General features: G+C 42.2%; 9 protein-coding genes across 13 annotated transcripts; 8 read left to right on the forward strand and 1 right to left on the reverse strand.

Moving 5' to 3' along the window:
* The first annotated feature begins 14,163 nt into the window (after positions 1–14,163).
* On the forward strand, positions 14,164–15,177 carry LOC129582800 (octopamine receptor-like). Its single transcript, XM_055474414.1, has one exon. It carries the CDS (start codon positions 14,164–14,166, stop codon positions 15,175–15,177), a length of 1,014 nt encoding a protein of 337 aa, XP_055330389.1.
* Positions 15,178–20,521: 5,344 nt separating this feature from the next.
* LOC129582716 (uncharacterized) lies at positions 20,522–21,698 on the forward strand. The gene is made up of 2 exons (XM_055474314.1): positions 20,522–20,708; positions 20,774–21,698. The coding sequence occupies exons 1-2, from the start codon at positions 20,642–20,644 to the stop codon at positions 21,499–21,501; spliced, it is 795 nt and encodes a 264-aa protein (XP_055330289.1). The 5' UTR covers positions 20,522–20,641; the 3' UTR covers positions 21,502–21,698.
* Positions 21,699–25,895: 4,197 nt separating this feature from the next.
* Positions 25,896–26,468, forward strand: LOC129582801 (low-density lipoprotein receptor-like). Its single transcript, XM_055474415.1, has one exon. The coding sequence runs from the start codon at positions 25,896–25,898 to the stop codon at positions 26,466–26,468; it is 573 nt and encodes a 190-aa protein (XP_055330390.1).
* Positions 26,469–27,323: 855 nt separating this feature from the next.
* On the forward strand, positions 27,324–39,469 carry LOC129582789 (sodium/potassium-transporting ATPase subunit alpha-B-like). Of its 2 annotated transcripts, XM_055474404.1 has the most exons (20): positions 27,324–27,437; positions 27,584–27,666; positions 29,449–30,096; positions 30,702–30,836; positions 31,045–31,104; positions 31,233–31,332; positions 31,414–31,484; positions 31,550–31,585; positions 32,106–32,354; positions 32,817–33,170; positions 33,486–33,717; positions 35,132–35,742; positions 36,201–36,555; positions 37,090–37,191; positions 37,572–37,726; positions 37,909–38,175; positions 38,423–38,518; positions 38,645–38,679; positions 38,789–38,890; positions 39,087–39,469. In XM_055474404.1, exons 3-20 carry the CDS (start codon positions 29,569–29,571, stop codon positions 39,205–39,207), a joined length of 3,609 nt encoding a protein of 1,202 aa, XP_055330379.1. In that variant the 5' UTR covers positions 27,324–27,437; positions 27,584–27,666; positions 29,449–29,568; the 3' UTR covers positions 39,208–39,469. The 2 variants fall into 2 exon arrangements, with proteins under 2 accessions (XP_055330379.1, XP_055330378.1); XM_055474403.1 differs by lacking the exons at positions 27,324–27,437; positions 27,584–27,666 and having other exon boundaries at positions 29,328–30,096.
* A 2,011-nt stretch (positions 39,470–41,480) lies between these two features.
* Positions 41,481–42,600, forward strand: LOC129582802 (melatonin receptor type 1B-A-like). The gene is made up of 2 exons (XM_055474416.1): positions 41,481–42,329; positions 42,454–42,600. Exons 1-2 carry the CDS (start codon positions 41,481–41,483, stop codon positions 42,598–42,600), a joined length of 996 nt encoding a protein of 331 aa, XP_055330391.1.
* Positions 42,601–44,577: 1,977 nt separating this feature from the next.
* On the forward strand, positions 44,578–45,552 carry LOC129582803 (type-1 angiotensin II receptor-like). Its single transcript, XM_055474417.1, has one exon. It carries the CDS (start codon positions 44,578–44,580, stop codon positions 45,550–45,552), a length of 975 nt encoding a protein of 324 aa, XP_055330392.1.
* Positions 45,553–49,444: 3,892 nt separating this feature from the next.
* Positions 49,445–55,640, forward strand: LOC129582658 (bile salt-activated lipase-like). 4 transcript variants are annotated; one of them, XM_055474233.1, is made up of 12 exons: positions 49,445–49,463; positions 52,167–52,231; positions 52,333–52,544; positions 52,609–52,837; positions 52,946–53,035; positions 53,116–53,301; positions 53,500–53,702; positions 53,758–53,902; positions 54,012–54,205; positions 54,760–54,889; positions 54,953–55,082; positions 55,170–55,640. In XM_055474233.1, exons 3-12 carry the CDS (start codon positions 52,350–52,352, stop codon positions 55,348–55,350), a joined length of 1,683 nt encoding a protein of 560 aa, XP_055330208.1. In that variant the 5' UTR covers positions 49,445–49,463; positions 52,167–52,231; positions 52,333–52,349; the 3' UTR covers positions 55,351–55,640. The 4 variants fall into 4 exon arrangements, with proteins under 4 accessions (XP_055330208.1, XP_055330207.1, XP_055330204.1 ...); XM_055474232.1 differs by lacking the exon at positions 49,445–49,463 and adding an exon at positions 51,071–51,088; XM_055474229.1 differs by lacking the exon at positions 49,445–49,463 and having other exon boundaries at positions 51,993–52,231.
* Positions 55,641–56,579: 939 nt separating this feature from the next.
* Positions 56,580–59,885, forward strand: LOC129582691 (bile salt-activated lipase-like). The gene is made up of 10 exons (XM_055474278.1): positions 56,580–57,067; positions 57,141–57,366; positions 57,450–57,539; positions 57,604–57,789; positions 58,174–58,376; positions 58,462–58,606; positions 58,695–58,888; positions 58,985–59,114; positions 59,171–59,300; positions 59,399–59,885. The coding sequence occupies exons 1-10, from the start codon at positions 56,870–56,872 to the stop codon at positions 59,589–59,591; spliced, it is 1,695 nt and encodes a 564-aa protein (XP_055330253.1). The 5' UTR covers positions 56,580–56,869; the 3' UTR covers positions 59,592–59,885.
* A 115-nt stretch (positions 59,886–60,000) lies between these two features.
* On the reverse strand, positions 60,001–61,281 carry LOC129582804 (melatonin receptor type 1B-A-like). Its single transcript, XM_055474418.1, has 3 exons — positions 60,532–61,281; positions 60,309–60,447; positions 60,001–60,041 (listed from the first exon to the last, which is right to left on the reverse strand). Exons 1-3 carry the CDS (start codon positions 61,279–61,281, stop codon positions 60,001–60,003), a joined length of 930 nt encoding a protein of 309 aa, XP_055330393.1.
* Between the last annotated feature and the right edge of the window lie 8,520 nt (positions 61,282–69,801).

Here is a 69,801-nt window from a genome sequence, read left to right on the forward strand (position 1 = left end):
TATTACGTTAAAACGCGTAATGGTTGCGATTTCAGAAGAATGTCGTTCGTTACTTGGGCTGAGAAATCCGCAGCTAACATAAGCTCTATTTGCAAGCGGTGAGCTTGATCGGAACCCAAACTGCGTTACAGCAGTGTCAGTGGATCGGTTAAAAACAATTATAAAGCTGACTGTATTCGTTTTCAGCATACTTGAGTTTCCGGTTTCATACAATCACACAATCTCAGATTACAGTTTTTGGAAAACCCCCATTCGTGATCGTTACACCGTGGCATTTTAAGCCAGAGCGCCTCATGCTTTGCAGCTGTGTTATTTCCGCCCTTAATAATTTCCGCTTTAGTGAAAATCCAAATCTTACTTTTCCGCTTTGTTTTCCAACAAGATTACTACATACGCGCTTAGGTTAAACGTTCTTTGCATTGATTTTACAAACATGCTTGCGGAGACAAATGAGTAGATAACGGTTTACGGGCACAGGGCAACACTACGGTTGTCAAATGTTGTTTACACAAGTTGCACTTGTGGCAACTGAAGCGCGGCATTCATAATTGCGCATTTTTATTTTAGCTCATAATTGTATAATGCTTTGCACCAGAAGCGCATTCAGGCGCCCTTAATAACCTTGTCTATCATGCTACTCATGCTTCTTATGAATTGCACATTACCGAATCAACAGTGCGTAGCCTGCGCATGCCTTTTTAATTCTTCTAATGTTGAAGTCGGTGAACGCCCTACGATTTTCAAATGTTAGTTAAGCCATGATGAAATAACACTAAAAAATCGGTCACTGGTGAACATCGAATCTCAACTTCTCTAGCCTTTCGGTACATCCTGTAGAATTTTTCACATCCTTCTTGTCACTGTTGCATATCCTAGTGGACCTTTTCAGCTAACCACAGAACCATACGGTTTTGCACTCTCTTTAGTTACAACCCTTAGTTAACTAGGAAAGTGCACCGCTGTTGGCTAGCACTGAAAGACCGAAGTGAGGCTGGAAACAAAATTAAATAAGCACTTAAGGAGGTTTATCTTTTTTGAAATTTACCATTTTCATTTGTTATTTTTTGTGTTCATTAAATACAGTTTTCAACATTATTCCCTCTTATGAATTTTATTATTTTAAATTATGAAGGCGTGACCGACGTGACCGACAAAAGTACCGTTTTCTTGAACATAGAGAACCTTCGCTTCCCTTCGGTCGATAACGTTAACGCTTTTGCATTCTGTAAAGAAAATATTCGTACTTCGTCCAGCGCCTGTCGTTTGGGCTCAGCTCTGTACTTGAAAACGCTAAACAGAAGGAGATTGTTTTCCTTCGACGTTGATTAGAAGAAAACTGCTCCGCCTACATCCGTCTCAGTTTATGCGAATATGTTTCGTGAAAATGATTATTCTAGTCAAAGCTATAGGCCATCGTTAATTACTGTGAGTGAATCCATCTCAATATCTCCAAGAAGCGACGCACCAAGCAGAAAAGAACTGCAGGTACTACGCCAGATGCATCTACCAACCGTACACGTCGATCAGTGAACACCATGGATCATCCCATTCAGATTTAGTAGTGTCATCACCCGTAGGGCCTTTAATTCGGCAGCATTTGCGCACATCAGCGGCTGCAGGAGTCCATCACGGATTTCTGTTGCAGTATCCCGGTCAGTCTAACGACATACTTCGGTTAATCGTGCCTGCGGTCGGCGCTCATCCATATGTGATCCTGCCTGTTGGAAATTTGTGTAATTACCTTATACAGCAAATATAATGACGACATTTATTTATAATTTAAAAATGAATGTGTTTGATTTAATAGTTAGTGGAGGGTTGATCACTTTTTTCATGCAACCTCACGACTTGAATATTCGTACTGAACTCAAGCAGTTTCATTTGCGTTTTAGGATGTCTTGCTACAGCTTTTCGTTTTTGTAGATGCGATATGGGATTCGATAAAGAAGATGTCGCCGCTATTAAATCCGAATTACGTTGTATTATGCAAACGGCTGAGGTACCGCGGTCTGTCAGCTCTGTTCCGTTGCTCGTTTCTGCAGCTTCCGCGTACCCTGGCTGATAATTAACGTGGCAATTTTAGCCTGGGATAGCATGTTGACGATTTTTTTAAACTGAACTGAACAATCCCATGTGGCTGTGATAACCCACCGATCGAATTTAGGCAGTGAATAGTCTAGTACTCGTACGACTGTTTGCGCAGTTAACCGAGACGCGCTGCTGGCGTTTTTTGAAATGTCACTCTCTGTCAGGACAATATATGAATGTGGCAGTGCAGTAAAAAATGTCGTTGTTTGTTTTGCTGGAATGGCAAGTAAAATTCATAAAGATGACCGTTTTATGTCTGTTTTTCGAGAAACTTTGTGTTGTTGTCTGCAATTCCGAAAATAATACGGACACTGGACTAACGTTCTTATCACTTAACTGATGAAAGTTATGACCTGCAAGAACTGAATAAGCTGAGAATGAATTCACGATATCTACCTATGGTCCGTTTCGTACCACTCCAAAAACTCGACCCATCGTTTTTTGCTATGTATTCCTAGTATTCCCGTGTATTCTACCGGTATTCGTTCGTGTTCTGCCTGTATTCCGCATTATCCGCTCCGTATCCGTTAAGTGTCTCTCTGGAGCGGGCCCTGAATTCCGGCGACCTTAGCGAAAACAGTGTGCAGCAATAGCAATGGTCGGTGCTCATGCCGCTTTTTGAAATTTTCAAGTCGGTATCACAAACGACATTTCTAATGTCTTCTAAACTACTTCGGTTTCACCCGCAAACTATTGCTCTATAGTCTATATCAGCCATTCGAAACCTCGTTTTCTGCTGCGACTGCCATGGAGTAAACGAAAACTGGTGAAATCTGGATATCGTATGTAAAGTCGCAAGTTGCCACGGACCACGGTAGCAGGCTCCTACGTAGTAGCACATACAGTTTGGACCAAGGAAAAACTTTTGACCGTAAAGTAGTGTGCCGGCGTTTGCACCTAGTGCTGTTTGCAGTGTGAAAGTTACAGAAATGAGATCCTGCTAACAAGGATGAACGAATTGTGCGATAAAGGTCTAATGACGATTTTGCATACCGGTATCTGACTTTTTTTTTTACTTAATTTCGCAACCATGAATACCCATGGCTTAATTAAATGCTATATAGCCCATGTTAGCGAACGCCAAAAAAGTTAGTTTGAAAAATTGCAGCCCCCTCCGAAATACAAGCCCATGCCCGTAATTGGAGCCCACCCCATGAGGCGTTCGATATATTTGTAACCCTGGGGCTCTAATTCGATAATTACGGTAATTAGACACTTGCCAGCCTGTAAACCTAATCGGTACCCACGTTAATTTCTACCTGTGCCATTGAACCGTTATAAAGAAGTCCTAACGCTGACAATGTCGCTTCTCGGACGTTTTGAGTTCAGTCCATGACTCCGCTTAAATACAAAATCTCAGATGTAATTGTTTCGGAAACTGGCATGATTTTAAATCATTAAGGCATCATTTAGAAAGCATCTTTTGAAACGGTAATACAGTACTTACAGCTGTAATTGGTTTTGCTCCATTAAATTTCTTTAAATTTTTGCATGTCATCGTGGTCATTACGCGCTTGGGTTAAGATTGATTGTATGATTGTTTTGACAAACATCACATGGCGAACAATTGTGGACATTCACCGCGTATTTCCACAAAAACAGCTTTTGCTTGCAAGTATTACTGCCACGACTAAACGGGAAGTGCAATCAGGCATAATCGCGTTTGTCAAAAAATGTCAATTATGGCGTTATCCCCTTTGTCAGATTTTCTCAATACGATCAAAATTATGCGAGCCAGAAAATCCTTGACTTGATGACTATTTGTTTCCTCACAGCATTAATGGTCCTCGACTCCAGATCAGATGTGCCGCAATGCACCCCCCACTTTTTATGTTAAGAATCCATATCACCAAGAAACTGCTATGATGAAGCTGTACAATTGCGCCTCTTAATTCATTACCACGTTTTATTGATTTTACGTAGTGGCTATTACAATATTCCAACACGAAATTTAAAAAAAAATTAGGCAGGTTATCGGTACGGCTGCTACATCATAGTGTGCTACATAAAACACTCCATCGCAACAAAATGGGGACAACTTTTTCATAAATAGGTTGGAATACTTTTTGACTATTTCCGTGGTAAAAAACCAGTGAGAGAACACGCAAGCCATGTAACTTTCAAGTGCTCCGAAAAGAGTACGTACAGTACGTCTTGTTAATAAACTTAGGCGTGCATTGCCAGACTACAGGAACTACGGATAGCTCAGCATCCACAATGAAACCACGATGACGGTCGTCTTGGTGGATTGTAGCGACAGCCACATTCAGCATACCGGACGCTGGAGAACCGACCAGTTTACCAAGTACATTTGTGGTTACCTTTTCACTGTTGCTGCAAAAATTTCCATTGCGCAATATGGTTTATTATCTGGAAAGAAAAATATTCTTTATCGCGATTCGAACATCTTTGACACCAATAATGATAATTGCTGCATCGCAAAACGCTTGAGTTTCTAGAACCCAAGCGGCGAACTTAAAAAATCCATCAGGTGCTGTCTCATATCCACCGAACAGCTCCATTAACATTTCACATGTTCCCGGTCCCCAGCACAAGAGCACACTGATGGTCAGCAGCGTTAAGACGGTAAAGGCATTTCGGTTTTCTCGTCGGCGGGTCGGCGACATTTCAAATCGTGCAATGGTATCAACAACTCGAAGAGGTCTAACGATGGCTGCCGGTGCAAGTGCCAGTTCACCAGCGTTTTCACCACGATTAGTCGAACGCGTTAGATTCGCGTTACCCGTCCCGGCCGCCGTCGCCAGGACACCCTTTCTCCTCACCGTTTTCCACAACAAAAACGGATACGTGATAATAATAAATATTACGGGAAAATCAATCGTCGCTATCTCCGCGATTTCAAAATATTCGGCTTGTGCTAATCTATTGAACCAGCATCCGTGAATTTCGCCTGGTCGACGGTACCACAAGGCGTCGAAGATCATACCCGGCAGGCAGATTGCATGTACACAAATCCACATCGCGACGCACGTCATAATAGCGAAGCGTTTGGAGTGGTATTGAAGATAAGAATGGGGAGAGGTCACGGCCCAGACACGGTTGCAGGTAATCAGAAATTCTGCACAGATCCCAGCGGTGGGTATGTCGTTGAAGCCATAAAGGTACAGATAACACAGCACCCAACCGGGCCACCAGTTCGACTTCATCCAGGTGACAACGAGATAAAATGAGCTCAACAGAACGAGCATTATATTGCATATCAGAAGATTTATCAGGTACACGTTAAAGCTTGTGTGAAATTCCCGTATGCCAAGTAAAACGCTTAAAACTATGGCATTCAAGAGAAAGGTCGTTACGCTGGTGAACACTTTGAAACCAGCGAGAAAGGTCCAGTGCACGTTGGTGAAATTGCCGTCAAACTCAGGAGCTGTATAGTTTGTTGTGCTATTAATGTGTTCCATTGCAGCACAGCTGATATGTACAGTCAGAGAATTTCTAAATAACAACCGTTAAACAGGTAACAAACTGCTGTTGCTCGATGAGAGGACTGCGTTTTCCCATTAGCGTATGCCTGCGAATGTAAGTAAACTAGGAAAACACAGGTTTAGATTCTGCCGACTAGCGGTACCTATGGAGCACCTTTCGAAAATCGATTACGGTGGCGATAGATAACAGAGGCTAAAATATCCAGATTCTATCACTACACACTCCCCCTGGGCGCCCCTGGGGGGTGCCCCTGGGGGGAGTGACTGCAATAAATTTTACCAAAACCAGTAAAAATCTTTTTATTCTTTTTTAAGAGAAGGCAAAACCAGCGCACGCATGATACGAGTTCAGTGTTAAAAATTAAGGTGAATGTCCACTTCCGCGCGAAGCGCGAAACCGGAGACAATTTTTACTGCGGAAATTGCGGAAGTTTTGAGTAAAAATAGCAAGTTAGTGCGTTTATCACCAAATTATTTGAGCTAACGAAAGTTTAAGGTCGAAATACGATGCTAAGATCGAAGTAGAATTAAGAGATGAGGCTGGTTTCGCGCGCAGCGCGAAGCCGACGCACGTTTTTCTTGTGAGAATTGCTAGAAATTCTACAAAAAATAAAATTATGATTATTTTATTTTCAAGAGACCCCCCTCTAATTTTTTTAACGGTTTCGAACTTTTTTAATCTTACACACTTGGACAACTAAAACTACACACTACACGTTTATCACTACACGAAATGTGTATCACTACACACTATTTTAGCCTATGATAGATAATCACCGAACTGACGTGTGGGAGTAGGATCACACGCCGGGATGTACGTACGGATGCTGACTGTCCGCCTTCCACCTGCAACATAACGGATAATCTAGTCAATCTCTACTGTGATTTGCTGTTCTCTTTTATTAGCGGTGCATATGATGTCATAACACGAAGTCTATATAAGTTCTGGTTGTCATTAATATCGGTAGCAGTCGCTTGGCAGTCGCTAACTTGACTTCTGAGACAGTTTTTCTAATTACGATTTCCTTGCGTTGTGAACTGTGGTGTGTATTGGATTAAAGAGGCAGCAATACTTGTTCCTACGGAAGTGCATAGTCGTTCCCGGATTATCGCTTAGTATACAGGTTTGCTCGCGACACAATCGTCCTAGCTCTTGCCGATCCTCACAGGACTTACGACCGGAAGTTGTGGTTAGTGTGTTCCTGCTTAGGGATTCCTGAGTTCCGTGTTCCTGGTTCGTTCAACCTATTTCCACCATAAGGATCTGTTACAGATTGAGATGAGAGTTGCCTACCGATTGAGCATTACAGGCGTGGAAGAGTAAAGATTGTTCATGGAACCTTCATCGGTGTGAACGCTTATACACGACAGAACCCAGGATAATCGCTTAATGTATCGCACCGCAAAAGGCTGTCGGATACCGCGGGGTCAGCCGATGCTTCCGAGTACAGGTCCAGCAAATGGTGAAAGACTCGGTATAATCGTCCGCAATTAAACCGTGAACCGCAGAGCGTGATGTATGAAATACATAATTCACATTGCTCGGGGTTTGGTACAGCATGGCAGCGCCACGTTTGGAAAGACAGCGGTCGAACCAGGCACCGATCTGACTTCTACAGTACTGTGACTAATTTTTAATCATTTGATAAAGCTACAATTTTTATCTGCATGCGCATTAAGGGATTTGGCCCGATACATAGCACCAAATTTGTATACATCCACGGCAACTTTCGCTGTCGCGCACTCCCAAACACTTTTTTGCATTGCTTTATGATATCTTGTAGCCAAAGGATTCGTATACATAGGCAAAAAAACCGTTTGTGCGCGCCACATCCGGTTCGGGAGATATTAGTGAAATAAAATTCCAAAAGTTTAAACGCGCGGAGGTGTACCAAAAGTCTCATTATGAACCGATGCTCTTCAAATTTTGCACGAAAACACACATTACTGTGAAGATCGTTTTGGTACCGAACCAGCTTTCTACCATTTTTTTCAAATTTTAAAATGAATTTCAAAAATTTTAAAAAATAATTTAAAATTTGAAAATAATGGTAGAAAGCTGGTTCGGTACCAAAACGATCTTCATAGTAATGTGGGTTTTCGTGCAAAATTCGAAGAGCATCGGTTAATAATGAGACTTTTGGTACACCTCCGCGCGTTTAAACTTTTGGAATTTTATTTCACTAATATCTCCCGAACCGGATGTGGCGCGCACAAACTGTTTTTTTCGCCTATGTATACAAATCCTTTGGCTACAAAATATCATAAAGCAATGCAAAAAAGTGTTTGGGAGTGCGCGACAGCGAAAGTTGCCGTGGATGTATACAAATTTGGTGCTATGTAACGGGCCAAATCCCTTAATTATAAAGAAGTTGTTTCTGTATCGTTATGATGGAACGTTCTATGTGGTTCACCGAGATCTGGCAGCGGTGCGGATAATCTTTTTCATATTTTATGGAAATTTTGTTTTCGAACAATTGCACGAGCATCAACAATCGCTAAAAATGGGGAGTTATGACTCCTAACTCAGATAGCGTTATATACTGTAGTTTGGCTACACAGACAAAATATAGACGTCGGTGAAGTGTTTTCGTTATGCATTTTGCTTTAGTACGCAGTGTGTACTGGAAGTTGTATCACTTGTAGGTGATACTTATTAAAGTGAAAAGCCATTGGATAGTGTCTGCCATTGGATCCGACATAAGGAGAACCTATAATTACCGATGCCGTTTACAACGTTTGGTATTCTTACCAAAGCTGCATATAGAGGTTTTATCATGATTCAAGTTGAATTATAGGAGGATATTAACTGCTGAGGCCATCACTCCCTGTACTTGATGCCGTCACCCGCCTGAGTGTGACGTTACGGCAATACATACGGTTAAATCAGGCGCGGTACATAAGCACCATGTTTAGCCACAACGTAAAACTCCAGCCGGGTGACGGCAGCAAGTACAGGGAGTGCTTGCTTCAGCACTTGAATTCCCCCTATATTTCGATCAGTATCCGCCAACGCTGGTTAGTGGTTATTATGTACCACAATGAAAATTTTCCATTAAAACCAAATTCAATAATTTATCTTTACCTCGACATTACGATTATAACTAAGCAGTTATTTTTATAGGACGGACGGCCTGCTTCAATTCCGACGCGTTGTTATTCCGATTTACGTATATAGTGATCCATTAAGAAAACAGTTCGGGAATTTTGCTTTCCTTGCTTGCCTGAACAACCCCTTTCGTAATAATGAATGACAATAGAATTTTGCTAGTTTAAGTACATGTGTGCGAAGGGTTAACGGAGACAACAAACTACATTTCGGCTTCCTGCCGGCTAGCGGCTTCCTGCCGGCTACCGGCTTCCTGCCGGCTACCGGCTTCCTGCGGATCTTGGTTCCTTTTAGAGTATAACTGCAATATACTCCATATTTCGTGCTATCAGATAAACCAGACTGCCGGTTAACGACTACAACGTCTGGATTTTGTGCGGCTGATTTCCTTCGAAACCCGAACCACATTAACATCCATAGCCTTCGGACTTTTATTAGTGATTGTGCTACTATAGAGAGCTTCGCAGACTAAAGACTCGTTTGCTCCAGGCCACGGAAACCAGGTATCCTAAAAGTTTTAGTGTATGTACCCCATTTTTGACACCATGTACCGGGCCATTTCCCTGTAGTTCAGATACATTCGTCTCGCCATCCTAACAAACCACGTCACCATGTGTAGCTTGAGATGATACCAAAACAAGTAATAATGGAGTTTAATGTCCTTGCAACGAGGCGTTAGCCCCCTCTAGGCTTCAGACAGTAATCAAACAAAGACGAGATCTTTGTAAACGAGGTAGTATAGTGTTCATGTCGAGGTAGTATTTGACCATAACGTAGTGGATATGCTGACGGAAACGATATAGTCATAATTTTCATTAATTCAGATTCAGATTGTATATTAAATTGATCAATATTAATTACGCATGAAGTGCCTACGGATACCATGCAAACACAACTTTCATGCAGTAATGGGTATATTCAGCAAATCATGTATCGATATTTGTACGTAAGGTATTAGTGGTCTTTGAGAATCTGAGAACATAGAAAAAAGTTGAGATACAAGATAATAGTAATTCTTCCCTTAATGTGCAACTGTACTGTCAATAAAGGCCAATAAAAGCCGATAAGCCTTGTTTTATACCTTCTTACCAGCAGAATCAAACAGTGACGCTTTAACACAATACCTATTTAATTATGCAGTACAACGAATGACTGAACAAGCAACGCATCTCAACAAAAAAATTTATTTCCATCAGAAATGTATTAGCGGTTTAATACACTTGACTATGCGACGCACCAGATTTTCTTTCGTTATAAACGGCCGGTTTAACCTTCCCACTATTAATGCAACATTGTGCCGTGATCTTTCGAAAATCAAACATGGTAGCGGTAATAATCACCGGGTCTAGCACAACCTGCAAAATATAGAGCACCGCAAAGAGCTTCCGGATATCGCGGATGCCAACCGATATTGCCGAGTCCAAATCCGTAAACATGGACACTGTATCCAGCAAATTGTGCGGAGCCCAACACACCAGCAATGACACGACTAATGTACTTAAAACGGCAATACCTTTAATATGCCTGCCATGCTTGCGGAGCAACAGATATTTTCCTACAATAAACGGCAGTGCTACCGCCATTAGGATCATCGGCAGATCGAAGATTACGAGCATAATCGTCTTCGCCCACGTAGACACGCCCACTTCAGCATCGCAGTCTAGCGGAGATTGGTACGCGTTCATCACAATCCCGGGGACGCAGAATACATTAACATACGCGACAATGATCAGAAATAGCGCGATGGATGCTCTACTGGAGTACCTTTGCCGGTATATTACAGGGAAATACACCGCAGTGATTCTATTGGCCGTCAGTAAAGCATGAAGGTTAATCGCGATTCCTTCAATGGTCCAAAACGTATACATTTGCACTGGACATGGGAGACGATGTGACATCCAATCCGAGCAGACAATCGCAAATGCCATTAGACAGTATATCGCGTTAACAGCAGCTAAAGCCATGAGCACGATGGAAAACGGTGTCCTGCGGTCTTTTTGCAGCGAAAACAACACGAGTAATAGCAAATTAAATGCTAGACCAATGACACAGTTAGATGCGTAGAAATCATCCATCCATGTATCGGCGGAAGGCTGGATTACCAACGTCCCAGAAGTGTTATTGGTCATCGCGGCAAATTAAGTCGTTTTTTATTCTTTTCGTTAACCCAGATCGGATTAAGTTTTTTTCTAAATCGAATAGCCGAAAACAGTTTTACAAAGTTACAAACTAAAGCCACACTCAGCTGCCGTGTAGTAATTCTAAGGTAAGTTTGTAGAACGCTTTATCGGCTCAGTATCAGTATGATAGCACTCGAACGTGAACAGCTCTTCCGCAGTTTGCGCAGCTTCCCTTGAATTGTATTACTGCAATATCGTACTACATGTATGTCACGAAGTGCAAATACTCGTAGCCGTAGTGTGTGTTTCCGGACTAGTATCGCGTAACGCGGAAGAGTAAGCTGGCAAAACGTTAACGCTCTTACCAAGAAAATAGGTTGTTCACAGTTCATTCGATCTTATCATTGTTCTTGAATGTCACGAAATCGGGGTGGAAAAAATAGTGTGAATGCAAATTGCCTCTGTGATATCGATTTATTTTTGTATTTTTCGGTGACGTATTTGTTTGTTTTGCAGTTGGATTGTCGCAACAAGTTTTTTTGCAATTCAAATGTTTATCGAGAAGTGGCAATCCCGTCGACAGCGAAGAACAAGACAAACATACGAGTGTCAAAATAAAGTTACATAAAAGAGGCGGCATCATTTTACAGAAATTGTCACACTATTAAGTGGGCGGACCTTTGCACGATTGTTTGCAGAACACTTAAAAAGTATTCCTTTAATGTCCGACATTGTCGCCACAATAATAACCGGATCTAATATGGTAATTTGTATGAGATACAGCATGGCAAACACTTCTTGAACGCGTCCGAGTTCTCCATCGGGATTAAATTTCACGGCACTAAGCATTTGTAAAGTGTCGAGGAAGTTGTAGGGCGCCCAACAGATCACCACCGATGCAATCAATAGGGACAGTACTACAATGCCTTTCTTGTGCCGGTTATGAATCGGTTGTCGCACGTACTTAATCAGTATTGGAGGTAGCGTGACTGCCATGAAAATCACCGGCAAATCGAACAACACAATCAAGGCGGTACGGAGCCATACCGATAAAACAGCAGCGTCGATGTAGCAACTGTCGTGATGGAGACTGAAATTTACAATAATACCCGGCAGACAAATAATGTGCACATAAATCACGATGGCGCATAAAAGAATTATCGAGGTTTTCACCGAATAACTCTGGCGATACGATATCGGATGGACATTGCCCAGATGCGATTAATCGTTAGCAGAGCGTGTGTATTAAAAGAGATTCCTTCCAGAGTCCAGATCGCGTATAGCTGGATGGCACACGGAAGTTTATGTAAACAGAGATTGCTGTTCCAGTAACAGTAGCTAGATGCAAAACTGATTAGGCTGTATAAGGTGTTAAACGCTGTCAAAGCGAAAAGCACCAGAGCGAACGATGTGAAATCTTTTGAGAACGTCAATGCAATTAGTGCTACGGTATTGAGGGCAAATCCCAAACTGCTTGTGCCGGCAGTGTACGCTTCAAACCATCCGTAAATCCCAGCAGAATCCGTCCCGTTGGTTGCATTGGAAAGCTCTATTACAGACACACTATTGTTTGCCATAACATTAGCAGTTCTCTTCAATAAGCGACTTCAACGTTGATCAGGGTGCTTGTTATGAAACTGGACACATCCACATCGGCAAAATTTTATGCTGGGAAACACTAAACGAGGGCGTTTTATTGTATTGTTCCGAAAAAAACCCTTTTCCGAAGAAAACAAAAAAATGTCGGAATTATCGCCACGGTTTGGTCACTGTTACGGTCACGGTTTGAACTGTAAAAAATACTTCATTCCGACGAAATCAAAGTTGTACACCGAAAGCAGAAACCAGCTTTCTTGAAACAATAATCTCGAGCATAACTGTACTGGTCATGTTTAAGCTAATCAAAAAGCAGGAAAGCGGTGCGATTGTAGTGCTTGTAGGGTACTTAAACGTCCTTCCGGGATTCATTCAGGGAATCCATTCATACCAGAACAGCAAGATTAGCGCTACTAAAATTGTGCTACTGAACATAACAGCGGCATGAAGCTGCATCGGTCAGCAAAACACCTGGGTGGAAGTCGAAACTGTTTGAGTACTTGTTCTGACAGCTGCATACACACAACACAGCCGGTTCGACATTTGTGCCTTGAGCAGATCTGCGGATTGCCCATCTCCGTTTGCATTTGTCGCCATTTGGACAGCGTGATGAGACAACTACGTGCTAAAACAGCAACTACACATAAGAAGTTCCTGGTTGAAAGAATGGTTCCCGGCATCAGCGGTTGTTTTTATCAGTTTTAAACAGACAAAAATTATCTTTCCCAGCCTTTTGCCAACGTTGTAAATCGTCCAACAACAAAAAATAATATTGTTATTTTTACCAAGCTTCTTTTGATTATCAAAAGCGAGTACTTTAATACTGCTTTTATTGCTCTTCGTTCGGTTTTTGAGATATAATATACTACTACACGGTATGTGTAATTCGCTTTCTGGAAGAACGTCCATCACCCGACTTTCATATGTTAAAAAAATTTGAATTCCAGTATTGTACTCTAAATGTTCGTGTCTTTAATACAAAATGACTCCAGTGGTTTACTCGTGCACATAATAAATTTCAAGTCAGGTCCGAATATTCTAACGTTAGCTTCGAGTTTTGAATTTTTAAGCGTACAATCTTTTAGAACATTCTCAAAAAGAAAGAGGGATGCCCTGATCCTCTTCTCCATACCTTTGTTAGACTGTGAACCGACAGACAACTGTCTTAAATTTGCAAAGTTTTCTTGGTGAGCTCGCCCTATGTTGCGTTCTTCTGCTCCTGTCCAATCTACATCGGCTGTCAATAGTAATTCGAGTATGTTTCATCGTTGTTTACAGGACAAGGCAACCTTTTCTTAGTTCGGTAAATCATTTATTCATACCGCATATTCATGAATCCCTGCTGTTGATAATTAAAACCAAACCCATGACTTTTCTCGCCGGTGGGCAGGCATGAATAACACCGGTAATTAGTGATCACGTCTTCAGTCGGATTTATGTCCCCAGTCCACCGTCAGCGAAGTCTGTTTCGGTATTACATATTTGCAATAACGGAAATTAGTCCTTTTTGTTGACTTCCGGCAGCGGAATGCTTAATATCTGCATTTAATTAACTCTCGATGCAACCGTCAAAACATTGCATCCATGTTAAAATTCTCTGGCATGACCACAGGCTTTCCTAGTGATTATTGCCAATAATGCTACAAGCTTTTAAAATGTTCGATTTGCCAAATATCGACATTCAATATTATTGTTATTATTATTACGGCACAAAAGCAGACAACCCGGAAGGGACTTCAGTCTGGTCGAATCTGCTGTACTGCAGCCATCTACAGCCCATACTTACAAGGTAAACCGCGTAATAATGTCAGATTTAAACACTACTCTGCTGAATTTGACCGCCGGCGTCCCTCCCTGGAATACCACCCACGGGCCGATGACACGGCGCACTGTTGGCTGGACTGCCATGTTAGTTGTCAAACTGCTCATCTGCATATCGTCTTTACTCCTCAACGCCATCGTCCTGGCTGTGCATTATTTCATTCCCACGTATATTAATCCCTTCAGCATCTACCTCTTAGCGCTCTTCATCACCAACATTGTCTACCTGCTGATAATGCGTCCCATCGGGATCCTGGATGAACTATACGGTCTGTGGCCAGCTAGCGGCTTCTCCCTATGCGTTTTGTACAACTACGACAAGGTCATGAGTATGGTGCCAGTTATGTTTCACGTCCTCATCTCGTTCAATCGTCTATGGGCCGTGACCTTTCCTGTCTCTTACCGTGAACGTCATACGAAGCAACTGGCCGTGCGCATCTGTCTTGGCGCTCTGCTGGCTGTCCATATTGTCAATTTGCCGGCATATCTTGTTGACATGTTGCACATTTATCCGCCATTTTACTACAAAATTAAGGACTGCCACCAGATATTATCACCGGCTATTGCATACTGGAATCGCGTGGGATACGTCGTAAACCGGTTTTCGCCATTGGCGTTTATTCTGGTGGCGTACCTGCACATCATTGTGAAGCGATGGCGTCAACGACGAACAGGATTGGCTGACGGGAACGTTAAGACGGCATCCACACCGGCTACTGATCCAGGTAAACCCGGAGGCGAAAGAGAACCGGTCATTGTGCAGCGCCCCCGAAAAGAAACTGTAAGCACCCAGCGGTCCAAAATCAAGCCATTTGTCGTGTTAACACTAACGTCCATTAGCGTTATTATCTGCTGGCTGCCAGCGGATGCTTATTTCTTCATTTTAACCTATCTGAATGTCGGATTTTCGAGAGATTTTTTCATCGTCATATCCACATTGTATTCGGTTCAAATGATTTTTGATCCACTGATGTGGATCTGTAGCTTACGCAAATAGTTTGAATTTTCATTACGCAAATTCTTGTTCCTGAAATATTTACTGACTCGCACAATCCAGCGCAGTTCGCTTGGGCTTCAAACTCATCTGACAGAAAATAACCAAATCTGGTATAGTATCACATACGTAGGTATTTGGCATAAAACTTACGGACATTTATTGTCCATTTCGCTGCGCATGGAAAACTTATAATGTGAGTATGTGTTATCAAGTTTCGCGCAAGATTGGCAAACGGAAGTCCCGCACGTGCGAGGAATGCAAAACAAAATAATGAATAACATATTTATTTTACCTGAGATTGACTGCTGGATATTATAACATCATGACGCAACATGCCTGAGTTACCTACTGATAAATTAATCAAGAAAGTCAGCGAAAATGACGTCCCAAGGGACTTAAATTTTTTTAGCCGTCTCCTTGGCTGGCCGGTCACACATAATTCTGGCCAGTTAAATACTCAAAGCTGTTCGTTCATTCGTACTTGTCTGTTTCTCCACAAACCTGGCGCGTTTTTCAGCAGTCGACTAGTACCATCAGCCAGAGGCGCCGAAAATCTTATGGAAACACCAGTGGACAGTTATTCTTGCATCCTGATTAGTCACAGCAACGATAATCTGAAAAAAATAAGCAGTCAAGTTTTAGCGAAATTTGAAAGCACGAGATGCAATTATAAGTTCGATCTGTGAACAGTTTTCAATGTTGACCATAGCTAGCGAACGACGCCCACATCACGGTATGATTTTAAACATAGGCAACAAAAAGGATTATTTAGAGCTTGCCAACTATAAAGCAGGAACATCCCAGATCCTGTTGCATTAATCCCGCGCTGTGATTGGTATCGAAAAGCTTACCGGTGTTGACATGTACGCTACGTAGAACAGCAGCGTTACCCACTGTCTACCCTAGCCAACGGATATCGAGCCGGCGCATTCGGAACCACTGCGAGAAAGATGGGACTCGCCGCAAAACCCAGCAGATGGATGACCGATACCAAAAACAATCCCTTAGCCTGTGTTATACGTCGCTCATTTCGTTTTCGGCTTTCTACGCCCTGCATTGTTTAACCGGACCGCTCATTCTGCGAACCCTGCGACACGACCTGCACCTTTCGTGAACGACTTATGGATCAAGACACACATAAACAGTATGGTGTACATCAAACAAGTTGCTGACAGGGGCAGGTACATTCCAAATATCGAACTAATCAGAAAATCATATCCTGGTTGAATCGTGCAGACTTTACTCGTGGCTGAAAAAAGAAACCTCCTTCGACAGTGTGCAAGCGCAGTGTGGTCGCCAGCCCGATGGTCCACGGAATAAGCAGCTGAGTAAAAATCACCGGTGATGTTATCCAGTGTTTGTAGCTAAACGGTCGCGTAACTCCGATGAAGCGGTTCACCGCGATAATGGCAAATCCACACCAGGTGCCGGTTAATAAAGCAGAATATCCGAATTAAAAATAGCGACAAAATTCATTGGTAGCCATTATGTATGTTGGATGGGTTAAGGGAAGAAAGATGTAGTTAATCGGCCAGAAAATTAAGGTTATCAAAGATTCCATTATGACTTGATGAAAGATCAAGATGCGTGAACCGGTAAGATGCTGCATGAAAATGCTTAACCATTGCGCCGATGAGAAATACATTGGAAAAAAATGTAGCAGGTATGAAACTGATGCAGCTATGAAAAAAGGAACATTTGGTGAGGAAACTGTGCGGCTAGAAAAGTTGCCAGATTGTATCACAGAAGAAGAATTATAAGAAGAGTTCATTTCTACCAACTCTAACTCAAGCGGCATACTACAATACTACTACTCAACACACTTTACGAGATATGCACATATATGTAAATTATAATTTCCTACAGTCTGTACTGCTAACCTATTCTCGGACGTAGAACTTATGCAGAAACAAAATGGCGCTGTATAGAGACCATCGGTGGTTTTTAGCGGAATAAATTTCAGCATCCGATAGAAGAATGTCCGCTTTGATTAACTGCTAGCAGAGCGTGTAAATTAAAAGGAGAGTACTTTTAGAACGTAACTGTAACTGACGCAACTTGTACTACAAATATTATCGATCTCAAGGCGGAACACCGTCGCAGACGGAACAAGGGTTAACGGTGTGTGAAATCTATCTAAAACGCTGGCGTGATTACTGCTACGGTATTGACAAGAACAATAGCGCACCCGTTGTCTTAGTTGACGACGCAAAGCACCTGCGGTGATAGAAAATCAGCAACGTTGATCAATTAAGGATGGCACGCCCTATCATTAAACGTTCACAGAGTTTGAAACTGTTACCGAGCACCGGTACTGGCGGTACACGAATCGCATTCACTGCATATATACTTGCGCGGTGTTTGGTGCCTGATCATGATCATACCGTCATACGTGATAATATTTTTAAAGAAAACTAATAAATCTTAACATTGCCAGGTCTTAATGCGTAGCGACTTGTTGGCCGTTCATGCACGCTTGTATTTTTTTCCACGTCGATTGTACTCGGCGTGGTCAATTTAATGCTGCTTTCTATGTTTATCTCAGTATTCATGCTCTCTGGTAACTGTTACGACAACTCTGCTCCGTAAGTGCTCTTTATAAATCAAATCAAAGTAACAGCAAAAAAATGTAGCAGGTATAGATTTACGAACATATATAGATTTGCGATAGATTGAACAAGTGATACGGTTAAGGCTTGTTCAATCTATCGCAAATCGGTTAAGGCTTTTAAGGAACAAAAACAAGTGATACGGTTAAGGCTTTGTTCGCTTTGGCAAAAAAGTTAAAGCGATCGATAGTTTTGTAAAAGTGTCCTAATTTACGGCATTATTGCCAAGCCAGATTCACGTGTTTCACAATCAGCATCATTTCATCGGCAATGCTTTGAGTATTATTAGCAGCAGAAGATGCAACCGATGCCTTGAAAGCACTTGTGCATTATAACTCTGACATCCTGGTTGGTCACAGCAACGACAACCTGTACAAACAGATATATTAAATTGTTTAAATTTCAGAGAAATCAAAAACTACTGTAATATTATAATATGACATGCAATGAGCGATATTACTGTAGAAGCCTTACCGGTGTTGATAAATAGGCTACATAGAACAGCAGCGTTATCCACTGTCTGACCAACGGATAGCGGATGGGTGCGTCGGGAACTGTTGCAAGAAAAATCGGGCTAACGGCGAAGCCGAATAAATGGATAACCGATACAAGGAATAACCCTTTCGCTTGTCTAATGCGTCGCTCATTCCGTTTGCGGCTTTCCGCACCCTGTGGAATCTGACCGGACCGTTCACTTTGCGACACCTGCGTTAACGCCTGCACCAACACCTTTCGCGCATGACTCTGCATCAAAATCCCCAGAAACAGTCTAACATACACCAGACATGTCAATGCTAAAGGCAAGTACACTCCAAAGATTGAACTGATCAGGAAATCATATCCCGGTTGGATCGTGCAGACTTTGCTCGTTGGTAAGAAAAAGAAACCGCCTTCAATGATATGCAATCGCGCTGTTGTCGCCAGTCCGATAATCCACGGAATGAGCAACTGGGCAGCGATCACCGGTGCTGTTATCCAGTGCTTGTACTTAAACGGTCGTATAACGGCGATGAATCGGTTCATGGCAATAATGGCAAACCCGCACCAGGTAGCGGTTAATGTGATGGAATACCCGAAATAAAAATATCGACAAAATTCATCGATAATCGTTATAAATGATGGATGGGTTAGAGGAAGCAGAATATAGTTAACCGGCCAGAAGAGTAAAGTTATCAGCGATTCCATTATAACTTGATGGAAGATTAAGATACGCGAGCCGGTAAGATGGTGAAAATGCTTAATCATTGCGCCGATGAGGAACAGGTTTGAAACCAAATGTATAAGATACAAAACAGATGCAGTTATAAAGAAAGGAATATTAGGTGAAGAAATTGTGCGGCTGGAGAAGTTGCCAGGTTGTAGTCCAGAAGAATAACCAGAAGTGTTCATTTTAAAAGTACTGTAGTGCAACCCAGTTTATGCACAGGAAATATACAGGGTTTAGTGGAGCTGCCTTTAATATTATAATAATGCCCGGCAGATGAAGAATCTGTATATAAAACCAAATGACGCTAAAAACGCTAAACAAAATGGTAGAACGAACTAGCGTTCAGCTTTATGGAATCAGGTAAAAGGATGCCCCGATGCGACTGACTGCCAGCATGTCTAAAAGAATTAGACGAAAAAGAACGTCTTTTTTAGAATGAAGATTTATAGAAAGCTCCCAGCAGATTAAAAAACGGCGATACCTTTCCGTTAAGAGTAAATCGATACAGTACAGATACTCATCACAATTACGGTGCAAGCCATTGTTCAAAATCAGAACAGAACGAATACTTGTTAACGGGCGTGTGAAGCGTTCTGATTAACAACAGCACTACTGCTATACCATCAAGCTCAACTGAAAATTTGTCCTTTGCCCAGTTGTTCACTCTAGCTACCCGCACAGGTTAGAAAACGGAGCGACGTCGCTTCCATTATTAAATGAGTTCATAATTCAAGATTCAAAATAGTGCTGTGCCAGTGACGTGTTTCGTAACTCTGTCAGCATCCCTTTACTGTATAAATACTGCATGTGCGCCATCCCATGTGTTAAGGCTGTTTTGTATCATTCCTTAATTTACTGTTTTTCCGTTAGCGTCTCAAGATTATACGCCCATTACATAATTATGACGGCGTAGGCGGCGTCACAATATTTTCCAAAGCGTAAAGGAGCTTTACAATGTAACGCTGGTAGAAAGGTTGGCAGGAAAACTGTGGAGGAGCTGCTGATCACATGAGAATTTTCATTATGCTTAGTGATAGCTGTATCTCTTGTTAAAAAAAGGAACTGAAGGAATGGCTAAAGGCTAGTAATATCAAACAAGCAGGCCTGTAATAGATTGTATGCTTTGAGGAGCTGGCATTATCAGTTACTGTAATAAGGATAATTCTGTGCATCACGTGATAATATTGCAGTGAATCAATAGTCAATATCATGGCAATGTAAAGCTGTTCAATAATTTTTGCATGAAATCGTTTATGCCTAATACGATAACGACACCTCCCGCCTGGTACAATACACTTAACGCTAATAGAATACCCGCAATAACATCCACAGTAAATACGAGTGATATGAGTAACGTTTCCAGTAAAGCATCCGCCCCGGTCTAGTAACGAGTAAACGCCGTTTGCTGCTATCATTCCGTGGAAACAGATCACTATCATCGGAGCAAAGATTAACCGTAACCGCAAAAACCACAAGAACTTCCATCGTGCATGTCATGTTAAAGCAAACCACAAAGGCTTACCGCATTGCACATTCACAAAACTTGTTGTTATTCGACATCAGCTTACGTGTTTCTTAAAAGTTTAGGCTGTATTGCTGTAAAGACTGAAAACCATTGAATAATAATATTATCTGAGAAGATCAAGAAATGAAGCAAAGTTTGCAATTATTTGTGTCGTTGGCGCTGTTTCTGTTGTCAAAATTATTCATTGAAGGTACGATCGACATTTAAATTTCTCAAAAGCATACCGTGCTGATACAGTTATTTTTAATTTTGCAGCTCAGTGTAAAAGTGTTTTCAGGCGTGACACGTACGCTTTAAAGGAGAACTGTCTCTTTTATTTTTCCACCAACGACGACCATCGCTTAGAGAAGGATTTCGACTGCTACGCCAATACAACGCATGAAGAGGCCACACCTATCATCACTAAAGCCGAGACCAAGTTGGACACCCACTCGGACCTCCGGGTCCGTCTACATTTAGCCGATGGGGACAGCTACCGTCCCGAAGTCTTCCAGCCAATCGCCGAGAAGATTATTATATTCGGCCTATTCGGTTGCCAATCGTCTACCGTCACCACGAAACTCCCATCGCTAGAATTCACGAACATGGAACGATTCAGTCTCCAGGATTGTCCAGCTCTGCAGATAAAAAAGACAGATTTCAGTCCGTTTAAGGAGCTGAAAGTGATTTATTTTGCCAAGTCAACCATTGCATCCTTGGAGGCGGGGACGTTTTTTGATTTGCCAAATTTATTAGTACTGGGCTTAGAGTTTGGGTGGGGCTTTGAGAAGAGCTTTACCACAGAACAAAATGCACAGCTGAAGAAACTGCATTGTGACTGCGACAGCAAATGGTTTTGGGGTGGACTGAAAGGTAAAGCGTTTGGGAATATTACAGATGGACAAGAGCAGTGGCTGGTACCGGTAGATTGCTCCAAGAACCAATGGAATCCAAGTGACATTACATGGAACCAGACGGAAATCACCATTAACAAGCTTTGTTGAAGTACAGCACGTTCCTTAATTCTAATTTTTAGCCCTATTATACCGAATACATTCTTTGCCGTTTTGGCTTTTATGATACTTATACCTCTCCATAGCGGCTTTTTAAACCGCAGTTTTCCTTCCTTTACTGATGTGCAGACTGCATGCAGATGTATAGAAAAATCAAAGGTGTATCAATAAACGTCTTGGTTTTACTGTCTCATAAATCGAGTACAAACCGTTTAGAATCTGCACATTGTTTACGTGTAGAATGTACAGGAAGTCACCATCTAACTACTTGCACTCATAAGCTTGGAAATTTGATTTCAAATTCGTCCAAATTATGCAAGCGCATAATTGGAAAGATCGGTCGACATTGTAGAATTTTTCAGCTTTTAAGTGGCGCAGCGTGCGATAGTCTCGTAAATTAAGACAAAAGGAAATGCTTCCACTGCTTTGGTGAAATGAGATACGCCAAAATTCACCATTCATAAAATATTCCGATATTCCGATTTTTTCGGACAGTATTCCATTATCAGTGAAACTGCTGGCATTTCAAATCCAGCGGAAGACATTCAAGCCTTTTAAGATTTTGGTTGAGTGAAATGCTTGCCTGTTGGCCCGTAGCATCCAAAGCCACAAGCGGTAAATTATTCGGAGAGATGAAATGCGACAGCGGTTCACAAGACCCGATTATTTATCACCCTAAATTAGTATTTTGTTACTGATAAAATATTTCAGGTTATTAACAACTGGGGCTTATTAAGCGTTATCGAAGCAAATATTTGTCAAATTTCACAAGAATGGACCGAAGCGGAAGCGATTTCACCAGGATCTCAGTCAGACAACTTCAAGAGACTGTCCCAGTTACCGGGTTAGCATGCTTTAAGGAACAAACACCTGGCTTTATTAGTAGCGGCAGTCGAACGCATTCGATTAAATCTTAACAGAAGGCTGCTTCAAAAATTACGGAGAATACTGCGGAAGAAAATCTGGAATGATGCAAAATCAAGAGCGGAACCGTACGCCAATCCGATAATTCTGGTAAATTTCCCGTCACTTCCTGCGGCAGCAAATTCGATGCCATTAGTGACAACATTTATAGGTCGATTGTTGTCTCTTTTAAGCGACACAAAAATGCACTGCCTCAACAATTATGAGCTATGACTACACAGTACACTGTATGTCTGCAGCGTCTCGATCAACATAAACTGTGACTGTCTTCGAAGGAAGCAGCCTTTTTTCGCCTACTTCGATATTCTTACTAAAATCCTGGTAAAAATGACTGACATTGACAACGCTACGAACGTTACGGCACTTGGATTCGACGGCAATTTTACCAACATACGGTGGAACTTTTTTGCTGGTTTCAAGGTCTTCACCAGTACAACCACCACTATTCTCAATGCGGGAATTTTGTCGTTGCTTCTTGCCAGACGGAATCTGCACACGCAGTTCAACATTTATCTAATGAATCTCCTTATTGCCAACCTGGGTTATCTGCTGTTATCGGCATTCTACGACACGATTCTGTGGATGAAGCCAAATTGGTGGCCGGGAAATATGTTATGTGATGTGTGCCTCTATGCTATCAACAATCCGTCAACGTGCGTTATTTGGTCGGAATTCTTGATCACCAGCAACCGCATCTGGGCGGTGACCTTTCCTCACTCGTACTACCAACATCACTGCAGGCGCGTAGCCATTGTTACGTGCGTTGTCATGTGGATCGCGGTGCATGTTGTGTGCCTTCCTGCTTTAATAGTCGATTCCTGGTGGTATCGTCTACCCGGCGAAGTGTGCGGGTGTCAGTCTAACGACGCGGCACAGCTACTGTACTGGCAAATTCTAGAACCGGTGACTATCGACTTGCCGGTTGTTTTCGTTATCATTTCTTATCCTTTTTTGCTTTGAAAAACGGTGAAACGGAGACGGAATAAAGTTAACCGGCTTGAATTTGGATGATCGGCAGCGAATGCGCTCGACCAATCCGGCTAGTAGCGGTAGCAATCGGGCAACGGATGAGGCGGCCATCGTATCCGATGTACAACGCTCTCGCCAAAGGGAAAACCGGACTGCCTTCACCGTTTTGACGTTGCTGACCATCGGTGTCGCATTGTGCTGGATGCCTGGGACTTTGCCCCTGTTAGCCGCCAGGTTTGGCGATTACAAATTCCCCGAAGAATTAGTTCAGTTCGGCAACTGGGTTCAGGAAACACAGGCTTTCTTCGATGCATTGACCATCGTGGTCGATGTGAAAGACGTGGGGAAGGCGATTAGGAGTCTGTTTTGCGCATTTTCGGTGGTCTAACGCGAACGACGCGCTGCATAGGGAGTTACACGAAAGGACGACAGAATCTGTGGACTACATCGACCACTGCTCTAAAATGACTGCTGAGAACGTAACGTCGCCGCTACATGACTCGCAACCCATGCGTTAATTATGAATTAGATGGGCGTAACAGAAGCGCAAGTGTTGCTGTTATTTTTCGGTAAAATATTTTGAACAACTACAATGCTCCGTTTTAACGTATTTTTCGCAAATAAGTGTTTCAGCGGCCAAACACAGTGCCGGCGTTTTGTGCGCATTTGAGGTGTCTTTATCACATACTGTGTACGTGATGCTTTTAGAACTAAATTTTTTAACGCGGATCAACTGGCTGACCTTTTTTGGGTCTTATATTGTACCCTGTAACTTCGCGGTACAATATTAAAGCGAATGAATGTTGTCTAAGCGGTTCACCATGTGCGACTACCTGTTCTGACCAGCTCACCATGCGCGCAGCATGACTAGATACATTTATCGGAAGCTGCCCGTTCTGTTTCTAAACCTGATTTTAATTTGGGTTCTTCTTCCGTCCTTACAGGACGACGTCTAATAAATTAGGCCTGCGATCTGGCCGCACAGTGAACTGGTGTTTCTCGAGTCTGGTAACAGCTGTTTCGTGACCTCGCATCCTTTTGCAACCTGAACAGTCGATTGCTCCTTGGAAGCGCTGTATAAGCAGTTCCAGTTGGGATGCTTTAAGAGCATCGTTTTAATAAGCATCGCTTTAAGAGCATCGGGCAACCGTTCCGTTGCAAGGACAACAAACAACTTCCATTATTATTAATATGTATGCACGGAGAAGGTTCCATCAAAATACTGCTGCTGCATCGCTTTTGCTACTGAATCATTCAGTCCTTGACAAGACTTCTACGGCTTATTAATTTTCTAATTTTGGTAGCTAAAGTAATGCAATTAGCCACCGTCCCATCAGTAGATATAGAATCTATATAACAAGCGGAGGTATAAGAGCGTGTGACCTTTACCAAATGGTGTTCATCACTTCATTTCATAACATACGGAAATCATACAATTCCTGCAGTAATAAAAAACGTGCGTCTCGGATACTATGACTATAATTAAAAGCGTAAATAGATCCATTATTAGCAGATTCTACGATATGTATGGCTTGTGGAACAATGCGATACAAGATGCGCGCAATAACGACTAAGATCGAAATTCGGGGAAAATCTGTAATTTAAACTGTGCATGTTTATCTTCAAACAATTTTATCATGTGCCTGCCTACAGCCACGCTCAGTGACGGTACAGATCTACCAACCTGAAATATCGACATTATTGACGATACTTGCTCTATGTGGAGTACGCAAAAGCATGCAAACAATATACGAGTACATAAGTTCACCTTCAGCAATACCAATATGGCAATATCTAATTTAAAGGTTTTTCTTTATTGTTACTCAAAATTACTCACAAGTCGCAACTGGGTTTGTTTACTTTGTTGTATACATAGTAGTTTTTTTATTCGTGATTTCGCAGACAGCATCATTAACAAAAAAATCGAAAAGAAAAGCGACTGCAATCGACGAGGGTATAAAAACTTACCCAAACGAACAAATAAGCCGATCGCCCAACAAATCAATAGGGATTAAAGATCCGATTCAATTTCAAGTCCGAGCCGCTATACGTGTACAATGTACAACACACGGACCTAAAAGTGTCTGGTTACACATACAATATACGTACCGTGTATCGCACTATGCTATCAATATTCCCAGATCCCAAGGCATGCCTCTACTAGCATTCCACTCGGGAAGTACCTACAGCCATTTTTTTATTCTTTAATAGACTGACGAGTACACTTCCACACACTTGTGGTTTTCCCTGATGCCATTAAATATGCGGCAAAATATCATGGGTTGTGTAGTGATGGGCACCGTTCGCTATGCGTTCGCCATAATAATCTCGTTAGACTCATCGTTAATGACGGTTTCTGCTGTTGTTCAACCACGCGTTCTAAATCATATTTTCGGCTATAAAGGTAACCTAATCAAAGCCGTCCAGCCTGTATTTTTCGGATAAACTTATTTTTGTTTTTCTCCTCAGCAGCGCGCTGTCAACCTGACGAAATGCTGTGCAACAACCAACAGTGCGTGTTGGAGAAATGGCGCTGCGACGGGATCAGCGACTGCCAGGACGGGACAGATGAGTTGTTCTGCACATTGTGCCCGGCAGGCGAACACTCCTGCTCTACCATTCCCAATCGCTGCCTGCCCGGTAGTTGGCGGTGTGACGGGATTGTGGACTGCGAAGACGGCAGTGATGAGATGGAGTGTCCACCTTCGTTGTGTCCGGAGAGTCATTACAGTTGTCACTCTGGACAGAAATGTTTACCGCGCTACGCAGTGTGTAACGGCGTGGTGGACTGTGTGGGCGGGGATGATGAAGATGCCGAGCTGTGTCCCCACGGCGGGCGGTGTGAGAAAGGTCACATTGCTTGTGAGGACCGGAAGCAGTGTGTACCGTGGTTTCAGTGGTGCAACGGTCGGCAGGACTGTGAAGACAACTCAGATGAGAATAATCAGCGGTGTCCGGGTGCAAGGATGATCAGCGAGCAAATACGGATCGACGCAAATGATGTTCGTAATTTTCCTGTTTATATTTTACGGGTTTTGGTTTCCAGTCGGGCTGGCAAGCGGTAGTAACCTTGTAGAGATGTTGTGGTGTATATATTTTGTATAGTTTTACACAACCCTTGATCTGTGGCACCAGAAGGAGTACTGTAATACGAGTAATTTGTTGCCGCACTGGCTGTATTTCAGCACGCTTTTGCGGCAACTTTGCTAACTGCAAGGTTGTGTACTAATATCTGTACTTAATATTTAAAACAAAAAGGACACCGCTATTTCTTGGTAACTTTTCCTCTGGCTCTAAAAAATAAATTTTTCCTATGCTTTTGAATCAAAAATAGTTGAAATAAGACATTGTCCAGCGTCGAGAGTAAATTTTCTTATATACGAACACCACAACGTATAATTAGAAAAAAGGACGTTTATTATTTTTACTGAGCCTACTCTATAGATGCATATAAATGTATAAAGGGTCACTGTTGTCTACTATTCAAGTCTTTAGTATATATTTTGAATTTTAATGAACTAGAAATCAATGGCAGTCAAAAATGCCGTACTAAACGTACGTCGGTACATCCCAAGACGTTGTGATCCATTCGTCCAAGCTATGGTGCATTGTTGATTGATGAAAAAGTTAATAGAGACTATTAGAATAGGTATACTGGATATAAAATACGAGGTATAAATTGTACGATAAAATATTCAATCTGACATCACTTATCCGCAAAAGCTAAGGTTGTCCTATTAGAAAAAGCACGTCGTATCGAAAGTGGAATGTACTTTCAAAAAATAGTATCAGATGGTGTAACTGTACGTATTGTACACCGGTACACTAAATAGGTATACCGCAATAAATTTTACCAAACAAATAAATAGCCTGAAGACTATCTTAGAAATACACGGTTATTGGGGCCGAACGTACGCTGATCAGGCAATGTGCACGTGAATTCAGAAATAAACTAAATTGCCACCGCCGCCGCTCTATGTGCAATGAAATCTTTTGCCGTCAAATCGGAACAATTCCCGACATTTCCGTTACCGGTACGTTTGCAAAATGCAATGCTTTTTTGGTTTGATTTTATTTTATTCACGCAAAAATAAATCGTCACACATCTTATTATCCGCAGTGTCCTTTCCGGGTTGGTTATTTCTTGCTCTAATTTGTATGCACATTTGCTGATTTGTAGGCAATTTATCTCCGTTGGAAGATCTGATGTTAAAGTTTATTCCCCTGCCCAGGCGTTTTGGGCGTCAACAATCAGACAGATAGGTAAAAACGTTCTTTTTCTAAATAATTTTTTTATAAAATTAAATAAACTGCATGATAAAAAATAAATTCTGAGCACAGTTAAAATTATACATTAAATAATCGCCGCGCCAGTAATTTAAGTTAATCGTACTAGATGAAGTTATCACAATAATTCACTCAGTATGATTACTTTACTGTGAGTATACTGTACTTAGTGTGCTATACCATCAACAGATTTGAACATACATAAAACCGTCTTGGGTAGAGTTAGTTTTCATACTATACTATACTGGAATACTGCGTACTGGTGCATCTGCGGAATAATAGCTTCAGTTGGCAATGCTTCCGAGTCAGTGTAATTCAAATTTTTCCTTAGAAAAGATTACAGGTAACACATAAACAGAATTACCGATGCAATTTTTATTTTGCATGGTTAAGTAAAACAGCATGCGACTTATAATGTTACGCCTTTTACAGAGCTCTGTAGTTCTTGATACATTACGTAACAGATCAAATACGTTGTACGTAGTTGAACTGAGAATTGAAAGTTATTCAGTTGAAAGTAAATGACGTTGCGATTATTTTAACAGAAATGAGCAAACCTTTACTGTACAGACTGTAAAAGTAGACAGTATCGTGCCACATAATAAAACATGACTATGCATAAATACTGTACATGTATATGGCACAAATTGTGGAAAAACGAGCGCTTGCCATCAAAGAAAACGCGCGGTTTTTCTGCCAGTGTAATGATGAGCTGTGTGTCCGGCAGCGGTGGCAAATGTTTGATTTAATGTTCAGACGTCACTTCGATCAGTGTAAGCGTCTGCCGGAAAAAAGAATTGAAACTTTACTGAGTCAAATACAGAGAAAAACCGGTAATAATTTTCAGGATTAGTCAAAGTTTTATTGAGCAATGACTGCGTGCTGTGGTCGCTTCTTACACGTACCTGCCTACTTATCTGTAAAATTAATAACCGCTAACAAAATTAACCGTACTGGATGGTGTCACCGCAATAAGTTCATGGTCAGTAATGACTCAGTATTATTACTTTACAGTGCATGTACAACGTACAAACACCTACTAATAACATAACTATGTTTTTGTCTTAATAGCGCGAGTGGTTTAGCTGGTATCAATACAAATGCGCGGCACAAAAAAATCTAATCCTCACAATCAGTATACATGCCGTGCTTATCAGTTTGATTACCTATTAGCGTTGTACATCTATAATTTAAAATATTATGTTATACTAGTACAGTATTATGTATATTATATTTATATAGATATTATTTTGAATGATCCTTTCAGTGCAGTTGGTCATTAATTTCACTGTAGCACTAACAGTAGCAGTCGAGTGAGAATGTAAAAATTAAAATACAAATTTTAAAAAATTTAATATTTTAGCATTGTGAAATCAATTGAAATCAATTACTCTACTGCAGAGTGTAGACAGTGTGTACTGTACGTACTGTTGCATTGAAAATCAATATTAAAAATTACTGTATTAAAAACAGCGGACCGTCCACAGTACGTACTGCAGTATTATTAAAGTACGTACGTAGTACGTACATATACGTGCGTCATGGCCGGTTCTGTACATTGAGGGCCCGTCCACCAGTTCAATATGAATACTCGTCGTATTCACAGCGCGGCAGTGTTTCGCGATTTTCGCCTCATTCTACAGGTTGTACCATATTTTGCACTGTGCTGCTCTTAGAATAATTTTCCTATGTTTTTCCAAGTAGCGTTCTTAAATTTCCCACATTCTAAAATACTGTACCATCCCGTTCCCCTTGCAGATTTACTGCTGCTGGCTGCTCCAACCTTTCGCAAGCTGAAGCACAGTGTTCTCCTCTTGCAAATCGTCCCTGCAGTCCAGTCCATCAGTGTCTGTCTTGCAGTGCTGACAAATCACCACCATGTCCAGCCTGAATCAGCCACCCTTCGCCACTGACGATATCTCCGGTGTCCAGGACGGGCAGTCTCCCATCCGGCCTCAGTCAGATCCCATTCCAAGTCCGCAGAATCCCCATCCAATCTCGGCATCAGTCGGTTGCCAGGTGGAAGATGACGCTTTCCCCATTCCAACCACATCCACCCTGGACCGTGATCCTCTTCCCTCTTCTTCGCTCCCACATGCCCATTTTCACGTGGATGTCGAGGAGAAGCAGCCGACCGTCCAGCTGCACGGGATCCTGCGCAAAACGCCCAGCAGTAAATTCGGCAGTCAGTATTCCGTGCGGGATGGTGAGATGGGCGCCAGTCAGCAGAGTCTGCACGCGTCGCAGCAGCTGTTTGCGGACAAATCACGGGCGGCATCGGTCTTGTCGGAGACGGCCAAGAAGCGCGCGGGCAGCCGCTTGGCACTCTTCCATCTCGGCGGCAAAGACCACGAGGAGCATGCGTACGCGCCGTCCGACGCGGGATCGTCGTCCATTCATGACGTGGTATGTCCATTATCCATTGTCCAATCGGTATTTTTCAAGTGAAAAATCATTAATTTATCTTGTAAAAAATTACCAATAATAATAAATATTTTTTTTGTTATGCTTACATACTATAATTAGAGGCTAAGTTTTAACGCTTGCATTAAATTTATTTTATGAATATTAGTGGCTGCGTAATAAATTTTACAATACAAATAATCTGCGCATTATTCAGACATTTTTTCTGTTTTCAAATAACGAATTAATTATCCAATTATACATCATAGTTATAATGTGCATTTTACGGGTTAGTTATGATGATAGTTATAATGTTATTATGATAGTTATAATGTGCATTTTACGGGTCTGTCCTGTTTTCAGTTCTTTGCTATTTCGGTATTGAATCGCTTTTATAGATGACATTATAATTCATTTCATAGTTACTGTAATACAAGATGCTGTAAGATTTATAATGCTATTGATATTGTAATATTAAAAAAATTGATATTGATGTTTTAATATTCAGTTATTATTGATATTTTAATAATGCTATTGATATTTTATTATTTTTTATTTATTCTGTACTCTCTTGCAAAGTGTTCAGAGTCGTTCCTACAACATTGCAGAAGCACACTTCCTTTGGTCCACTAATCCTCGATCATAGTGACACGGAAGATTCTTGGTGGCGTCGATGTCTCTCCAAGAAGAAATCCGTGACGCGCTCGTTCACCGTGGAAGAACTGAAAAAGGATTTAACTATGGTGCGGTGGAGTAACAATATTTATCAGTGAATCAATTTCTCTAATATCCCGAGTTACATATATTATTTAAATCTTGAAAAATTAATAATCACACATCATTCTATAATTTTGTTAATAATAATTTCATTATTCATACATCATGTTACAAAATCGGTGCATCAAGGTACTTCCGGTGCTTTTGCGTCTAATAGAATGTTTTCTCTGACAGACGGAGCACCTGACCCCGCTGGATAATCTGTACGCCCAGTTGGATGTTAACCCGCAGACGGTAAATTAAATTCAACAAAATTAAATTTTATTTTATTAAATTACTGAATTAGTGCCAATAATTACCGCCGCTGATTGCGCTGCTTTTCTTAATTTAAAATAAATTCATTGCGTTATTCTCGGACGCAGGGTGTCTCGGAGGAAGAGGCCAGTGCACGGCTGCTGCGCGATGGGAAAAACATCCTAACTCCACCGAAGAAAGTGCCGGAAATCGTTAAGCTGTTGGGTGGTACGTTTCTGTGCACGGCGCCAGTTGTCACGTGTCCCGATCTAGTATTAAAAATTTAACTTTTCTGCTTCTTTAATTTAGAATTTGTTGGTGGCTTCTCTCCGTTACTGGAAATCGGGGCGCTTCTCTGTTTCATCGCTTTCGGAATCCAGGTTTGATTTTGCAATAAATTCATTGTTTCCTCGTAATACGTTAAATTTAAAAAAATGGTTTTCAGGCGGGCACATCACCGGACGATTTCCCTTACGATAACGTACGTATGCAGTAATAATTTTAAGTTCAAGTGTAAATGGCTTTTAGCTTGTACAATTTGTCAATAAAGCACCATAAATAATAATTTAATTCAGTAATTAGTTAGTTAGTAAAATTATAGCAATTATGCAGTTCCGCTAAAAAAATACATAATACTAAGTACTCAGTAGTAAACGGTAAATAATAAAATATAGTAACAGTCAAAGTGTGTAAAACGATGACCGCAATAATGTGAAGGCAGTTTGACGGTACGTGAATGTTGCTGAAATCGAAAAAAGTATGGAATTTATTTCTCAATATGTACAAAGTGAGCTTCGCTCAGCAGTTATAATCAAATGAAGAATTTGTCCCAATTAACGTGAGAAGGGACTGTGCACAACACACTCATAGCATTACCGCGCATAATCTCCAAACTTAAACGTTGAAACAAGAAACAAGTCGAGCGACTCTCGCCCGTTCTCAAAAAAGTTATTTATTTATCCGGGCTGACAGTTGTTTGATGTTATTCGTATTTCGTACAGCTGTACCTGGCCATTGTTCTCATCGTTGTCGTCCTCATCACCGGCGGATTCCTGTATGCTCAAAAAGCTAAAAGCGAGCGCATTATGGAGGGCTTCAAGAAGATGCTACCACAGAGTGCGACGGTGTTGCGAAATGGAAAATTGATCGAAATTGCCGCGGAAAATGTGGTGTTGGGCGATATTGTGGAAGTGCGCGCTGGTGATCGCATTCCGGCGGATATTCGCATTCTCGAGTGTAAAACGCTGAAGGTGCGTACTGCATAAAGTGAGCCTTGTATTTAGCGCGTTTTCCAACCACACAAGGGTATAGTTCTCAATATTTAAAGAATTAAAATTTCCCGGTTTTGTAGCCTACTTATTTCTTCAATAATACGTTTCTAATTCATCAAATTAAATATTTTTTAAAAAAACACGTTGGAAGATAAATATTATGTAGATTTGTACTTGTACGGCGGCATTCTGAAATATTCTGAGTGGGAATAGGAATATTCCTTCTGGCAATAATAATTTATTTCCTGTGAAAAGTTTTGCTTTATTTAATTTTTGATTTATTTAACATTGCCTAAAATATTATAGTCATTCAATTTTTGGAATTTAGTGTTTATTTTATAAAACTCCTGCTTAGATTTTCACAAGGCATTTAAATGAATTAGTAATCGAAATTTAAGCAAAGATAGAAATGGATATTTCATGGTGACGGTTATATCGTAGGTCGATAATTCCTCTCTGACCGGCGAATCGGAGCCGCAGTCGCGCAGTCCCGAGAGCTCAGAAGATCCACTGGCCTCCAAGAATCTCGTCTTCTACACGTGCAACGCCGTGGAGGGATGGGGGCGGGGCATCGTCGTCAAGCGCGGCGACAACACCGTGATGGGCCGCATCGCCAAACTGACCACCCGCCTGGACACCTCCGAGACGACTATTGCTCGGGAGATGCGCTACTTCGTCATTCTCATCTGCGTGCTGGCGCTGACCATGGGTGTGCTGTGTATTGCGGTGGCACTGGCGCTCGGCTACGGCGGTTTCTACGCGGTTATTCTGGCTATCGGACTGGTCGTCGCTAACGTGAGAAAAAGTTATTATTAAAAATGCACAAATACCCCTCAAAATATTAAAAATTAATAACAGATGATTATTAATCAAAATTGAGTGCAGTAAAATATATTATCCTAAATCTGATTAAGCTTAGAAAATTTTCAAACTTGAAAATACGAAAAAAAGATTAATTATAAATCGGTCTTTATTATAAAAAATTAATAAGTGTATTAATTATAAACATTGGCTGGGATAGAAGTAGGCGAAACATCGACACAGACTCTGATTATTTCGTATTTGCACTGGTCTTTCTCAAGGAATATTAATGATAGCTTTTTAACGAAGGTGCCGGAAGGTATCATAATCACCGTAACCGTAATGCTGACGTTGACCGCCAAAAGAATGGCCAAGAAAAACTGCCTAATCAAAAATCTGGAGGCCGTGGAAACACTGGGTGCCTGCTCGGTAATCTGCTCCGATAAAACCGGAACACTGACGCAGAATCGCATGACGGTGGCTCACGCCTGGGTGGATGATCTGGTTGCCACCATCGACACTGCCAGCGAGGATCTGACCGGTATATTTAAGTGTAATAATATAGATATTGTAAAATTGATGGAACGACGCCGAGAAACACATTGCTTCTACCTTAAAAAATAGGCCAGACTTGTTAATGCCGTACAGCAAGATTACTATTTAGTAACTGGTTCATATCCACCGTTTAACGAAACCCCGGCCTCGAAATAACCTTCAGTATTTCTTAGTGCAAAATGTTACATATTTGTTTACAAAAAATGTTATATGAGAAGTTAATTATTCGCTAAAGAGATTTGTATATAAATCATTGCGGCGAAGGTACCACTTAAATTGTGGCGCCTTCGGAGCCGAAGAAGCTGTTGTTCTACGATTTAGTTGTTACTGTAGTGACGGTCACAAGTTAGACCACAGAGTAAGTTTACCGGAAAAATGCGCAGCGGATACACCTACGCTGCAAGGGCAAAATTCTCGGCTTGAATCCCATTTTACTTTTCGCATTTCATACAGCAAATGTCCATGCAATTTTAACTACTTGTTCTCCCATATCTTCCTTATCATCAGAACTCTGAAAATCATCACCACTTTCTGCGCCCATCTTGTAAGCATAGCCACCGTCAATCCCAACGCTGAACAAAAACCGCCGCCCCCCCCCCGCAGGGGCACCCCAAAAACCACAACAAACCAACATGGTATATCAGAATCAGGGCTCTGTAGGCATTACTTTCCCGCCTTCTGTTAGTTAACAGTTAATTTTTGGTATTTAAAATTAAAATTATTAATTGATTAAATAATGTGGTAAAACATGAATGTTGCTCAAGGAACTCCGATTTTAGTTTGCTGGTAAAATATCGTGAATTTCGCCCGTGCAGCGTGGGTATATACATGGTCCATTTTTCCGGTAAACGTACTCTGTGGTCTAACTTGTGACCGTCACTACAGTTACTTATCCAGCGGCTTTTAATGCGCCTGAAACTGCGGCTCCGTTTTCCTTCGTTATCGCTTAGACGCGGTATATTCACTATATTGCATTGCATCACGAAAGCAATAGACCGGCCCGAAGCAGTTTCCTTACATTGTATTTTCTGTAGCTAACAAGAAACTGATAAAATTAAGCGATGGAGCCTGACTTAATAAAACCACTTTCACCGTCACCGGAAAGTGATACCAGTTAAATGCTGCTTAAATTTTTATTAATTTTTTTATTTTATGTTAATTTTAATGTATGTCAGATGGTATAGGAAATTTGCTTTATTTTTTTATGAATATTTCAAACATTTGCTGATTTGATTTTTCAGTTATTAGTTCCGATCTAAAGGGTTATTAGATGTATCTGTATTATAAATTTTTACTGAAATTATGTTCGTTGCCTTTTAGGTTGTATTATTAGATTAGATACGGTATGGCTAGTTATGCAGCTTATGCTAGGTAGTGAATTTCGGATATTTGCGTTTTAGGTAAAGAGCTGCCGGACACTACAACATGTAAAGCCTTGTTAAACGTGGCTATTCTCTGCAATCGCGCCACCTTCAAAGATGACCAGCGCCACAAACCGGTGTACTCGCGCGACTGCAAAGGCGACGCCTCGGAGACTGCCATCCTGAAATTCACCGAGATCCTCACCGGCGACACCATGGCGGCGCGCCAGCAGCACAAGGCCGTCGCCGAGATCCCCTTCAACTCCACTATGAAATTCCAGGTGTCCGTCCACGAGACGTTGGTCGAGGGGAAAAAGCGCTATCTCCTCGTGATGAAGGGTGCTCCGGAGCGGATCTGGGACCGCTGCGCCACCATCGGGGTCAACGGCGAGACCGAGGCAAAGAATGCCTTCTGGACGGAAAAATTCAACGAGGCGTATTTGGATTTGGGGTCACGCGGGGAGCGGGTCCTGGGATTTTGCGATTATCTGCTTCCAGAGGAGGAATTCCCCGCCGGGACGGTGTTCGACTGCGAGAACCCGAATTTCCCGTTGGAAAACCTGCGGTTCTTGGGGTTATTGTCGCTGGTGGATCCCCCGCGGGCGGCTGTTCCGGATGCGGTGGCCAAGTGTCGCAGTGCCGGTGTGCAGGTGAGGAAAGGTCAAAAGTCATGTCAAACCGATTGAAACCGTAGTTAGGTAAAACGGGTTTATTTTCTCGATTTCTTAGTCATTTTTTGTGGGTTAACCAGATTCTTGTAGTCGAATCGGGAAGGTAATCAAAATAAATGATTTTTTCAAATTTAGTGATTTTTTAACCGAAGAATAAAACTGAATTTGATTGTGTCCTCTGGTGTTTTTATTTATCCCGCCCGGAATTATGTATAAAAATATGACAAAAATAGCATTTACATTTTTTCCTTGTTTTGCTGAAATTATATGAATTTTGTTGATATTTTTAGAATTGTATTATTCGTTTTGTTTTTTTTATAGCGCATTGTGCCTTTTTGATTAGTTATTGATTGTGGATTATTTATTTTATCCCGAAAGTCGAAGCGTTTTTTTAGCCAAAGTGAGTCGGTCAAATCGTTGCCATTTTTTCCGTGCAGGTGATCATGGTCACCGGCGATCATCCGGTGACGGCCAAAGCCATCGCTCGCAGTGTCGGGATCATCAGTGAGGGCACGGAGACCGTGGAGGATGTGGCGCGCCGTCGGGGCATTCCCGTGGCGGAAGTTGACCCGGCGGAGGTGCGGGCGGTGGTGGTCCATGGGAGTGAGCTGCGGGAGATGCGCGACGAGGAAGTGGACGCGGTGCTGATGAACCACGCGGAGATCGTGTTTGCCCGCACGTCGCCGCATCAAAAACTGATTATTGTGGAAGCCTGTCAGCGGGCGGGGGCGGTAGTCGGCGTGACGGGCGACGGGGTGAACGATTCGCCGGCGCTGAAGAAGGCCAATATCGGTAAGCGCTTACAGTGTTGTGTGCTGTTTAATAGCTGGTGTTTTTGCGTGTTTTTATTTATAGACGTGAGGTCTTTTTGGTTTGTGTAGTATTTTGCTTGTTTTACTAAGTATTTATTTAATTTACTTCATCTGCACAGTTTTCTGAAGGTTGTAATATTTTGGGGGTTTACGGGTAGTATTAGTATTGTGTGTACGTACGATGCGGTCGACATTACTTATGTGGTTTCGTAATGTAGTGAATGGGCTGAATCAGTGAGAATCAATATTATAGTAAATTTTCTCGGTCCAGAATCGAACCATGTGGAATAATGTTGTTTTTTTTTCATGGCCGGATTGATGAATAAATTATAAAAATACTGGAAAACAAATCAGATTTTAAAAATAAAAATTTAATATGGTGGAACGACCAAAATTCTTTTTAAATAAATTTATGTATTCGTACCAAGGTGCATGCATGTGTGGGGATGCTAGCTGAACCGCATATTTTGTTTTGTACATGCAGCTGAGCACTTTGTCCGTTTTGTTTTTTAAGGAATTGCCATGGGAATCACTGGAAGCGACGTCAGTAAGCAGGCGGCGGATATCGTGCTCCTGGATGACAACTTTGCGTCCATTGTTATTGGCATCGAGGAAGGTAAGCGCATCAGTCCGTGATCTGATCAGTCAGTGGCTGCATATACGGTACGAAGCTTATCGTAGTGTAATGGCGGACACACTTTAATTATTGCTGTCCATGTACGGCAAACATTACGCTTGTAAACCTTGATTAAATCTATTTTAAAATGACAAATTTGGATGTATATAAATATTTTTTTAGCTATATTGATTTATGTATTGAATATGCGTAACACTGTTTAATATTTTGCGCTGTGGCCTACTGGATCATTGCCATGTTTTCGAATGTCCGGCGTGTAACCGTAGTACCGTACTTGCTTGTGGTAACACTTTTTATTCTTTTGACATTGACTATGCGGAAGTAAGGATCGTATTTTAACGGTGGCGATACGGCTGCAGGTCGGTTGATTTTTGACAATCTGAAGAAGACCATCTGCTACACAATGATGTCCAATATACCGGAAATTGCTCCCGTTGTGCTGTACTTTCTGGCCAGTGTGCCGCTCGGCCTGACCACCATTCCCATGCTGCTGGTTTGTCTTGGCACAGACATGGTATGCTACAGATTATCTAGAAATAATTCAGAAAATTAAATTTTGATGCAGTTTTCTTCGTACCGGTATTTTTTATAAATAGTTAAATACTATCAATTAATTTATCAGCAATGTCATGTAAAATTATCTCACAGATGTTCCAGTTAGTAAAGTTTAACGCTCGACCAATTTGCTCCCGGCAGGTTCCGTCCATTTCGATGGCGCACGAAACCGCGGAAGCCGACATTATGAAGTTGCCGCCGCGATCGGGAGATGAGCGGCTGGTCAGCGCCCAGCTGATGCACTGCTGCTACCTGCAGGCCGGGATGATCTGCGCCGTGGGTGCGTTCTTCACGTATTTTGTTGTCTTCGGGGAAATGGGCTTCCGGCCGTGGATGCTGATCAATCTGCGCGATGATTGGGAGAATGGCGCTAACAATGATCTGGCCGATTCCTACGGGCAGGAATGGGTGGGTATTTTTTTTAAAATATTATAGTATTAGTTTTGTTCAGTAACATAGTATTTTCACCATTTTGTTAAATAACATAATATTAATTTTGTTCAGAAACATAGCCTTTTTTAATAAAATGACAACAGTTCTTTAACAAGTACATACCTGTGTCTTAGCGTGGATGTGAAATAGTGGATTTTTCCCAAATTTTTTATGATCGTTATCGGTTGTCGGGCGGTAATTGCTGCTGCTGGATGTTTTACAGACCTTCGCCCAGCGTATGCTCCTTCAGAAGAAAGTGGACTCGGCTTTCTTTGCATCCATCGTGGTTTTCCAGTGGATCGATATCATCTGCCGCAAAGTGAGGCTCTTAATTTTGCTTTAATAAAAATGTAGTTGGATATGGATAATTTGGATAAAATATGGATAATTTTTGCTGCAAATAATTATTCATGTATTAGCCGGTAAATTTTTTTCTGGATTCTAGGTGCGCCGCAAGTCTGTTTTGCAGAAAGGGATGAGGTATGTTTTAACTAGTTTCTGATAGAAATTGCGGTGTATTTAAATGGTGGAACTCCTAACTAGTTTGGCTTATATTGCAAGTTTTACAATTTATCAGTATTTATTGCAGCAATTGGTTCATGGATTTCGCCATTCTGTTCGAAACCGTCGTGACCGTCTTCTGCATCTACGTCCCCTACCTCAACTATGCGCTCACCCTCGCACCGATCAGGTGAATTAATTTAAAGTCATTATTTTACTGTAATAAACTACGGAAAAGTAGATTTGTACAAAAAATTCTTAAACAATTCGAGAAAATTCTTTGTGTATGCGCTTTGTTCAAGTGTAAGTACGAGTAAATAAGTCGCATTACGTTGTATGTCGTAATATTCTTGTGTACATCAACAAATTTTGGCGTCATTGAACAGGTTTGTCTGGTGGCTGCCGATGCTGCCCTTTGCGCTGTTCTTCTTCGCCTTCGACGAGCTGCGTCGCTACGCTATCCGCCACTTCCCGGACGGCTGGATGGACCGCAACTTTTACATGTGATCACGTCCCGTTGCGCCTGCAGCCTGTAACCGTATCAGACGGGTATGGGACGTCACTGTTTCTCTTTTTGTTTCGAGTTTGTAAATCGATCACCGCCGAGTGTTTATCGTTTACTGTAGTCTTTGAGTTTTATTTTTTTCAGTATTTTATAATATATTGTCAGTTCAAGTTGGAAATGTGTCTGTATATGCGTTTTGATCGTTTTAAAATTATATTCTGAGCTCGCTTGCATAGCGCCAAAAGTTTCACGAAGGATTAAAGAGAAATGAATGTGCACGGAAAATGTTAGTAGCAGTTACGTTGGGAAAACTTAGTAAGTTGTTAAAATTGCGAGCCGGTCTTCCAAAATTTGATTTTATAGACATCAGTAAAGTTTTTGACGTTACTACTTAGTACTGTATAACGTCAGTTATGTTTCTTATGACTCTTAACAAAAAAAATATTGATTTTATACAGCAGGAATATTTTTTTAAGTAGCTTGTTTCGGTAATATGTAATACAGATACGGAAAATGTGAGATTAAATCGGCAAAGGTGGAAGTAATTGAGCGGATGCCGTAGTTTATTTTAGTTTCCTAATTACTTTGTTTACGCAAGACGCATACATGCCATCGAAACCTAATACGAGGTAAAAGACCAACCAGTGCATGGATCCCTGTATCCTGCGAGAATGCTCCGAAAATTGCCAGTATTTTGGCTGTTTCACGTGATACTATACGTCATTTCGTAATTATAATTCCTGAAGCGTTACTGATTAATTCCGCAGATAGAAACGGTACAGTTAGTGTCAGATCTCAAACCTTTCTTTTCCGAATTTCGATAATATGGCGACTGCGGAGAACTGCGGGCAATTTGTTCCTATCAAACACAAACTCAGCATACATTCGTCAAGTGTTATACATTATACTGTAGCTTATTAAAGGAAATACGTACAAAATTGTTGCACCAATGCTTTACCACGGTTTAAAAATTTCAAAAACATCTGGAATAATTAATTTTTGCAATTTGCTTTATACGCACACGTACTTGTACATATTACACACAATATTTTTGCAAAACACATGTAGTACAATACATACATTGTCACAAAAGTAATATGATTATTTTATTGCCGCATACACCATGAACATTGTACTCGTCTTGATCTCTGTTGTCTGTAGCACCGAATATTAAGCAAGAAGTTTTCATCAAATTCATTAAGACTAAGCGAAAATGCAGATACTTATACAGATAGTATGCCGGAAAGAGAATCATATGCGAAGTTTAATGTCGTTTGTCGTTGGATGTACGTATTGTACACCGTGTATATACACGGTAATTTTTAAATACATGTATGTAAGTTTACAAACATCCGTGCTTTTCTAAGTCATGGAACACCATGCCGGACGTCATCTGAGGAATAATCAGTCCACTGGGTATTTCTTATTAAGCGACATTCATGTCACGCTATGTCTGATTAGTCTATGTAATTTATCATTTACATATTGCAGAAACATATGTATTTTACAGCATCGAATGCAAAAGTGTTTGGTACGAATCCCGGATGCTGTGCAACATCTCTTGGGGAATTCCCTGGGAAGAAGGAACACTAAGGCACTTGTTTCACTAGCATGTCCGGGTTACTTAATTATTCTGTCGTGTTGGCTGTTAATTATTGCCTCAAGCGGCGTTGTCAGTCAAAACGTAGGACGTGCGACGTCTATGCTGACCTTAAAAACATCCGTGTCCCTGCGATTGCAAAACGGCGATCCCTATAAACAGCTTCGGGATATCTTTGCAACCGCATAATTGTACCCCTACACACGGTCAATATTGCATATATGTATGGCTTTTTACATTACTGTAGCTCGAGTACCGAATATGGTATTTAATATTTTTAAATACATTTTTGGTAAAAGATTTGAGCTTTTTGAACGTCAATGTATTTTAACATTATAACACCTGATCATACTGCTACATTTACTGAGTTAGATACAATGTGCAGTACGAATAAACAATGCAAATGCTTCGTTTGACATATATTTTATATTTCGTTTGACATAAATGATAGCTTCATTGTTTGAATTGGATGTTAACGATTTTTGCGCATTGGATGTACACATTGGATGTATGCACTGGATGTACTGCAATTGCATACTGGCGCTTGATTTTATTATTGAATTTTTAACCGCGGACATATCTGTGTTTAACGGTCTCTACTTGTTTTAGTCTTACATTGTACAGTAATATGGTGTGCTGCCAGTAGTTTTACAACTTAAACTGTGGTGCAGAAAAATGTCCAATACTACCAACTCTTCCTCCGTTCAACTGCGCACTATTACCGGGTCGGAGTTGACCGTGTGGATAGTCGCCCAATTCGTCATTGGAATTGTGGGCGCCGTCTTGACCATTCTCCTCCTGATTATCATGCACCGACAGCAGAGACTGCGACGCGGATCCGGGCTACTTATCGCTCATGCACTGAGCGTCGATCTGATTTTCTGTCTCGTCATCAGCCCAGTCACCGTTATCCCCATTTACCTTCACCAGATGGACATTCCCGTTTGGTACAACTGTGTCCTCGCTGACTTTTTTCTACTGGTCGCCATCTACCTCGGGAACTGGACAGCCGTGGTGCTGGCCATTAACCGGCTGATCGCCATTATTCTACCGCAGATGTACACCAAGATGACATCACTGCGTTTTACTACGTGTTTGCTGATCTTTGTCTGGACCATCACGATCACTTGTAATATCCCGAACCTCAATATCGTACCGGGATTGGCGCACGGCCGGCAAGCGTCGGGTGCGTGTGGTCTGATACAGAATGACAGGGGGATTTTTACCATACTGGGAGTTCTCGGCACGTATTTACCCGTGGCGTTATTAGGCGCGTTGTACAGCTGTTTATTCGTTCTGTCCCGTTTTGTTAACGGCCGCGACAGGCAAAATGATGCACAACGAAGCTTATTGAAAAGAAAGCTGGCGATTGCTAAAGCCTTGTGTTTATCGTTCGTTTGGTACTGTATCTGCATTTTGCCGCCCGCTGTGCTGAATATGTACTATGCCGCATGGTGGAATAAGGAGATACGGGTGCTGTTGTACACCAGAAGTGCCCAGCTCCTGGGTTATGCGGCAAACCCGGTAAGTAACAAGCACAAGTTACCCGCAGTCAGTCGGTATGCTATTGGCAATCTCCTGTTTAATAATAATTGTTATGTGAAGAATAACGTGCGTGACGTTAATTAACATTGCTGGCGTTATGCAGGTGTTCTTCTTTGCTGTCAATGCGGAATACAGAGCGGCACTCCGACGGCTTGGTACCCATTGTATTTTTCCAAAACGGCGCCGCCTAACTCACGAGACTCATGCCGGGAATTCCATCAGCAAATTCCGCCAATCGTCTTCGAAATAGGATTTTGACAAACTAATCATACAGATGTTTGACGCATAAATCTTGATGGTTTGGTTCTTACTATCACGTATCGTAATTTAACCGTATTCGATGACTCGATCTTTAATGATCGAGAATGGAATAATTAACAACAATGAAAAGACGACAACAATATTAACAGAAACCTCGAAAATATCATGGCGGCACGTATGGAAATCCCTTGGAGCCATACGTCATAGGATGAAATAAATTTCAGCCGCATGTTGCGTGATGTCGTGATGTTCCATTTAAAATTTAGCCCGTTTTAATTGTAGGTGCTCTTTAGGAAAACACCTTCCGATACATGTACTGATGTTGTATACCTAAAATAATTTTTCAGAATTAAAGGTTACGTAGAATTTATGGGAGCGCTTAACTTATGAAATTCTACGACAAATATAGGTACTCACGAATATGGGTACTCAATGCGTGCTCACAAAATACAGAACAGTTTTGGACCTATAGCCTCAATCACAAGTGCTTCTAAATTTCATGAAATATGTGTGCCTAAAAAACATGCTCGGATAAGACTGAATGTGCTCTGTTATTCTGCTAGTACCCAGTAGATATAATTGCTTCAAAGCGTTGCTTAATACCGAAGCAATAATTTAGTAAATAAACGGCGCTGGTCAGTTTTTGGCAAGAAGCTGGCGCTTTCGCCATATTCAAGTAACCGGTTTCCATTAGTAACTTGTACTCTCTGTGTTGAATTGCCGCACTTTGCGATCCTTACGTGCCGTGCCGCTTTCTGTGGTAAACAATATTCTTGTCGACTACATAATACCTTCCAAAACTATCTGTCATGAAATTCAAAGAATACCGCCATCACCATTATGTACGTCTTGATTCAGTTGTTGCCCACCTTTCTGACATCAGAGTGACATGCATGCTCCCGGTCAAAAGGTGCTGTCGTTGCTGGAGATGCGGCAGTGACCATAGCCGCTATTTCAGTTTATTACGTACAGTTTTCTTGTGTGCTCTCTGCCTTGGTACGGAAGAATTACCCGCAGTTACCATGAAACTATTAGTCTATTTAGATTGAAAGCATCCGGCGAGAGATTCTTCTCTTTTGCTTAATCACTGAATACTAAAGACCCGATGATTTTAAATGAAAATATGTCTAAAGCGAGGAAGCCAGGCGAAAAAAACACGGCTAAATCATGATATTGTGTAAAAAGGTCACAGCTTAATTGAAGCTACATGTTAAGTCTGTGCTTCTTAGACGTTTCTGGATCGGACATTCAAATAAAGCGAAGCATAAATAATAACAGTGATTAACAATTATTACCATCCATTAGTGGAGTCGTATTACCACCATAAATACAACAGTATTTATTGAGGAACAACCGTACCACTTACATTACTCGTAATTGTTGATTTAACTTCCGGACGGAACGTTGATTTAACTTCCTCTTCGGATTCAGTGCTAGTTTTGTGTTCTGTGTATTAAGGACCCCCAAGTTCATGCTGCTCATCGCCACGAGAATCTGAACACACTGAACACCTGTTAGTTTCTCAGTTATTTGAAAAAAAGAAACCAGGGCGTCGCATATTCTGTCGAAGGTCATGTACCGTTTATATTTAACTAACAGCACTTATAAATGCAGAAACACCGACGCTTTTGCATATAAACCACGTTCTGGCCATTATTTCGTCGGGTATCTCATCCTGCCGCCGTAGTGTGCAGCTTGAAAGTGTTCAGCCAATTCAGTGAACGATACGGTAGTGGTTTACAGCATACGGCTGACTTGGTGTAGAAAATAGTGGCAGCGGGAGTCAACGACACGGTAACTAAGGCAGGAGAGCATGAGCAGAGTATAAAATGCTTGGAACATCGCAATCCTTCCGAGTTTCCTAAAATGTTTGATGTAGAATGCAGGTGCATGCTGAATGATAAAGACAACCGTTAAGCATTAGCTCAAAGCTTTATAGCGTAACGAATAGTAAAAACTTATGATAATGGTCAACCTCACGGACAATGTGACCGTTCCCTCATACGACGGTAATTTAACGAACACCCGATGGAATTTCGTGGCTGGATTCAAGACGTTTACCGGCACTACAACGCTTTTAATGAATACCGCGGTGTTCTTGACGCTGTTGACCAATCGAAAATTGCGCACGGCGTTTAACATTTACCTGATGAACCTCCTGTTATCTAACATCGTGTACCTGGTTTGCTCCGAATACTACGATATCATTATCTGGATGAAGCGTAAATGGTGGCCCGGTAACGTCCTCTGCGAAATGCACCTGTACGCACTCAGCAGCCCGTCCACGTGCATGACCTGGGCGCAAGTGCTTATCTCCTGCAATCGCATCTGGGCCATCACATTCCCCGCGCATTATCACCATCACCATACTCAGGTCGTGGCTATCGTGCAGTGCGTGGTAATGTGGTTGTTTGTGCACACGGTGACCTTACCCTTTGAGATTATGGACGCGCTATGGTATCGCGCACCCGGCACCACCAAAGGCTGTCAATTTAATTTTGATGCACAAATATTATATGCGCAGATCTACGAGATAGTCATGGTAGATATGACGGTCATCTTCATCATTGTCGCGTATCCGTATTTATTATGGAAAGTAGTAGCGCGGCGCCGTGCACGGACCGGCGAACATGCCGCACCGGGAAAGGCTGGACATACGCTGCCGGAGAGTAACGACGATACTGCCACACGCGCCCGCTACAACGAGAGTCGAACGGCTTTTATTGTTCTGACGTCTCTGACGGTTAACGCCATCGTCTGCTGGACACCGTCGTCGCTAGTGTATCTGGCGGCGGATTTCGGCAACTATGATTTACCGGACCAATTCTATCAGTTCGGACACTGGATGCTGGAAACCGGGGCCCTAATGGATTCGGTCATCATCTTCATAAGTGTTAGAGATTTTCGAATGACGGTCTACAGTTGTCTGGGGTGTCGATGAAATTCTGTCGATACGACCCAGCGATTTCGCTGGAAGCTGAGCAGCACCACGGTATTAAAAATAACGACAGCGCCAGCGATATGACAAGGAATGGACGAAGATCAGCCTACTCCCGGTACCGCTTGCTGATAGGAAATGACCTGTCATTTTTTTGCATTGTCATGGCTTACAGCGTCGTGTTTTGTGGCTAGATTGACCGTTAATCTACTAAGTTTTGGCTCATCACTCCCTACTATTAACTATCCAATCGGTAGTAGCTACGTAGAGTGTTAGTGTTCGTACAAGTCTGTTGACAAATTGAGCAGCGAACATACAGAAAATTATGATTTTTTGGGTTATGACTTATGCCAACTTCCGTACTTCGGCACCCCCCGCCACACTATTTACGTCGGTGCAGTGATGGACGATCTAACCGCAGAGCGCAAGTTTTATCGCGATACAGGATACAGTTTTACAGTTCCGTCCATGTTTTCTCTTCTGAATTTTATGCATAAAACACTGGCTTCGGCATTCGTATGACAAAAACCAGATGCACCTGTATTGAACAGACGTTATTATTACTTTAGCTTGTTGCGTAAATCATCGCTAATTACCACAACATTAATTTTGTCAAAATATCAGATATTGGCTCCGGGCAAACACAGAATTACAGCTTAAACACCTACTGCATATAAGTTCTAAAGAGTGGAAAAAGGACCCCTAAAACAGGTATTTGTATACGGGCGAAAGGCTGTACTTTAATAGCGCACAACAGTGCAGGGAATCAGATAACGTTTCTTAATTCTTGGAACAAAAGTTTTAATCCACCACTATCCGTATAACATAAGGTGCAAGCGCAGGCATATTACTGTACACTGTAATGTACAGGGTAAAGCATTCTTCGTACTGCAGTGATTAATTGTAGTGAGAGCAGTGGTCCAAGCCCACGTGTTCGAGTTGTACTCTCTTTTTAGAACCGGCTTGTACAGATAGATGTTGATACTAGCAACTTACCACGCAGATTTTAGGTACAGATATGGTTGATAACCTGACACACAGGTTAAATACACCATTTACAAGTCCGATCAGCATTCGAACACCCATAAGCTGAGGCATTACCTGTATATAAAGCGATAAGCCAAATTTCTGATTTACGCCAAATTCAGTAGAAATTTTTTGTTGTGCTAGCGTTACAACAAGGGGGTGGGGGTGAAAAATCGTTAAAAAAACCGTTGCGTAATAACTAAATCGCCTCTTACCGGAGAGATGGCACGAGTTAGGGCATCACAATTGAACCGTACCGACACTGTATCCTATGCGTATCCACTGTACCGACACTGTATCCTATGTGTAGCCAATGTACCGACACTGTATCCTATTCGTATACACTGTACCGACACTGTATCCTGTGCGTACCCAATGTACCGACACTGTATCCACTGTACCGACACTGTATCCTATTCGTATACACTGTACCGACACTGTATCCTATTCGTATACACTGTACCGACACTGTATCCTATTCGTATACACTGTACCGACACTGTATCCTGTGCGTACCCAATGTACCGACACTGTATCCACTGTACCGACACTGTATCCTATTCGTATACACTGTACCGACACTGTATCCTGTGCGTACCCAATGTACCGACACTGTATCGACACTGTATCCTATGCGTATCCACTGTACCGACGCTGTATCCTGTGCGTACCCAATGTACCGACACTGTATCCACTGTACCGACACTGCATCCTATGCGTATCCACTGTACCGACACTATATATAAGGGGCGAAAGTAAACACGTTCCACCGTTCCCCTGTACTGCTGCCGTCACCCGCCTGGAGTGTGACGTTACGGCAATACATGTGGTTAAATCTGTCGCGGTACATAAGCGCCATGTTCAGCCACAACGTCAAATTCCAGCCGGGTGACGGCAGCAGTACAGGGGAACGGTGGAACGAGTTTACTTTTGCCCCCTATATAATAATTTAAAACGTGCCCGTTAAACAGCCATCATGTTTAAAAGTATATATTTCGAATGGATCAGCAATTCATTTTATCAGATTGAAATAGTCGCATTCAGACAAAATCCTTTGCTTAATTCTGACTTGGAATAACCGTTATGTCGTGAATGCAATCTCGCCATTTTATGAATTTAATCAACGTTTTTGCAAATGTTTGTTTCTCATTAAATCAGCAGTGCAAAGGCGCGATACATAGCAGGTACAGTGGATACAGACTGGGTACAGTGTCGGTGTCGGTACAGCGGGTACAAAGCAGATACAGTGGATACAGACTGGGTACAGTCAACAGTGTCGGTACAGCGGGTACAAAGCAGATACAGTGGATACAGACTGGGTACAGTGTCGGTACAGCGGGTACAAGGCAGGTACAGTGGATACAGACTGGGTACAGTGTCGATACAGCGGGTACAGCAGATACAGTGGATACATATAGCTTACAGCAATTCATGGATATCACTTCAGTATCCAAGGATGCCCTAATCGTTTTAATGCATTGGATACAATGCTAGTGTATCCAATGGGAATTTGGCAAGCCCTAATAGAGGTACTCTATGTCTTACCGCTAGAACGCGGTGCGGCTTGAATGTCAGTTTGGCAATAATCGATAGCTTGGAAAGAGGAAAATCAGAGTTGTTTGACGAGTTTCTTTCCGTAAAAACAAGACAAACAGACTTGATTTTTTAGAAGGCAGAAGTTTCTTTGATTACTATTTTCTGAAAATCTGCCGGTCAATGGCCTATGATTATCCTCGTCGGCTTGCTTCCGATCTCGGCTGCTGTTAAATATCTGCCGCGGGTGCTCTATCCGTTTTATCCAATGCATTAATAACAAATATATATGTATAACAACGCGAGCGTTAGTTTTCTTCGCCATTATTTCTTGAAGAAGAAACAATGTTTTACCTTAGACGTTCTACTGGGACGTCGGCTTAGGTTACTTCTGTTAGCAACTAGCCAGTCTACGCTCTAACCTGCTGCAGTGTATCACGTTTTACTCTCCATCCTTGTTCATCATGTCTCAAGCCGTCTATTCGTGTTTTCCGCCATCGTTTGCGCGCTGTTTCTTTCGGTCATGCTTCTGCTGGCACGGTCTGTTAAAGTTAAAGAGGCATCATCAGCCACATTTGGCCATGCCACTTGGGAAGTTCATTTGTCTACAACAAAACTTTCCCGGAATTTCCACTTCTGCGCCGATAGCAGCTGCTCCCAGTCAAATAGAAATTCCAGCTTTATCGAGAAAGCTTGCTGACAGCGGCAGCCCATCCGATGTCGCATTCGTCACATCGTGTGCCGGTGCTGTATCCAACGCCGCACTTACAGTAATAGTCCGTCTTCTGGCGTGGGTCGCCGATGCGCCGATCCCTTATCCATCTGTAGTATTAGTAAAACATGCATCTGCGACAGGTCCTTAGGTTTACTTTTACTGTCAAACACTGCTTTTCACTGCACGGCTGGGTACCCTTTCGGAACTGGACTTCTCCATCAGTCACGATATTTCGCTACGTATTTGTAGAGAACTATTTCGTGTGAACTAAAATAGAGAAATTAGTATATATAAAGGGTGTTCCTTCTACAAAGTCCTTAATTAGGCAAAACCGTTTCGAATGCGATAGACATGGATGTACGTACGTTTCCAGTAACGTAGGTCTTCTTCTTTATATTTTGTAGCTTGTGGCACGTGCTATTATTTGAGTGCTTCGAACCCATCAACATCCTTCGATGTAGCATCGAATGTGAATTATGATTCTCATTGCATTTGGACCGTTCAGGCACCAGCAAACACTAAGATAACGGTAAGTCGATATATACATGTAAATCGGCTCTTGGGGTAGAAGTGTACTTGTAGTAAATAAGTTTTACATACTTGTCCATGTTGCAGATATCTTCAAAACTTTCTAATTCAGGTAATAAATACAGATAATTTTCAGTTCTATGCTAGTGCACGCGGGGCACGATGCCGCACATGCAGATCACATTTTAGAGATAAAGCTTCGTATTTGTAGTACGTAACATGTTCTCTATTAGGACCCTTATTTAAATGGACGATTTCATGTTGTTGTTATGTTTTTGCTTTCCCGACAAAAAAAATATGTACGTACAATACACTCAGTAATGCGTACTTCTACTGCGTTCCAAAACGTTCCCCAGAAAATTTTCGATAACCGATATGAGTATGTATTGTAGCTGTATTCACGGTAGCGTACAGAATCTACTTTATTACAGGAAACTGATATTTTCACCAGTCTATCAGAACCATTGGTTATTGTGATCACAGTTTAACACCTCCTTTTGTCTGTTTCCACCTCATATATTATACGTGCACATTTTATAATATATACTTTAATATTTTACCAGTGTACCACATTACTGGTTAATCTGCTACGGAAATTTTTCCTACTTTTAGAAAAGAGATAATAATGTTAGGACATTAAGCGTTCATGACCTTTGAAACTCGTTACTTCTATTCTGTACTGGTAAACACTAGCTGATATGTATAACAATCCCTCCTAACGGATCACTTTCCGATTACGAGGAAGGTCAAGTGCAAACCAGCAGCTATGACTTGGTTATTTATGTACCAGAAGCCGCCGAACTGCCGGAACATTTTCATTTCCTGATAAAAATTAGACGAAATCATCAAAGAGTACCAACAGAAGATAGGCCGCTATTGGCGAAGCTACTGCAATCTGGAAACCTGATTTGTATACGTATGTCAAAAGAAGTGTGCAAAGGCGGTGGCAGTAGTCAAAAGGTGGTGTTGGAATTGATTTTAGAATGTTAGTGGGAATAGGCGAATGTGGCGAAAGATGGTGAAAACAACCAAAAGGTGGTGCAAGATGGTGGCAGTAGCCACATCCTTTATGATAACGGACAAATACAACAATGGAGTTACTCTGGTTCTCGTCCGTGATGGGAAACAGCTGGCTTGGGATGCAACTTGCGCAGACACTTTGGCACAGTCATACCTCAAAGGGACAGCCAAAGTGGCTGGTGCAGCAGCTAAGCAAGCAGAAAATCGGAAGCGACAAAAGTACCGCTCCCTCGGAGAACAGTGTCTGTTCCACCCTTTCGCGGTGGAAACGCTGGGAGTGCTCGGAGTTTGTTTGTTTCAAACCAAAATAATCTTATGCCACTCTGACGCCGACTTACTACGGTTTCGATTACATGGAGCGAATAAGAAAGACCCTTAGCGACTTTTCTTAGCACAATCTGGTGAGAGGGTCACATTACGAGTAAAGATACTTAAATCAGTAGCTAAAGCCGGCTACAGAAATAATCAATCCTTTATCCATCGGTCCATGTGCTGGCGAGTTTTCACCTTTCTGCTACTAAACGTTCTTACGGTTCCTCGAATTTGACGGTTAGGAACACAGGAAAGAGTAGAACGGTCACAGCTCGCCAAATTTAAAATTAGTGATTTCGATAGTAACTGTAACTTGACCTTGATTTTATTTTAGGCAGTTTTCTTCTACGCTCAAACGGGCTCAGCGTCCACCGCTACATTAAAATTAGCTTACGCTTAACAACTGTAAGTGGATACTTAGTTGAATTATATGATACTGGTGTCTAATAAACCCGCGCATATTGCGCGGAAGAAATTAAATGATTAACAAATAAATTACTTTATTTACGTGATCTTTTCTAGATTATTTGTGAGTATTCTGTTTCATTTTTACAATAAATGTGACGTTTAGTTCGGATTTAATGGTGTACTGTTCAAACTGCATGTTAACATTTAAAATGTACAGTATTGATGATAGTTGTGAAAACAGCATGAACTGAAATAATATTTAGCCAGTACATGGTGCAGATGCACGTCATTGTAGTTCGCTACGTGGATCTTTGCTCCACGGCGCGACAACGTTTGCAATTCTTTTCCGCTTTTCATTTGCTTCCTTACTACGGGCGTTAAAAAAACCGTTTCCAGCTATACAAACCGTTAAAAAAACCGAATACTGTTAAAGATAACGTTAAAAACACCGAATTTTCAGCGTATACTGTTGTTAGTCGCGTAACCGTTGCTTTTTCTGATCGTACCTAGAGCCCGTTATTATAGGGTAAAATTAGATGACCACCCCAAGTTTTTGCTTAATTTTGAAATTTGGTTTACGAACTAATTTGAAATTTGTTTCATAAACACGATCGGCACGTGCGCGTCTACTGTACTTTGTACAGTCGTTTACAGAAAATCTTCACATGTTGACACAGTACCGTCTGACTACGCAAATCGGAGCGGCTTAGCAAGCCCTCTGTACGGTGCACTGGAGGCGATTAAAACGCTCTTCACAGTCTCGGTTTATGCAGTCGGTCGAAAAGTAAATATTAACCGTATAATTTGAGACGGTTGTTGCTGACGTAGCCTATTTCTTTAAGAGAATAATATGAAAGCGTTCCGCTATCTGGCCGTCTGGAAATGTGTACCGTCCGCAATCGGATCGGCATACTGTTTAACGGTCTTCGCAGTATGCAGTAACAGTATTATCTATTCCCGCTGTGGTTGCCTGGTTGGTACATTGTATTCTTGCCCTGCATTTGAAAAACCTTTATCATTCGGTAATAGTACCGTTGGTAATGACACTGACAACAGTTTCTGATTGTACGTATAGCAATAATTGACCGGCAAAACCGCGTTATCTGTATTCGGAGTGGGTGCCTGGATAGCGCTGCTGTCGTAAGTAAAAACAGTCTGTTCAAAAATTCATCAGTATCAGTCAGTGTTGCTGGTGGTCGGTTAGATGCAACAAACCGGTACTTTGTTAACTTTAATTTTAGCAATAACCCCGCCAAAAATGGGGAAGAGAGTCTTTTTCGGACTGCTCCTTGCATTAGTCAGTATCAATTTCGCAGTCGGCGAAGACATAAACTCCGTTCTTCTGGCGCCGGGAGTGCGAATCCAAGGAGAAAAAGAAGTTTCGTCCCGAAATCCAGAAAAGTATGGATATGCTTATTACGGAATCCGATACGGAACTGCCAGCCGATTCGAGGTAACATTTTAAAAGCACCATAACACGAATGGTTAGGGTATGTAACGCAAGGAAGAATTTGTAGCATTCCACGGAGAATACGGATTTCGCCTACTTTCAAAATCCGACTCGCTTAAAACTCGGACCGGTATGTCCCCAAGCACCCTTCTTTGAAATCGGTGTGGAGGCGAGTCCCCGGGTGCTATCAATGGAGGAAGACTGTTTGTATCTGGATGTTATCGTTCCCCGTGTTCACGATGCACCTAAGCGGGGACTTCCGGTGATGGTGTTCATTTATGGCGGCGCATTGCAAAGTACTTCCTTCCTTTTTCACCAGATACGGAAACACCAGTTTTGCTGTTAACTGTAGCACAGTAAGGATTTCACCACGGAGTGCGATCATAATGTCCTTTACATTTCAGTGGGAGATAAAGACATGTACAACGGCACATTTCTGGCACTTGAGACGGAAGCGATTTACGTGGCGGTGAACTACCGAGTTTCTGCGTTCGGTAATAACAGCCTAAATACATGTACAACGCTATCTGCTGTGTGTCGTTTGTGACCGTAACGTGTCTGCATTCTGATACAGGATTTTTAAGTACTGGTGACGACAAGCTGCCAGGCAATTATGGACTGGGCGACTGCAAAACGGCCTTGGAATGGGTGGTCAAGCATATTGGAAAGTTCAACGGAGATGCCGCTCGCATCACCGTTTTTGGGGAAAGCGCTGGGGCCATTCTGACGTCAGCATTATACATGGACCCGGAAAGCCGCAGTAAGTTTAACGAGCTTACTTGAAGCATATTCATAGCAATCGCGATAAGTAATACAGCAATAGGTCTATACCTTATATTTACATCGATACTGAAACTGTATACCGGCATTAGAGGAATTTTTTGCGTGCGTTCTCCATTCTCCGTATGAAGATCAATTTAGAAAAGTACACATATGTCGCTTACAACTGAATTTTTAGGATACATTCGGGCCGCCATCGCGCTGAGCGGTAGTTCACTAATGGATATAGCCACTAAACAAGATCCGCGCCCGTTGGCCGAGGAATTAGCCGAGAAGGTCAACTGTTCCAAGGAGTGTCCCTACGCCATGGTGCAGTGTTTGAAAACGATCCCACAATCGGTGTTGCTCAATGCGGCTCGAAAAATGGAACACGGCAATCCGGTAAGAGACGAATTCGCATTGTCAGGGACCTATTAATCATTTGGTTAGTCTACAGGATCTATTTCCGTACGGATTTGTAGTGGATAACGTCCATATTAAGAAGCTCCCAAGACTGGAATTACAGGAAGTGAAACTGGATTCTAGGAAGTCCACGTTTATTACTGGTTACTTACGGGAAGATATGTCTCTGCTGCTAGTCAGTAAGAAGTTTCATCTGTTACAGCAAACTCCTTGCTGTTATTCCTGATGTGATACGATAACGACGCGATACTGTCAGGTTTGGATGATGCCAATTTTTTCGTTCTTTAGACACCAATCCGCAGATTTTCGACCAAGCTGTGCCAGTCACTTATGCGGGTATAAGAGAAATGGTCGCAAAGCAGTATCTTCCGACAAATGACCGCTGCAAAACGCCTCAGTACGATCTCGCGGAACGCGTAATGAAGTATTACAATATCAGTGACATTGATGACCGAGGATCCATGACACTGAAGTTTATTCATGTAAATCAAGATCTTCAGTTTAACAGTTTAATCTCGGGATTTAAAGTCTTTAGACATATTGCGGACCTTTTGACGGCGTCTGCAGTGTAAGGAAAACATAAGCTGCCCCATCTTTGCTGCTACCGCTGGCATTCTACCATCTCTGCGTACAGTGGAAGGGCAATTTTGCTGTTTACTTTTGCAGGCGCTTGCTTTGAGCTCTGTACAACCGTTTCTTGACACCAGAATGTAGAGAACTTTTATCTTCGCATTCTGGTGTCTAGAGTGTTGGAACAATCGTGAACAGCTTGCTAAAGAGCCTTTTAACAAAATTATTCCAGTCCCATCTGTCAAACGATAGCTCCGGCTATCATTGTGCAAATTCTAATGTTTCGAAAGGTAATTTTGCTGTGCAGTGTCCTAGCGCTAGCGCTGTCACCCCGGCCACCCGAGTAGGGATTATTTCAGTGTAGTTTTGACACTACAGAAATCACCGAAAACCCCGTAAACCCGTAATGTAATAAAAAGTCCTCACAATGTCACGCCAGTGTGTATCGTTAATTTTTATGCCGCAGCTGGCTTCCGATTCGTTGTTTGGATATCCCGCTCTAAAGGAATCGTTTGCTTATGCCAAACAAGCTCAAGCTGACGGATTCGGAAACCAGTTTTATTTGATCTCTTACGATCAGCAACTTCCGGGTTTCGGTACGTTGAAAGCCCCGCAATGCCGTTAAATGAATTTGTTTCAAGTAAACGAGTATCCAATAGGAGCATTCCACGCCATGGAACTGGGATACATTTTTGGGGACCCACTCAATAAGATACTCTTCAACCTTAGCTTGAACGACACAGTCCAAGCTAGCCTTCTCAGTATGATGCGGGAGATAGTGCATAATGGGTAAGAATTACTTCGTTTCGCTCAGACGTGGTTAAGCGGATATGCAGTCGTGAATGATGTTCACACTTTCGTCTGGAATTAACTTAGAAAAATGGACGGTCCGGATTTCGGCCGAGAAGGAAGCCACATGGAGCTAACGCAAACCGGCCACTGGGAGAAGGGCAGCACCGACTTCAAAGCACGATTTGAATTCTGGGAGGATGTTGTCAACACTCCGTGTTCTGAAATCGAAAGCGGATCAGCAAACAAACGTAGTGAAGAGCTGTGATAAAACATTTGACGAGTCTAATAGCTTTATTCATCACCACTGGTGTATATTTGTCTAAAAGTTTCTTCCATCGAGAAAATGCAATAATGGCTTTTTTCAGTCTTATGTCAGTTTTATTGTTCAGACAAAAAAAACTGCAGGATTAATTCAGTTTTATTGTGCGAAATGCACATTTTCAAAAGTGTTATACAAACCATATTGGCACCAGTGATCAGCTTTGTAATCCCAAGTACCTATGAGCGGGAAGAATTTGAGAAGCATCAAATCAAGATTATCTGGAATCCCTTACAATTCTTAATTTAAAAATTCTGTTAATTAATTTCGGTCCGTTGCTTTGATTAATTCTGCCCTATTAGTAGTTTAAGTTTATTTAAATGTTACTGTTATTTTTTTAATTTTATCAGACCTGTTTTTATAAGACCGACGAGTAATAAAACGATGCTCTTAAAGCATCTCAAATGGAATTGCATGCAGTCAGCGCTTCAAGGGAGCAAACGACTGTTCAAGTGCAAAATAGTGCAAAATGGGCAAATGCATTGGAATCTGGACCTGCTATATGTACGAAAGGCTGGAGCGCGGGCTTGGTGGCTTTAGTTTTAACTTACTCTGACGAGTCTGATCGACAGAATTAGTAAAATGTACCAATATCATAACAAACGGATGTGGCATACCCAAACGATTTTCTGGCCATTACTGTATACCCAAATGTCGCTGTCAAATGAAATTAAACAGTTAAAAAAAAATTTTGGCATGCTGGAAAGCGGAAGTTTTAGTCTAGCTACTAATCCATTTTTTTCTGTGGCTACTGTTTAGTTGACACTGACATTGGCATTGGACCATGTGGACGTATGGAGAAGAATGGTTTAAAGATTGTCCGTATAGTGAAGATTCAATACTGTCTATCGATCTATGGTATCCACCGCATGCTCATAATAAACTACCCAAAACTACTCCGCCGCCGATACTTATACAGACCGACGAGAATATTATAATATTAAAACTCATAGCAAATCGCTAGTGTAAACTGTGCGTCTAAACGAGCTTCTCCTAGTGCAGTATTTACAGTATTGATTTTTAACGGTCTCGATGAAGCTGTCTGCCGAAAATAAGCAAGTTAAGTATTTCTAGACAGCTTGAATGTGCTGCCGCTGCTGTTTTCGGCGCGCACTCGTTTCGCAGTGCCACACTGTCTGCATAGCAGACACTGGATTTGTTAAAAAGCTGGGAAAGTTTCTGCTGCATGTTGTTATTGCTGTCGCCGCAGTGTTTCTTTTACGATGTTTATATAAATGCAAACTGCTATCAGCTGCTCATATCGCTAAGTTTGCTGATTATGTCCTTTTAAATACCCAGGTTAATACAGTTTGTCCTTTTAAATACTCAGGTGCGCTGCGAAAATTGCCTCTATCATTCATCTCTTTGGGTTATGATCTGCATACTTCTATGTATTGATCTTTAGTAAGAGGCAACGATCGCCAACTGGCATAATTATTTCGAACTTTGCTGTAAAACGTCAAGAATGATGAATGTAACCGCTGCTTTTGGATTATTGGCTGTACTTGCCAGCATTAGCAACAGTTTGTGTGAGGAGAAGCCCACCGTCCATCTTTCACCGGGAGTAGAAATGCAGGGAGAAAAACAGTTCTCATCGAAGTATCCAGAACGATCTGGTTACGCTTATTACGGCATCCGTTATGGCACTGCCCGACGATTTGAGGTATAAATGTGTGAATCTCGTGAACCATACGCATCACAGAAACCTTATCATGTGCATAACGAACAAATTATAGCACTCCACCGAAAACACGGATTTTGGGTATTTGCAAGATCCTGCTCATCCAAAACAGGGATTCGCCTGTCCGCAGTCGTCAGCAGCAATTGGACTGGCGGAAGCTCCACAAGCGCTAGCAATGGATGAAGACTGCTTGTACCTGGATATTTTTGTTCCGAGCACAGCTAAAACGTCGCAACGCTTGCTGCCGGTGATGGTTTTCATATATGGCGGCGCTTTTCAAAGTAGGCAACAATTAAAAGCAATTACATGCTACGTCCGTGTAGCAGGCGCCTTAACGCTGCATTTCAATAATACGTCGTTGTAGTTGGAAACAAGGACGAATGCAACGGCACGTTTCTGGCACTGGAAACCGATGCTGTTTATGTGGCGCTCAATTACCGGGTCTCGATATTTGGTAAACAAATACGCACATGTTTGTCTATTGAACTTTATTAACGGCGTTTGGAAATCTTCCACAGGGTTTTTAAGTACTGGCGACGAAAATTTGCCAGGAAATTATGGCGTAGGCGATTGCAAGACGGCCTTGAATTGGATTGTCAAGCACATTGAAAAATTCAGCGGAGATGTCAATCAAATCACCGTTTTTGGGCAAAGCGCCGGCGCCATACTGACTTCGACTCTGTACATGGACCCAGAAAGCCGAGGTACCGGTATTTAATTGTGAACAGCGGTTCACCTTTTATATTACACGTACATCGTGAGCAGTATTTTAATGCATAGAGACGATAGAGTATGCTAAATGCTACAATTTATTAAATGTTACAGTACTCAGTATGTGCATAAAAACAACAGTATGTTAAATGCTACAATGGTGCAGTGGAGCAGTAATGGCAGTATGTACAGAGTACAGTCTGTAGTGCACTGGAGCAGTATGTTAAATCAAATGCTACAATATGTGCGTAAAATTTAGCTGGTCTGGATTGAAAAAAAACGCATTACCGTGTAAGGCCCTTAATCTTTTTCTGGAAACAAGGTGGATATAATTAAGATCTCTTTAATGTCGAATGTGTACTAGTTCAAGTTTGCAGAACGCATTCGCGCTGCTCTGGCTTTGAGCGGTAGTATTCTGATGGACAACGCCTTGAAAAGTGATCCTAAACCGGTCCCTATGGAATTGGCTGAAAAGGTCAACTGTACACGTCGGTCTACCAGGGAAATGGTGCACTGTTTGAAGGACGTACCCGTCTCCGTGTTATTACAAGCTGCAAAGAAACTGGAGCCTGGGAATCCGGTAAAGCTTTTTGGCAATCATACAGACAGCCATTTGTTGTACGCAATTAACTTACATACTGTGTCAGTTCGTTATAATCTGACAGGAAACTATTCCTTATGGACTGGTGGTCGACCACGTACATATCAAAGAGCTACCAAGATTAGCTTTAAAACATGCGGGCACCACTTCCAAGAAATCCACATTGATTTCGGGATATTTACGAGAGGATAACTCCGCATTATTAGGCAGTAGGTCATTTGCAATGAGTGTATAGCTGATTTCCGCAGAAACGGATCGATTCCCGTCTTTAGAAATGTTTGTTTCTGGTTTCCTCAGTGTCCTATCCACAGCTTTTCGATCCAGCTGTGCCGGTAACGTATGGACTACTGAAAGAAATCGTTGCGAGGCACTTTATACCGACCAGTGACCGCTGCACAACACTGAAGTACGACCAGGCCGAGCGGGCCATGAATTACTACAGCATAAGCGAAACCGATGAGCGCTCCGAGATGATGCGGAAGGTCATTCTGGTACGAGAATTTCCCGCATTGGCACTTTGCTCGTTTCATTATCTCAGTTATTTCTTAACTTAACTGAACAATTAATCATCTGCATCCGTGACGTAGCTATCGACCGATGCGGTGTGGGGATATCCGCCTATGAAAGAGCTGTCTATATACGCCCAGAATATGCCAGCAAACGGCGGGGAAAACCAGTTTTATCTAATTTCGTTTGATCAGAAATTTATGGACTACGGTACGCAAGAGGCGCTTTTGGTGTTCATGATGTTTTTATCGCTGTTTTTGGTACAGGAGCTTTTCATGGCCTGGATATGTTGTACATTTTTGGCGATGAGCTCAATAAACTGTACTACCAACTTCCCTTCAATGCTACCGTACAAACAAGTCTCCTGACCATGATGCGACAAATCGTGCACAACGGGTAAAACTGCGGCGGTTTTACTCTGTAAATATATTTGTTCTATAACTTACTAATCGGAAACAAACTCGCAGAAAAGATTTATTCCTTTTTATTGTCAGACGAATGGACGGGCCTGCTTTTAATCGGGAAGGAGCACACCTGGAATTACCACAGAAAGGCCTATGGGAGCTTGGCCACACGGACGTCCGTGCTCGCGTTAAATTTTGGGATAGCGTAGCAGATACGCCATGCCCAAAAAGTGAATCCAGATTATATGAAAGGGAAGCATTTCGTTCTAGTGAAGAACTGTAACACAATTGTTCGTTGGCTTTATTACACTGCAATTTCTGCGCAAAATTTCTGAAACGGTGAGCCACTTAGGCACACTTGCTAATGCAGTAAATCGACATTCTTCGGATTCCGGACACTTGCATAATATGCATTCGCGTGCCGGACACCAGAAGCACGGTATTCTCTGCGTTTTTCCACATGGGAAAAACGTTTCAAAAAAGATATGATTATTGTTGTCATACCCGCTTCTATACGAGATTTATAAAAAAATGCTAGGTTTTCGAATGGCAGCCGATCAGTACCTGGCTGATAAAACGAGCGATAAATTCGAAAAGAATTTGCTTGGTGACAGACACATATTTGGTACATGTACTTGTACTGAAAATCTTCAGATTGCATTACAGGTGCACTATACCCGACCAGGCGGACCTTAAAAGCCGATACAGCTCTCCAAGTCCGTATCGGCCTTTTCTAGTGCAAAAAAAGCAAAACAATATTAACTATTAAGCATTAGAATTCATAATTTTTTTGCGGATAGTCTGGAAGAAATAACCGAAATCCTATAGCAATCTGGCATTATGATCTGATCTCGTGTAATTCCTAGATCAGAAGAAAAGGTATCAGTTAGACAGTGATACTTAGGCTGCTGTGGTTAATTGGCCGTGTCCGCTTGAGCCGTACTCGATCTCGTCTGGCGTGTGCCGTTACTATACGTGCGGCTCCTGGATCTCGTCTGACTCTGGGATTCACTTCGCGACCGGCGGCTACGATAGAAGGCCGTCATATCCATCGGGTGGACTTTTTGGGTGAAAGGTGACCGGGTGTACATCTGAATTACTCCTTGCCGGTATTCCGCATTCATAGCGCAAAATACGATCTGAAAGTGAAAAACAATGGTTTACTAAAGGCTCTGCTAATAGGTTTTAATTTACTTTTGTGGCTGTTTAATTGATTGTCCTACTGGTGTTGTCATGTAACCGAAGAACAGGACGAACGATAACCACATCGGCATTAGCGGGTATTTAAACGTGGACGTCGGTGCGGCAACCGCCACAACCGGCAGCGGCAGATAGCACACCACCGTCCAGACAAATGCGGCGAACATCGTATTAGCCATACGGACACGCCGTTGATGCAGCGTTCTCGTAATGCCACCAGTAATACTCGTCCCAGCCATTTTCCGCCAAATTAATTGTACATAAATCACTCCATAACATACTGCACCAATTAGCAACGGCAGATAGAAACCAATGAAGAACAACATCCGCCCGAAATTTCCTCGCTGATCAAAGACACACGTTCCGTACGGATTCCGCACATACTGCACGCCCAAATCGAAACTTCCCGGCAACGCCCACAGCGCGGAGAACACCCACATGGCTAGCGCGGAGATGTTAGTGACCTTTTCTGTAGCCATACGGCGGTAGTGATGGGGCATGGATAAGGCCATCATGCGGTTGACCGCCACGAGGGATTCAATCCAATCTGCGGCGTAGCGCAGGAAGAACTGGCAGTACATCTGGACTTTGCAGTAAACTGGTGGTAGGGCCGTTTGCTGGAGGATCCCGTTGAAGACGGAAACAAAGGTGCAGGATACTGTGCGCGCGATAAGGTAATGGATGATGAGGATGCCGCATCCGTGACGGAGATTATCGTTGCGGTATATCACGATTAGCAAGACAGTGTTGGTGAGGGAGGATAGGTAGCACATGATAATAAAACAGACCATCCACAGTGTCGCTCCTGGTAACGGTAATAAGCGGTCGGAAAAGAAATTCTGGGTTAAATTTAACGACATAGTTGCATTCATTGCAACTCAGGATAAGGAAGTCAGGGAGATTTAATGCGCTGAAAGTAGACTTATACAGATTTGCCGGTCGGCGGTGCGAAATACTCATAGGATAGATGGTCTGTTTCAAAATGAAAGAAATTAAAAATTCAATTACACACTCGAGGAATGGTAAGTAACCTTGAACTCCCGGCTTGTGCGAACGGAAAAATGTACTGTGGTAAAGCCTCTACTCATTGGAAAAGGAATTTCAGTCTGGAGTGGAATACATAGGCACCAACAAATAAACGGGCATCCGGTGACCCTTAATGAAGACAACCAAACAAAGCTATACATTTTGTTACAATGACATCTTTACGTCAACTGAGTGGCTTTTACTTGATATCTGTGCGTGTGTACAAGCTTGTCCGGTAATTTCCTACGTAAAGGTACAAGCAACAGATATTTAGCGCGGAGTTTGCGCTATGACAATTGCCACCACACTACGTCGTGAATTTATATACTTCGCTGTATTGATTCGTCAGAAAATACCGGACAAGCTTGTATACCGTAATTTGTACGGTTTTTCGGTTTTGAGTACGGGATGCAGGTATGTAGCGGCAGAAGGGTGCATGCTAGACTAATTAGTTCTTGTTGATGCACTGGTTTCCGCTTGGTGTGTCTTTCTTTGAGAGGCAACGGTGCACTTACCTTTAACGCAGTGCTAAAAGGGAAAAGGGCTTTTTGCATTAGCTTATTCGCAGGATTCTCATATAACGGTGTCTTGATGCTGTTTCAACAATGCTGGGGGCGCTATCCTGAACGATTTGTTGGAGTCAAGCTTACTTATATTATCACTCACCGAACAAATTTTGTACTGATTCTTTACCAGAAACAGCCTTCGAAATTTGACACTGTTTTTCAGTTTTTCCAATACGCAATGTGACATGTGTAGACACGGTTGCGCCGTCACATGTCAAAGCAACTTCGACCACAGCGGGAGCGGCCGCCGTGCAAGCTGAGGATAAGAAATCCAGACTTTATATTTACCTAGCTGGCCGTTACCTATTCGTTCCAATTGCCTTTGAAACCATGGGCCCATGGGGACCGTCAGCAATCGCATTTATCAAAGAACTGGGGAAGAGACTTCAGCAGCAAACTGGAGAAGCACGCTAGCATGAGTTTTAAGACAGCGCTTGTCGATAGAAATTCAGCGGGGTAACGCGGCGTCAGTGCTTGGCACGATGGAAGGGCTGGCTAAATTAAATGAGATTTTCTTGTTGTAGTTTGCATGTTTCTTTCGTTACTTTGCCCCCAAGTATGATTTGACCAATAAAGTTAACGATCCCGAAACATCAAGCACTGTTCTTGTTAAAGAACTGCCTGGGAGTGCCGAGAATTGTGCACATCTTCCGACTTGCGACCTCTCTGGCATGGATGTTCCCGCAGAAACTGTACAGACTCGACCAGGTGTTCCGCGACGCTGTAGAGTCCATAACCAATGTTCGGATGGACCACCCGACGTGGCTTCAGGCCTCCCTACCTGTTCGCTCTGGCGGTCTGGGGATCAGACGCACGGAGAAGCTAGCATCCTCTGCCTATTTGGCATCGGCTTCCTCTCTGCGACCGCTGATCTCCAAATTATGCCCGACGCAGACGGCTACGGATTTAACTGTCGCCAGCACGCCTGGAAAGCGCTGGCTAACACAGATGAACTTCCGGCCGAGGTGTTCCGACATGTCCAAAAAGCTTGGGATACACCAGCGACGCTACATTCCTTTTCTCAGCTGGCAGATTTAAAGTCCACACAAGAGGAAGTCGCCCACCTGAAGGCGGTATCCGTCCCGGAAGCCGGAGTATGGATCCATGCTCTGCCTGCCGCTTGTCTCGGTAACCTGCTGGAAAAACAACACTTTCCGTATAAGTGTAGCGCTGCGTTTGCGAGCACCAATTGTTACACCTCACGTGTGTGTATGTGGGGAGATGGTCGATAACTTAGGACGACACGGGATCCGGTGCAAACGGTCAGCCGGAAGACTGCCCCGACACGACGGTATCAGTGGGGAGTTCACTCGCGGATTAAAGACGGCCGGTTTTCCAGCAAGAATGGAGCCGAAAGGTCTATCCGTGAAAGATAACAAAAGGCCAGATGTGATCACACTTGTACCATGGGAACGGGGAAAACCGCTAGCAGTGGATGTGACGTGCGTCGATACACTCGCAGCTTCGTATATTGAGCGCACCTTCGCTAACGTTGGTGCCGCAGCCGCGCAAGCGGAAAGGAGGAAACTGGCAGAACACGCCTGGATGCAATCGAGATATAATTTCACCGCTGCAGCGTTCGAAATTTATGGCCCTTGGAGTGACGGGACTAAGCACCTAGTGCACAAGGTCGGGAACGGTATCGCCACAGCCACAGGCCAGAAACGGGCGAAAGAGTTTTTAGACAGCGGTTATCTATCCAAATGCAACGGGGAAACGCGATATGTGTTATGGGTACAATCCCCGAGCAGGATAGCATTGAAGAAGTGTTTCTGTTATAATTCTCGTCTTTTTTGGTACTCAGTTTGTACATACATGACGATACTTATTAAAGGCTGTTACTATCGCCAAGTAGATTTATTCAGGTAACCATCTTATTAAACAGTTACTATGAGTGTCGTTTCATTGAGCGACTTTGATTCAACAGAGACAATCGTATCGTTGAATGATGAATCGCCGACGTCACGGTGCAATCAAGTCAATTATGGCAAAACACACTAGAGAGGCTCTTCTAACAGCAATCCAAGTGTCCCAACGGATTTCGCTTCCAATAAATTTTATAAAGTATCTGCAGAGCCTTCCCAGTCGGCAGGAATACAACGTGCGTGCACGTTAACGTAACCAAACTGTACCTTACAAAGCAAGGCGGGGCGTTAACGCCGCTTTTCAGGTTACATTTAAAACTTGAACGTTCTCTCTTCTGATAACATAATTTAAAATGGGTTTCATTCTGAAACTCTGTACCGGCTGGTTTGTCGTCTTGCAGATGACGGGATTCTTTTTGTATCGAGACAAATCTAACGCTCTTTACAGGCTGGTGCTCGTTATTGTGGTGCTGTATGCGACGGCGCAGTTGTTTTTTCAAGGCAGGATTGATTATGAATACTTCAACAGATACCTCACTGAAAATCCGCCAAGTGTCAGCGCGCTCGGAATGCACATTCTACGCATATCCGATTGGCTATCAGTGATAGTATACCATGTGACATCATGGCGGTCTAGCGGTATCACGTTATCCGTAATAAAGAGCCTGGATCATTCGTTCATCAAGTACCTAACTCGGCGGGATAAGCTTTGGATACCTCTAGTCGTATTTTGTTGGACCGTTTTTTCGCTTGTTTTTATAAGCCTCCGTATTGCCGCCTGGCGCTTTCAAGATTCACTGGAATATATTAACGGAGTGGAATATTTCAAGGGGTTATCATTATCGGTCAAGTGGCTTATCTGCGATGTCTTTGTAGCGTTTGTCCACCTCGATCCGTTAGGAAGAATATCCTTTCATAGTTTTCTCATCATATTGACTGGGATATTTGCAACCATTGCGCACCGGGTGAAAAAGTCCGCCTTAAGTGCAAATGATGAAAAAACATTTGCAAAAATACGGGTTGAATGCAAGTGGTTGAGCGACATGATAAGAGCGCTGGACAACTGTTATTCCAACACGAGTTTCCTACTGTGCATGAATATCGTGGGTTTCGTTTTTTATGACTCGTTTACTCTGAGTCAGGCGTTAGCTGTAACACACAGTTACAAGGAAACATTTGGCAACATTGTCATTATTGCTTTTCATATGGTTTTGCTCGGCGCCCATCTGGTTATGACATCTTGGCATACCGAACAGGTAAGTAGCGTTTCTTCTGCAATTTTCGGTCGCATGCATTTATACAGTATTTCAACTCTTTCGTACTATGCCGTAATTGTTACTGCAAAATTGCGCCATATTATTATTATTACTCTGTATTTACCTTGGTTTTTTAGCAATTTGCTTTGGCTAATGCATTGAGGAACCATCCGCTTGCTAGCTGTCAAAAAGATACTGCCGGTGTAGCAGCAGACCAACCCGTAACGTTTACCATCGGGAAACTCACCATCACCAGGGAATCTACGCTGACGGTAACAGCAAAGACTGTCCTGTCCCTGCGGTTCTGCATGCAGCATGAGTATCTTTACCCGTTATTTTTTAGGTTTTGACAGGCATTGTTGGATACATTTTCCTGTACGCGGAACTTGCAGGCAAAGATAACAAGCACGGAACAAACGTCTGTGACTGTACCAATTCAACTGCGACAAACTCCCGGTAGAGTTGTACGTACTGTAGCTACAAGCCAACAACCACCGGCTCCACATGCTGACAGTTTGTAAAAACGGGACTCCAAACAACTTTGATAAGATAACCTTGATAATGAGCAATTTGGATTTCCTTATTTACGACGATAGAGGACTGTTATTTTGTTCGTGTGCTTAAGACGAGTGTTCGATCCCTGGAGTAGCGCTTATTTGTTTCAAGCAGGCTGCGGTCAGATTAACTATTGCAGTATGGCACAGCATGTTGTGCTATCGACAGAATAACCCTTACAGTCTAAAATTTTATATCAACATAACCGATATCGGGTTGTGGATTACGAAAAGCTCGTTCGAACAGTAGGTAACACGGGGTGTGCGAAATTAACGTTTCATTGGGTACCTCTCGTCTTAACCGTTTAGTAAAGCTGTAAGTGTAGAAAAATATCACTTAATTTCAGCAAAATCTTCTGTACTTGCTGCGGGAACACGAATAAAAAATGGTGTTTGTGATAGCTAGAGGATATAATACTAGTAATGCAGCACATTGTAATGAACAAATCGTCCAGAATCCGTATGTTTTCTTCGTACACGCACGAATCAGCCAGTACACGTACCAATACGACACACTAATTACTAGTAACAATAAAACGAATCCAGTATAATCGTGCTCAAGGTGAAAACCGATTGGAGAGGAAGCTCTGGGTTATCCCAGACGGTTTAGTTGCATAATTCGCTTTCATCATAAGATTCTGAATCGAAGCCACAGAAAACAGAAATTATTCGAAAACTCGTAAACAGATTTAACAGTAGTTACGTTTGACAATGAAAACTGCACTTGCAGTCGTTTCACTATGCCGGAAATTATAAAATGAAATCATACACGCAATTAAATAAGGTGAAGGCTCCGCATACACCTTTTACCACCTTTGGCTCCTAATACCACCTTCTGCAAACCACTTTTGACTCCGCACACCACCATTTAATTTGTGTTTGCTTCTAAAACGACGCGCTGCGCTACATGTATAATGCCGCATCGGAGGTAATCAAATTAAATCGTGATCCTTCAAAAACAATTCCACTATCCATTTTCGAATACCGTGTTCTGTGTACGCTGTTCGCAACGTAACTTTTGTACGGATATTACGGACAAACGCTTCCATACAAACAGTACGAACACACACTTCCGGTGTGTGTTCGATCGTACTGTGGTGGTATGCGGAGAGCGGAATATAAAGGGTATAAAGGTGGTATGCGGAGCCTTCACCATTAAATACCCCTAAATTCACAGTTTGCGCACACAAGAAAATTTTGACATGGTTAAAAATATGCTGTAAGTTTGCAATCTGGATATTAGCCCCAACAGCTCCTGTGGGGATTTATCCAAACGGACAAACAAAAAAAGATGTGTGTTTTGGACTGTGGCCTTTCGTATTTAATCAGCTATCACTAATTAACTCGTAGTGATCTTCTCCGTCTTAAAAGCCATTCCGTAACATAGTAGATCAAATGCCCTACCGATACAAATTTCTAATGACCCACCACTCCGCTTAAAAATGTAGAGCTAGGGTGCACATACATATTGCAGTTTACGTTATTTACGTAAATGTACGTCAGCAAGTAAGGATTTTCATTACTCTTCAATGCACATCCCCCGGGAATCAGCGCTGACGGTAGCATGTGGAACAGCTTTTTCGTTTTCGCGTTTCCATTTTTTGCAAAAAATTTTGGAGTCTTATCCGCAAGATCCTTTCCAGCATCATTGAATGTATTTTCTTTTATGCGGAACTTGCTGCAGAAGACACCAAACATGAAACAACCACTGTACAAGTTCAGCTGTGGTAAATGTCCTGTACAGTTGTATTTGGGCTAATGAGTTTTACAGGAAGGCTTTTTTGGAAACATGGTGCAAGCAAGCTTGTTAGAGCGGCAAAGACGAATGAAGTTTCTTGGTTTGTGGCGCTTGAGCGTCAGTTTGTACTAAACCGCTTAATAATGGAATAGAAAATGTCTGCATTCTGAATTATATAACCTACTGCAAGAAGCATCGTTCGTCACAAAACGAAGTTAATTTACCTTTGCGGTTCATAGAAATTGCTGGTTTTGAGTAAATTTTGACGAAAGTAGAGCAGTGAAGTCATTTGGGAGTCATCATCGGGCAAGTTCCCGAAAGCACACTGGTGTACATCTACCATAACATGTGCATTTCATGGATTACTGCTCGGGTTTTCATTCAGTTCCTTACTGGTTTCTTATAAAATCTAGAAAAAATGAGCGGTGTACCGATAACAACGCTCTTATTTCATTACGACTTCCCGGTGATTCAAGATTTAGAATTAGTTGAATGAGGGATAATAAAAATGGCTTTCATCAAAACCGCATTCAAACCATGGCTGTTAACGCTCTATGTAACGGGACTATTTAATTACGGCGATTTTTATTGGCCCTCGCTAATTTTCTTCGTTTTGTACGCAGCAGCGCAGACAGCATTGCAGGGCGCATACGATTACGAATACTACGCTAACGTTATTGCCAACGAACCGCCTAGTGTGGCCTCACTGGCCATGTATGCCACGGGAATCATGGAGTACTTGTCGGGAATATTGTACCACGCTCTCTGTTGGAAATACAGCGGTGTGGTCATGTCGTCTTTACAGATGCTGGATTCGTTCAGCAAATATTTAACCTTCCGCGCCAGATGCTACACTGGACTGGCAGTGTTACTGTGGGTTTTTTTGTTGTTGTCTTTCCTTGGATTAAGCGCAACGATGCAATGCAGCATCCAGTATGCGATTGCGGGGGACTTTCTCAGCCGCATACGCTACATTAGAGAGCTACCTAATCAAGCGCTGCAAATCATCACAATTTTCATCACTGTTTTCTATCAGCTCGATTTACTGGGACGAACCGCAGTGCATGGATTTATCGTTACTTTAGCAGGAATCGTAACCGTTCTCACGCGCTATCTAAAGATAACACTGGAAATGGCCGCCAGTCAAAAAGAGTTTTTGGTAGCGCAGGATGAATGTAAAGTGTTGTGGAAGATTATAGAAAAGTTGGACACCTGCTATTCAATTATTAAATTTTTGCTGCTTTTAAATCTTACTGGAATCACTTTGCATGGAACATCTGACCTTGCCAAACAATTGGCACTGACGCAAAGTCTTATAAAAAATGCTGACGCCATTGCATTAGCTGGATACTGCTTCCTGTTCTTCGCCATAGATTTAAGTGCCACGTCCATGCTTACTGAAGAGGTGCAGTGCGATATGAATTGTGAAGTATCAAAAGAATTTTAGAGTTTGCTTTTTGGTTCGCCTCTTTCAGAGCTACTCATTGCTGGAGGCATTGACAGACAGTACATATGCACAGCTTGAAAATGGAGAGCTAAAGATCCGTGTCAAGGCAAAGGTGTTTACGATAGGAAGCGTAGTCATCCACCGGGAATCGGCAATAACGGTAAGGTGACGAAGTACTAAAATTGTAAAATATTTCACGTGAACTTAATTTGCCTTTCTTTTGGCCAGATACTAGCCGGAGTCATTAGCTACGTCTTGTTGTTCGCTGAATACGCCGGCAACGATCCTAAAGTGGCGTGCAACTGCGGTAACTCTACAGCCCTGTGACGCTTCGGCGAGGGAATATTATTGAGCAACATATGTATAACTTACGTTTATCGCAAATGCAAACTTAAGTTGGCATTAGATTTCTCGATGTATCGACACATTGGTACTTTGTTATTGCTTACTCTGCACATATATATATTGCAAATAAACTTTTTGTTGCGCTACCGGCCGCTTTTTTTAACTATGTACTTTGCTCCAGTCCACCTTGATAAAAAGTGCGGCAGTGTAGCATCAGTCATTGGTAAATAATTAGTTATTGCGCTTCTTCCAAATTGCATAGTTGGTAATACCGAGTCGGCACTGGTTTGTGAAAAAAAATGTCAAGATCCCTCATAACCTATTGCCGTTCTTTTCACATTAGAAACCTCCTCCAAAATTGTAGTCTTCTGTACAGACTGTACCATTAAGTCTTGCGCGGGCACCGATGAAAATTTAAAAGCCAGGCCGGCTTTTAATTTGTTAAGCATACCTCGACAAATTCTACGGTATAGGGAACCCATATAAGGAAATTTTG

The sequence above is a fragment of the Paramacrobiotus metropolitanus genome, unplaced genomic scaffold, assembly GCF_019649055.1.
Source record: "Paramacrobiotus metropolitanus isolate TYO unplaced genomic scaffold, Prichtersi_v1.0 Parri_scaffold0000008, whole genome shotgun sequence".
NCBI lineage: Eukaryota > Metazoa > Tardigrada > Eutardigrada > Parachela > Macrobiotidae > Paramacrobiotus > Paramacrobiotus metropolitanus.

What these genes read in the sequence shown, in the direction of transcription:
- LOC129582800 (XM_055474414.1), top strand. Translation starts at nt 14,164, where the DNA reads ATGTCAGATTTAAACACTACTCTGCTGAATTTGACCGCCGGCGTCCCT.
- LOC129582716 (XM_055474314.1), top strand. Translation starts at nt 20,642, where the DNA reads ATGAAGCAAAGTTTGCAATTATTTGTGTCGTTGGCGCTGTTTCTGTTG. An exon ending in GTCAAAATTATTCATTGAAG is followed by an intron (nt 20,709 to 20,773) that starts GTACGATCGACA and finishes TTAATTTTGCAG; the next exon opens with CTCAGTGTAAAAGTGTTTTC.
- LOC129582801 (XM_055474415.1), top strand. Translation starts at nt 25,896, where the DNA reads ATGCTGTGCAACAACCAACAGTGCGTGTTGGAGAAATGGCGCTGCGAC.
- LOC129582789 (XM_055474404.1), top strand. Translation starts at nt 29,569, where the DNA reads ATGTCCAGCCTGAATCAGCCACCCTTCGCCACTGACGATATCTCCGGT. An exon ending in AATCGTTAAGCTGTTGGGTG is followed by an intron (nt 31,333 to 31,413) that starts GTACGTTTCTGT and finishes TCTTTAATTTAG; the next exon opens with AATTTGTTGGTGGCTTCTCT. An exon ending in TCGATATCATCTGCCGCAAA is followed by an intron (nt 38,519 to 38,644) that starts GTGAGGCTCTTA and finishes TCTGGATTCTAG; the next exon opens with GTGCGCCGCAAGTCTGTTTT.
- LOC129582802 (XM_055474416.1), top strand. Translation starts at nt 41,481, where the DNA reads ATGTCCAATACTACCAACTCTTCCTCCGTTCAACTGCGCACTATTACC. An exon ending in TGGGTTATGCGGCAAACCCG is followed by an intron (nt 42,330 to 42,453) that starts GTAAGTAACAAG and finishes GGCGTTATGCAG; the next exon opens with GTGTTCTTCTTTGCTGTCAA.
- LOC129582803 (XM_055474417.1), top strand. Translation starts at nt 44,578, where the DNA reads ATGGTCAACCTCACGGACAATGTGACCGTTCCCTCATACGACGGTAAT.
- LOC129582658 (XM_055474228.1), top strand. Translation starts at nt 52,296, where the DNA reads ATGCAACAAACCGGTACTTTGTTAACTTTAATTTTAGCAATAACCCCG. An exon ending in AAATGGAACACGGCAATCCG is followed by an intron (nt 53,703 to 53,757) that starts GTAAGAGACGAA and finishes GTTAGTCTACAG; the next exon opens with GATCTATTTCCGTACGGATT. An exon ending in TGACACTGAAGTTTATTCAT is followed by an intron (nt 54,206 to 54,759) that starts GTAAATCAAGAT and finishes TTTATGCCGCAG; the next exon opens with CTGGCTTCCGATTCGTTGTT.
- LOC129582691 (XM_055474278.1), top strand. Translation starts at nt 56,870, where the DNA reads ATGATGAATGTAACCGCTGCTTTTGGATTATTGGCTGTACTTGCCAGC. An exon ending in AACTGGAGCCTGGGAATCCG is followed by an intron (nt 58,377 to 58,461) that starts GTAAAGCTTTTT and finishes ATAATCTGACAG; the next exon opens with GAAACTATTCCTTATGGACT. An exon ending in TAACTCCGCATTATTAGGCA is followed by an intron (nt 58,607 to 58,694) that starts GTAGGTCATTTG and finishes TGGTTTCCTCAG; the next exon opens with TGTCCTATCCACAGCTTTTC.
- LOC129582804 (XM_055474418.1), bottom strand. Translation starts at nt 61,281, where the DNA reads ATGTGCTACCTATCCTCCCTCACCAACACTGTCTTGCTAATCGTGATA. An exon ending in TCGGTTACATGACAACACCA is followed by an intron (nt 60,448 to 60,531) that starts GTAGGACAATCA and finishes TTTCACTTTCAG; the next exon opens with ATCGTATTTTGCGCTATGAA. An exon ending in GTCGCGAAGTGAATCCCAGA is followed by an intron (nt 60,042 to 60,308) that starts GTCAGACGAGAT and finishes TTTTTGCACTAG; the next exon opens with AAAAGGCCGATACGGACTTG.